Here is a 72,089-nt window from a genome sequence, read left to right on the forward strand (position 1 = left end):
TGCATATGGAATTAACATTTTGAGACTAGAGCATGATGGGCCTAAATGTTAAAACACACATAACATAAACATATGCATGTTCTTTCACTCTTTGGATCTGAGGGGTTATTTTCTTTTGATTGATGAGAAGTTAAGATCTAAAGTCAACAAAGCCTTCTCCCGTCTATTTGGGTTTGCAATAGGAATCCAGTCCCGTTATTCCATTCTATTTAGCATCTAGTAACAAATATAAGGTTAAGTCTCTCCCTGAACTAGGGTGTTTCATCATAGATGTCAACTTATTGTGAGGGGAAAGCAAAATTACTTTCTGAGGAGTGTTAATTATTAAAAAAAAATCTGTATTCTAGTGATTTCGAATTTAGTGAAGTCCATCATCATTGGTGTTTCATTTGACACTATAATAAGCGTTGGGAGTAAAATATCAATGCCACATCCATTGATGTCTTTTTGATGTTTATTTCTGATGTTCGTGAAATTATCATATTCATGAGAAAATTTTTTCCTTGTTTTTTGGTCATTAATAAAATTGCTCTTATTGGTTTAAACAGGATACTTATAAATTTCTCAGAGAGATATCTTAGTAGTTGGAAGCTTTCTGTCTAATATTTTGTTTTAAATCTTCTATAGAGCATAAGGAACAAATAGAAAAAGCAGAGGAGAAAGAGCGCTTGGAGGGAGAAAAGGAAGAGAAGAGGAAAAAAGAATTTGAGGAGAAAGCTGAGGAGGAAACTCAACAAGCCGATATGGTTGGAGTTTCAGAGAATCCTCCATTAGATCAGGTTATAATGGTGGTTACTGATTTTGAAGTTAATTTTATTCTAGATCTTCGTGACAGTTCATAAATTCACAGATACCATGTTACTCTTCTCCGACTCTTTTAGAACCCACCAGTTCGTGATGATCTGTTTGCTGGTATCTTATGATTCATCAGTTATGAATTAGGCTAGTTACTACTGTTTTTCCTTTGATTCTGATGGCCTTAATTTAAACTGGAAACAAATTGCACATACATCTTGGAATCCATTGTGTAGGGAGAGGATAAAAATGAGCATCTATGGAATAAAGACAACTGCATGTGGCATGCTTGACCTTCAATTTGAACTTTAGTTGTACAAAACTGCACCGTAAGTGGTTACCTAATTCATGTGGGTGCATATATGTTGTGGTTCTCAAAAGGTCATATTAGGTGAATATCTCTGAGAATTTATATATGATGAATATGCAAACATTGACTGTAGTTCATGTTCTTTTAGATATAGAATTTTGTCAGTTACACCATAACCGTGGTGGGCAATGGGCCCAATATAGCTATTACTGTTGTTAAATAATAGTCGCACTCAATAACTTCAATTGCTTAAAAAATAAAAGAACTTGTAATGAAAAATTACTTAGGCTTCGATAGAACTGATCCATAGGCCACAGGATTTGGAACTAATTGAAATTTTGTAGAAATGAACTAGATAAATTACAATATAGAGGTACAATGTCCCCTACTTGATGCGATTCCGGGTTCCAAAACCGTACTTTAGGATCGCTATGGGCGCACAAGGATTCTTAAATAACTCAAATTAGGAGTTCAATGGCAAAGCCTTATGTTAACAAAACAGAAAATAGGAAAATGCTTGAATGATCGATGTGATCAACCAAGCCATATATTTATAATATGAAGAGTTACATCCTAATGACAATAATACCCCCTCGCATAGCCGACATAGCTAGGCAGTACATAAACATAAAAAATAAAGCAGTAAAAAGACCAGAATACCCCCACGGTATTCTGGTTTACATTATTCAACACTCCCCCTCAAGTTGGAGCAAAAATATCAATCATGCCCAACTTGACTAAATTAGGATGAAATAGCTTTCCAGATAATCCCTTGGTGAAAATATCAGCAAGCTGATCAGCAGACTTCTCAAAGGGAATACAAATCAGCCTTTCTTCCAATTTCTCCTTGATGAAATGCCTATCCACTTCAACATGCTCGGTGCGATCATGCTGTACCGGGTTATGTGCAATGCTGATTGCAGCCTTGTTGTCACAATACAACATCACAGGAAGACGAATAGGAACATTAAGATCTTGTAGCAAGCCTTTGAGCCAAAGTAACTCACAAATGCCTTGTGCCATAGCACGAAATTCTGCTTCGGCACTAGAACGAGCAACCACATTCTGCTTCTTGCTACGCCAAGTGACAAGATTGCCACCTACAAAAGAACAATACCCAGAGATAGACTTGCAATCTGTAGAACCAGCCCAATCAACATCAGTGTATGCCTCTATCTGTAGGTGACCATGAAGAGACAGGAGAATGCCTTTTCCTGTAGCTGACGTCAGGTAGTGAAGGATACGAAGAACAACCTCCATATGAGAAGAGTAGGGATCATGCATAAATTGACTCACAGTATTCACAACAACAACAATATCAAGACGTATGTGTGAGAGATAAATCAACTTCCCCACTAGTCTTTGGTACCGGCCTTTATCAACAGGTTCACCCTCTTTTGTCCTTGAGACGAACAGTAACATCCATAGGAGTATTTGAAGGGTGACATCCTAGCAAACCAGTTTCAGCCAATAAATCTAGGACATACTTCCTTTGGGAGAGAAAGATGCCTTTACAGGATTTGGCAACCTCAATCCCAAGAAAGTACCGTAGCTTTCCTAGATCTTTAATCTCAAACTCCTGCCTAAGAAAGGTCTTCAACCAGCTGATCTCATCACCATCAGTGCCAGTAACCACTATGTCATCAACGTAGACTATAAGAACAGTGAGTTTTCCACCAACCCTCTTTATAAAGAGAGTGTGATCAGCATTACTCTGCTTATAGCCCACAGAAATCATGGCTTTGTGGAACTGGCCAAACCATGCTCGAGGTGAATGCTTCAGCCCATAAAGTGCACGCTTCAATTGATACACTTTACCTTGGTTTCTGTCATAAGAGAACCCGGTAGAATGTCCATATACACCTCCTCATCCAGTTATCCATTTAGGAAAGCATTCTTCACATCCAACTGTTGCAATTCCCATCCAAGATTGACTGCACAAGATAGCAAAACTCGAATAGTATTCAGCTTTGCAACAGGGGCAAAGGTCTCCTGGTAATCAATGCCGTATGTCTGAGTGAACCCCTTTGCCACGAGTCGTGCCTTGTACCTATCCAGAGTGCCATCCACCTTCTGTTTCACTACAAACACCCACTTACATCCAACATTTTCCTTTCCAGGTGGAAGAACCACAAGCTCCCATGTGTTATATTTTTTCAAGGCTTCCATTTCCTCCATCATTGCTGCCTTCTACTTTCCATCTGATAGAGCTTCCTGCCAATTGTTAGGAATACAAACAGAAGAAAGAGAAGAAACAAAAACACGAAAGGATGGAGAAAGGGAGTCATAAGAAACAATATGAGATATAGGATGCTTAGTGCAAGCCTCGACACCTTTGCAAAGAGCAATAGGTAAATCAGGAGAAGAAACATTACCAGGTAGAGAGGCAGGTTTTGGAACCAAGTTTGGCAATTGAATGGGTACTGGTGCAACAGTGGATTGAAGCTGCTTCTGTTTCCTTGTATAATTCTGCACATTAGATTCATTAATCCTCCTCTGAAAGTCACTAATGGTTTTCTGGACTAGAGTCTGGACAAGAGTTTGCTCCCCCTGAATAGGAATGTCAGCAACATCATCTGTGATGGTCTCCTCCTGTATAGGAACCTCTCCTCCTGAGCATGGTACTAAATCTCGTTTCGTTTCGGTGTTTCGGTTTGATCGAAATTTCCGAGATCGACGAAATTTCGTCGAAATATGGTATTTTTCTGTGGGTGTAAAATGCCAAAATGACCGAGATTTCCGAAATTTTCTAAACGAGATTACCGAAATTACCGAGATTTCCGAAACGAGATGACCGAAATTTCCGAAATATTCGAAATATTGCACGTGACACTTAGCGATTTTTTCAATATCTCGCGATATATCGTGAGTCCACGATATTTCGTCGATATCTCACGAGATATCGTCGAAATATGGTATTTTTCCATTTCGGATTGGTATCGTATCTCGGACAGCTCGAGATATACGAAATTTGGCGAAATATTGCCGAAATTTCGCGAGATTTTGAACTATGCTCCTGAGGCAGAGGGAGAACTAGGAGTAGGAGGTACAGGAACAGGAATAGACTCATTGTAAACAGACAGGAGAGGAGGTTCTATGGTTAGCATATCTTCACTAACAATCTCCCCTTGAAGAGGTGGGGACAAATAATAAGAAACAATCTCATGAAAAACAACATCTATACTGACCAATGTTCATCTGGCAGGAGGATAATAGCACTTGTACCCCTTCTGGGTGGTAGAGTACCCTAACAAAATGCAGCGGAGACTACGGGGTTCATGTTTACCAGGGGACCTAGTATCCCTGGCATAACAAACACAGCCAAACACCCTAGGGGGAACAATAAAAAAAGAAGAGTCAAGTAAGAGCTCGACAGGGGACTTGGAGTCAAGAACCCGACTGGACAGCCTATTAACCAAATAGGCTGCAGTGAGGACAGCATCTCCCCAATAAAAAGAAGGAACGTTACGAGCAAACATAAGTGCTCTAGCCACCTCCAAGAGATGACGGTTTTTCCTCTCAGCCACACCATTTTGGGCTGGAGTATCAACACAGTTGGTTTGATGTAAGATCCCATGGGCAATAAGGTATCTTTGGAACTGACCTTCCATATACTCTGTCCCATTGTCACTTCTCAAGACCTGGAGAGTGGCATTGAATTGGGTCTGGAACACTTGTGAAAATGCTGAAAAAAAGAAAAAACTTCATTTTTGGTGTGCAGGAGGAAGACCCAAGTGAATCTGGAATAACAATCTATAAAAGTGACATACCACCGATGACCAGAAAGAGAAGTTTTTCTACTAGGACCCCACACATCAGTATGAACCAAATGAAATAAGGAAGAAGATCTTTTATTAGAAACTGGATAATTTGAACGTGTCTGTTTGGCCAAGACACAATACTCACAAAAAAAATCTTCCTTATTACAATTTTTAACTAATACTAAAAATAAATGGGATAGAGTTCCTAATGGGGGATGTCCTAGTCTAGAATGCCATTGGTGTAATCAGAGGAGAAAGATGCAGGGTGACAGAGCCGAGAAGGTAATGCTTGTGTAGCAAGAGGGTCTCTGTCAAGCAGGTACAGTCCACCATGCACTTTACCCGATCCAATCGTTTTCCCCGAGTCCAGTTCCTGAAGGACATAATGGGTAGGAAAAAATGTCACTTTACAATTCAGATTTTTGGTAATACTACTAATAGAAAGAAGATTAGTAGTGAAATTGAGAATATGCAACATAGAAGACAAGGTAAGAGATGGGGAACAGCTAATGGACCCTTTCCCTGAAATGGATGAGAGGGATCCATGAGTTATTTTTACTTTATCCTTGCCAGAAGTAGGGGAATAGGTGTGAAAAAGACTAGAAGAACCTGTCATGTGATCAGTGTCACCGGAGTCGATAACCCATGGAGTGGAGACAACTGATGCACAATGACCATCAAAAGAAATACCTGAACGAACAAAGTGGGAACCTGAGGGATTGGAGTAACGGCAGCAGATGTAGTAGAGGCAGCGGAGGTCTGTAATATACGCCGGAGAGCCTGAAATTCTTCCTTGGAAAAACCATTTTCAGCAGTGGGGGCTGTAGCTACACTTTCAATGTGATTAGCCTTGTTTTTAGTCTTAGCACGTTTGGCCTCAAAATCAGCGGGTTTCCCATGCAATTTCCAGCACTGAGCCTTAGTGTGATATGGTTTGTTGCAATATTCACACTTCACAGGCTCTTTTGCTGAAGCAACAGATGCAGAAGCAGTACTCTCAGAAGTAGGAATAGGGCTGGAGCCAACAGCAGCCTGTAAAGCTGATCTCTCAACCGTAGGGGTCAACATCATAGCAGCCCGACGTGTTTCTTCACTGTGAACATAAGAAAAGGTTTCCTCCAATGTGGGGAAAGGAACCCTACCAAGAACTTGCACACAAATGGGATCATAATCAGCATTAAGGCCAGCCAAAAAATCATACACCCGAAATTGGTCCACATAAGTTTGATAGACAGTGATGTCGGCAGTCATAGAAGGCTGAAATCGAGCATAGTGATCCAGTTGCTGGCATAAGCTTTTGAGGACAGCATAATATTTAGTGACAGACAACTCCTTTTGAGTAGTGTTTTGGAGTGTCTTCCGGATCTTATAAACCTGAGCACCATTACCCAATCGGCCATAGGTTGCCTTGACAGTAGTCCATATCTGTGTGGCAGTGTCAAAGAGAAGGTACTGACTAGAGAGGTCAGGTTGCATAGAATTTAGAACGAAGGACATAACCATAGCATCATTAGCAGTCCATTGATCCTTAGGGTTACCCTCTTTAGTTGGCTGTTTAGAGGTGCCAGTAAGATGGCCGGTAAGTCCTCTGCCAGCCACAGTTAAAGAGAGTGATCTGGCCCACATGAGATAATTGGTTCCGTCAAGTTTAATGGTTGCAGCATAGGGGAGGAACTCAGTCCTGGACTGACTGTCTCCTCCAAAAGTAGCCGTAGTAACTTCAAAGTCCGGCATGATGATGGCAAAGGCTTGGCAGAAAAATCAGAAGTAGAAGCTGAATAGCAGGGCTAATAACACTCCTGGCAGCAGCAACTTGTGTGAAGAAAAGGGCAGTAGCAAACAGCCCTAACCCAAAAAATTGATAAAGCTTCAAAACCCTGAAAGAGGAGATCAATTGGGGCTAGGGGTCTTCAAACAATCTGAAAGTGGGTGATAATATTGTCGAGTACTCCTTGAAGCAGTGTGAAGAAGATCCCCAAAGATCGGCCAAAGCGAAGAGGAGAAAACCCAAAAATCGATAAAAGTCAGGGTTTTTCAAAACCCTGAAGTGAGATCGATAATGGGTATGGCCTTCAAATAACTTGAAATTCCTGTGATAGTTGCTGTCCAATACTGCTATGAGGGGTCTCCAATAGGGAAAATCAGCTTCCAATGCAAAAAAGAGCTCGATCTTCAAGAAGGGGAGAACTCCAAAAAATCGCAGAGACACAGGGCAGCAGCTATCGAGCTTTATATGTGATTAAACCATCGGTTGAAGAGGTTGGATTGAGGGCAGCAGCTAGATCGTATGATCACCTCATAAGTGCTGCCCTAGTGAATGAAGAGAACCAAGAAAAAAGAAGGGAGAAAGAGAAGATCGAGTGGAAGAGGGTGGAAGAGAAAAAACGAAGGAGGGGATGGGGTTTTGAAAACCTAGATCAGAGTAGTTGGCTCTGATGCCATGTTAACAAAACAGAAAATAGGAGAATGCTTGAATGATCGATGTGATCAACCAAGCCATATATTTATAATATGAAGAGTTACATCCTAATGACAATAATACCCCTAGCATAGCCGACATAGCTAGGCAGTACATAAACATAAAAAATAAAGCAGTAAAAAGACCAGAATACCCCCACGGTATTCTGGTTTACATTATTCAACACCTTTATTATTGTAAACAGTTGAAGATCCTTTTGGAAGATACAACAGAATTAGGACTAATTTGGAAGCAATTGTTAGGCAGAGGATATTTCTGGAAGTTAACTTAAAGGAGGGGATGAGGTGGAGACAAAATATGAAAAGAAGTTATTTATGTCAAAACAGTAAGTGGGTTTTGATTGTAAATATTAAAAAAAAAAAACTCCATCTTCTTCCTCATGATGGAAGAAGTGAACCAGCGGTAACCCACATGTATGTTGATTGAGAGAACTCAACCATATGGCTTCAAATCAAAGTGAAATTTCAGAATTAGGTTGCTATTCCACAATTCTGTGAAATCCAACCTAGAGCCAGTTGAATCAGCAAGAAGAAATTGATAAAAAACAAAAAAACTGAGAAATTATTCCTGGTGTTCAACTCAGATCCAGCCTTGGTTGCAGCCTTGCAGGTATGTTTCTCACAACATAGGGGATTTTGGAAACCAGTACCTATAGTTTGAATTGCCCAAGGGAGGAGAAGCACACCCCCAAATCTCAGCCTCATATGTGAGGATTCAGCTGAGTTTGAAACAATTTTCCCCAAATCCAAACTACCATCATAGCAAGGAAGTAGGGCAGAATATGACAGCAGCGAGAATGATAAGAGGAAGAAATAAAAGAAAAGAGGGTGGATTGTACCTGAGTTATGAGGAGGATAGGAAGAAAGAGCAGGAGAAGAGACAGGACATTCAACCAACCTAGTCGTAGACCCACAACTCCCAAACCGTGAGAGGTAAACTTCAAATTTCATTCAATGTTCAAGTCTACTCTATCGATAGAACATGCATATAAATAGAAAATAAAACTTCTTACAAAGTAGAAAATACTAATTAGACTCTTCTCAAACTAGGGAACAACCCAAACAGATCTCCTAAGGATTTCCAACCTTATCTAAAACTCCCATAAAAATTAAAGTGTGACTATAAGAATAACCCAAGGTAAGTAAATGCAAACTATCCCTAATTAATCATCATGTGACTGCATTAGCTCTCCCATCCTTAAAAGAACTCGACTCCGTCGAGTTAGGTCACAATCCAATATACCTTGTAGTTATCTTAACGCTGGGGTGGCATGTATCTCGGGGTAGATGATCAGACCACAACTATATGAGTGGGGAGGTTAGGCTGGCACATAGCAGTAGGGGAGAACTGTTGTCCTCGAGGCATATCCGTCAACACGTGAGGTAACATAAGAAACATTCGCCCTCCTTGTTTCAGCCTTTCGTTGCCAAGGTTGCCCTAAGAGAATGTCACAATGTGCTAAGGAGCTGACTAGGCAAGGCATTTGGTAATGAAGCGGCCCAAACTGTATGTCAACTTGTACGATTGCACTGACCTCTTCTCTAGCATTAGGCCCAAAACCTCTCACAAATTTTCTTGAACAGTTGCTTTTGTGGGAGGTTAAGTCCTCATACTAAGTCTGCGGAAATGAACTTGGCTTCTGCTCATGTGTCGACAACTGTATGCACTGTTGTGGAATCCTCACTCTGATTAAATAACCTTCTGTCGGAAGAGGGGAGTCTTCTCTACTAGTCCATTGGCGAATGAAGTAAGACTAGCTGAGTTAGCTTTAACCTCGTCCTCATGACCATCATCTGACTCACCATCTGGATCAAAAGGAATAGGCTTAGGAATATCTACATCATCCTTGTTCATATTTGACATCAGCTTCTCAACCATAGTTAGAGGATGGGTCTTGTTGGGACGCTTGCTGACAAACTGACCTTTCTTGCCACAACTGCGACACACAATGTTCTTTAACCACTTGTTGCCCTTGGAGATTTCTGACCTCTTTTCCCCAACTTTGTTGGGCTCAACTTTAAAAAGGAAGTACCTAGTGCACGAGGCTCCTGCCACTGCGGTGTCTGGGGAGGGTCATAATGTATGCAGCCTTACCCCCTTGCTTCTCAGAGAGGTTGTTTCCCGACTCGAACCCACGATCACTAGATTGCAATGGAGCAACTTTTCGTTGTGTCAGGTTTGCTGGGCTCAACTTTCTTTTCTTCAATTCTGGGTGGAGATTTGTAAACTGAAGAGCTCTTGATGGTCTCTTTCAAGTGACTTTACTTTTGTTCAGCGGTCTTGGTCTATGTAGCTGCCATGTTGACTGATCGGAAATCCCCATTAGCAACTCTAACCGGATCTCAGTGTTCAGCCCACTAATGTACCTCAATACCCGCTCTTGGTCTCTCTCTTGAAGTCTGCATCTTGAGGACAACTTATGAAACTCCATGGTGTTAGTATCCACATCTTTATTGCCCTGATGGACGTTGAACAGTTTGTGTGAGAGCACTTTCTTGTAATTAGGAGGAACAAATTTCTCATTCAATATTTGCTTTATAGGCTCCCAAGTAGTGACAGGTCCGAGTTGCCTGATGAACCTCAACTATAGCATACTATCTCACCATGAGCAAGCATAACCAGTAAACTTGGTGAGGATGAACTCGTACTTCTTATCTTCTGGGAAGTATTTGTAGGAAAAAATCCTCTCGATTTTTGTCAGCCAGTCAAGGAAATCTTTGGATTCCTTCTCTCTGTCGAACTTGGGAACCTCAACCTTGATGCCATAATTCTTGTCTGAGACCTGTCATGTGACGTCCTGGAGAATAATTGGCTCGGGTTGCTGTCTCGGAGGTGTATTTGCAATCCGTAAAGTACTAAACTAAGGAGCTGGTGAAGATTGTCTTGCTTGGTCTCTCTTATTGATATTTAGGCTCTCTAAAAGTAAGTCCATCTTGAAATTGAGCACTGCTATGGCTGCTGAATGCTCCTGGAATCTGGTCTCAATTCTCGCTTCAGTCTGGTGTTGACTTTCAACGAGCTCCTTATATAATTTGTGCAGCTCAAGGTTGGTAATTTGAGAGGGTCTTGTCATGGTTAGATTTTTAGGGCTTATGATGGTCAGATGAGGGAGCAAATTGGATCGAGTATTCGAGCTTTCCCTAGTATGAGGGGAGAATTCAATCAAAGTTTGGTGTGATTTGGCTGGCTGGTTTGGTCTGGGTAGAATTTAGGTATTGGGAAAATTGAAAACAAAAGGGCGACTCTTAGGATTTGGGTGTATGGAAGGTTAGAAGAAGATTGGTAGGGGTTGGTGATGATTCAAACTTACTTTAGTTGCAGAATTCCTTGGCAGCACCTTGCTTGATTGTAAAGCTTGAATAAAAATCAGAACTTGAATTTAAACTTGAATGAGAGCTTCAAAAGAACCACCTGGGCTTCACACCGCAAGGTGCCGATTGGATCAAACACCAATCCCACCAGCCTTGATCAAACACAAGACAAAAATCTTCATTGGAGAAGAAGAGCAGCAAATAGCTTTTCATTAATGTCAAAATTTGTGTTCAGTACTTGCCCCCCCCTTACAACCTTATATAAAATACTCAAAAATAGACTCATACACTAAAAAGGTAACCTAAACTTACTAGGAAAGTGAAATAACAAAGGAAATATTCACATGTTTATGAGTCCTAATCCGACCAACTTAAATATTTACATGACCACTTAACCAAGTTACATGATCACTGAAGTGATCACGTGACCACTAATTACATAAAAATAAAACTAAGGAATCCCGTATGCAACCTAATCACCCATATTTTGGTATGCAACCTAATCACCCATATTTTGGCCCATAAAAGCGGCCTATTACTTAGAAAACCCATGGGATCAAAGGCCCAACGTGTATATAACCCAACCCTAGAGCTATTCCTAATAAAACAATCCTATTTCGGTGATGAATTTGCATCAACTCCCTCCAGCATGAAAAAATTCGTCCTTGAATTTTGCAGTGATGAGAGGGAAACAACATCTGAATAACAACTTTGACCATTTCCAAACAAAACTCTGGTGATGCAGAAACATTAGGAATAAAGTCTTCAAGTTGTGGAGCTTTCTCTTTAGAGAACCATGGTGGCATAACAAACTCTATGTGCTTGACTTCTGAATTAATATCAATTGCGAATGTTGTATTCATAGAGTCCTCAACGTTGGTAACCTTCTCATCGAATACTTGAGGCACACGCTCCACCTCTTCAAGAACAACATCTTGAATGTTGATGATTTCTTGTGGAGTATTATCGACCATCACTTCATCTTCCACTGTTTCGGCTTGGTCTAGTTTGATCTCTTCAATGTAGACCTTTTTAGTAATTTCTTCTACCTGTTGACCTTCCGTCTTTGAGGTTTCAAGCACTGTGATCACTTCATCTTTATCTACATCTTCAAGCTCCTGTTTTTTTAAATGCTTCCTTTGATGGTGTGACTTCAATTTGTAAACTAAAATTCATTTAAGGAGGCTTCAAGTTGTCTTTGGCTTTGAAGGCCTTTTGGTAATAATTTTGTCGAGGAGACTTTAATTGACCTTGCCGTCGAGCTTTGAATGCCCATCGTAGATATTTGTCACTCAATTCTTGCTTCATCTTTGTCCATGTAACGGGTGCTCTACCAGGGTATTCAAGATCATTCTCATGAGTTCTCCACCATTCATGGGCGGAACCCACTAGTTTAGTACGCACTAGTCTCATTTTTCTAGACTCAGGCAAATCATACCAATCAAAATAATCATCTAAAGCAGCTAACCAATCATAAAATATCTGTGGATCATGGCTGCCATCATATTCCTTCAACTCGAACGCCTCTGCAGGTCTAGACTGTTCCCAATAGTCTATCTTCTCTGTTCCTTCTATGAGGTCAGTGAACTTGGGATTGTAATTGGTATATGTCCTCTTCCATTGGTATGTTGCTGTCCCTTACTGGAGTAGTTTGACTTTCTTGAAGTTGTTGCATTCTTTCATTCATCTATTGTATCATCTCAAGAATCTTTGCCATAGGATCAGGTGCTGCAAGCTGCAAGGGCTGACCATGTTCATCCATGGCTCTGATACCACTAAACCATTTAGTATACTAACATAGTAATATACATGCTAAGTACTAACTAATGTAGACGAGGTTCAGCTAAGGACCACTCTACAATATGATCGATAATAAATGCAGTAGATCATCAATAAAGGTAGCAAATCAGGATTAGAAACAAAGGCAGATTTAGAAGGTTAGGGTTTCAAACCAAACCAGCCATGGGAATGCAACCAAACTTGGATCGATTGAAGCTTGAATGGAGGGAAAGCACTGCTGAGAGTTTCAATTGATTCTGATGATTGAGCTGGAAGATATGACAGCAACTCCCAATTATAAACTAATTCTCTGCAGGGATGGGAATCAAACTTGGATCGAGTGTAGGGGTTGGTAAGAGGATCCTTGGCTCCAAATTGGTACTGATTCTAATGGCCAGATACAGAGATAAAGATTGGTTACCAAATTAGAAGGTAAACTTCAAAATTAGAAGGTTAAGGCTGCAGAACAAACCAGCCCACAGAATGGGCTCAAACTGGGATCGAGTAGTCCCCTTGTAGGTGTGACTCAGTTCTCAAAATCCTGCTGGAGACAGAGTGCAGGTCTTCAAGATATGGTGGTTCAATTGGGGCTGGGAGCAGGAGCAGCAACAGGCCAGCAATAAGGTGGTTCGATCCTACGTACTGAAGAACAGCAGCAGCAACAACACTGGAGCAGCAGCAGTAGCACTCGAGTGATCTTCTCAATGGATGGAGCAGTCACAATATCATAGCAGCACTCAGAGATTGAGGGAGAGGCAGAGAAGATGGGGGATAGATGGATTAGGCTCTCTCAGCCAGGCTCCTTCAGCCCTTCAAGTCAATCACTCAACTTGAGAAGAAATCACACTTGCAGCAAAGCAAAACAAAATTTTCATTGATCATAATCAAATTGTGGGGATGGCTATATCAGCCTTAAAAATAAATAGAAACAATACTTGCTTCCCAAGAAAAGACAGAAATAGAAACGAACTTATTGACTCAAATCTTAAGAATTTGAAACTACTCCAACTAGGACTGAAATAAAAATAGAAACATAATAAAATCTTCTAAATCTTCTCAAGTCTTCAAATCTCCTTGTGGGACCCACTTGGATGACTTAATTGTTGCAGCCGAAATCTCCAGCTTGTGGTCCCCATCAGTTCAACTTATTAGCTTTAGAAGAATGACAAAATTGCTCCACTTACGGACTTGAATAACTAATACTTAAAAGACTAATCTGCCCCCACAATTTCCAAGGAATATTCTCACCAAGCCAAAAATAAGGGGCTGTGATACTGTTCACGTGAACAGTACGTGAATAGTGTTTTGGCCTCTTCTTCTTCATGTTTTGGTCTACATCACTAACACTCCTAACAGAATATAAAAAAAGAGATGAAGTGATGAGCAATAACAGATTAACAAAAACAGCTCTACAATGATTTATGAATCAGAAAACAAAAAAAACTTAAGGCAGCACTGCAGAATCACGGTTTCACCTTGAAGCAGGGCAGCAGTATCACAGTTTCACTTCACCTTCTCTTCACTTTTATATTCTGTTTATTAAAAGAACAAGTAGGAGATGAGAAGAAGAAGGAAGAAGGAAGAGGAGAAAAATGAAAAAAAAATAAGAAGACAACACAGAACAGAGAAGGGAAGAAGAATGAGAAGAATAAAAAGAAAAAAAAAAATACAGGGAAAGAGAGGGTTTCAAGGAGGAGATGGAGTAGAGAGGGTTTCAGGGAGGAGTGTTGGGGTGCCATCAGATGGAGCCACTCAAGCATCCGAAGAAGCATTAGAAGAGAAAAAAAAAAGGGTAAATTACACATCACCCCCTGGTTTTCGAAAAAACTCAAATCACCCCCTCTACAGTAAAGGTGTTACTCTGCTGTTAGTTATAAGTGTAAAAGGATTATTATTCCCTTGTATTAAAACATTAGAATTAAATTTACAATACTACCCTTCTTTCATCTTCAACATTGATCAAGGGTAGTTTAGGGATTTAAATTTATTTAACTGGCTGACATCATCACTTAACAGCATAAAACTAATGGTAGGGACTAATTTGTCATATTGGGGTCTAAACCAAGGGGTGATTTGAGTTTTTTCAAAAACCAGGGGGTGATCTGAGTTTCGTTTGAAAACCAGGGGGTGACGTATAATTTACCCCAAAAAAAAAGAAAGAAAACAAAAGAAACCAGGAACCAGAAAAAGGAGAAGAAGAGGAGGACGCTGGAAGAAGGAAAAAAAAAGGATAAACTAGAGGAGAAGGTGGGAAGAAGAAGAAAAAAAAGAAACGAAAAATAGAAGCCAGAAACAGAAGAAGAGGAGGAGGCCGGAAAAAAAAACCAGAAACAGGAGGAGAAGCACAAGAGGAAGAAAAAGAAGAAGCCGGAGGAAGAAACTTACCTGAAAGAACCTACCCGGCAGCGGCATCTGTGTCTGTAGCAGTAGCATCTTCATCAGTTGCAGAAGGGTCGAGCTCCATCGAGTTCCTCTTCAAGTTCTTCTTTCTCTTCAGCTTCATCTTCGATGCCCTTTGTGGGTTAATAAAAATGTATGATAGAGTGTTATACAGTGTAACTTAATAGTGTACACAAAAAGGCGTACCCAGCGCACGAGGTTCCCGCCACTGCGGGGTCTGGGGAGGGTCATAATGTACGCAAACTTACCCCTGCTTTCGCAAAGAGGCTGTTTCTAGACTTGAACCCGTGACCACTTGGTTACAATGGAGCAACCTTACCATTGCACCAAGGCTTGACCTCAACTTAATAATGTACACAACCGATTAAAATACTAAAATGGGTATCAATTTGATTTTTAGTAATACCTTATTAACGTTTGTATACATGACACTGTATTGAAATTATATACACTTTCCAATAAAAATGTTTAAAGAAGCATTAAATTTTTGACTTTTTAAAAAATTTCCACACAAGGAGTTTAGGCGTCCCAAGGTGCCCGCCTTAGAGAGTTAGTGAAAGGCGGGTGACCGTCCAGCCCTTAAAAACCCGCCCCAACGACTAGGCGGCGCCTAGGCTACGCTTTGACAATTATGCACTTAATGTAGTTCAAGATTGGTAGGAGACCAACTAGAACTAGAAACCAATAACCAGTATCTGTTCTTAAATGGGTAATTCGGGTAGGTCAAAAGTAGGTATTTTGGTCAAATTAGGGTTAGGTCAAGTTGATGTGATGGAGTCTTCCAGTGAAGGTCTTGTTAAGTTTAGCAAGTCTAGGCCTTTTAATTAGAATCGGTAGCAAGGTTAGGGTTAGGGTTTCGGGTTTCGTGTTCAATACTTGACCCCCTTACAACCTTATATAAAAGACTAAGAATACACTCCTACACTAAAAAGGAAAGGCCTAACTCAATCCTTAACCTATTAGGTAACCTAAACTGACTAGGAAAATGCAATAACAAAGAAAATAAACTTAAAACATGGTTGCACTTATAGAGTCCTTATCCAGCCCAACTTAAATAGTCACATGATCACTTAAGTGATCACATGTCCACTAATTACATAAAAATAAACTAAGGAATTCCGTATGCAACCCAATTACCTATATTTTAGGCCCATAAAGGTGGCCTATTACATAGAAAACCCATGGGATCAAAGGCCCAACATGTATATAACCCAACCCTAGACTTATTCCTAATAAAACAAGCCTTTTTCGGTGATGAATCTGCATCAGCTATGATGTATGATACAGAATGCTGGGCTGTTAAGAAGTCTCAGATTAATAAACTAACCGTAGCGGAGATGAGGATGTTGAGATGGATGTATTGGAAAACTAGGAAGGATAAAGTAAGGAATGACCATATTAGAACTGGGTTGGGAGTAGCTCTGATCCATGATAAGCTTAGAGAGAGTTGTTGGAGGTGGCATGACCATGTTCAATGGAGCCCTTCGGATTGCCTAGTATGGAGAAGTGACTTGATTCAGATTGAGGGAACCAAAAAAGGCAGGGGCAGGCCTAAAATAACCATAGGGGAAGTGGTGAGAAAAGACGTGCTTAGCTTAACCCTTGTATCATGTATGACTTCGAATAGAGCTGATTGGATAGCAAAGATCCATGTGGCCGACCCCATTTAGTTGGGATAAGGCTATGCTGTTGTTGAATCTGCAAATCAAGGAATAGAACAGGTAAGAATGTTATAAACTTATGATAACAATTTCATTTAAGTTGTGTTTGTTGCTACTTTTTTGTTTTTGTTAATAAGTGACTTGCTACTGCTTTCTCCTTTTATAGCTTGAAAATCCAACCTCAGCATATTTGTAATTGTATTGAATTCTTTTGATTCCTACATTGATATAGCACAGAGCAGAGGATAAGAATGCAGAATTTCCTGTATCTGAAGCTGGTCATGATGCCACTGGTGGGGCTTCTCCTGATACAGCAGTAAAACAGGTATTGTGTGCCTTCTTTCCATATTGTTCTAATACAGTTAACATGGTTGATTTAGATGCTTTATTTTTCTCTCTTTTGCCTTATTTCAATTATAACTTTAGTAGTTGCATCAGATTCTGATTTTCACAGTTTTATTTAAAAAATTGTCTATTAGCATCATTTCTTCTTGTGATATTTCCTCGATCACAGGGTTTATACGTACTAAGAATTCTTTGTAATCACATATGAGGAGAGCACCACAAGTCTTGTCCTTTCATTTTTAATGCTATTCATACCTATGTAGGCAGAAAGACTATCATCAGTGTAATGCTTGTTGCCTAGAGTGCACCTAGAAGCCTTTATTGTTTCCTGTGTCAGTCCAAATACTTCCTTAGTCCACTTTTTTTTTTTTTTCCAATCTGCCTTCAAGAAATTGCTTTGAAACCTTCCTGATCTCCCTACACCTCCTCTGCACACCATTCTTCCACTAGACTCTTGAAACTAGGATGAAGAGTCCACATGTTCTCAGACCTGAATGGGATTGATCCTTGAGTCTTTTCTGGAATTCAACACGATAGGGTTATGATCTGATACAGATATAGGGAGGGCCATCTGTATCATGTCAGGGTAATGTTCCTCCACAGAATTGGAGACCAATTTGTGAATTCTGGTGCAAATTGGACTGCTTTGCATATTTGACCAACTGAAGTTGATATTTTTTTGGTGTAAAGTCCTTCAAGCTTCTTGTGATTCTACTTGCCCCTCTTTTTTCTTTCAAGAATCTTGTGACATTAAAATCTTGACCCAGACACCAAGGAAAATTTCCACTGCTTATGAATGCTGTCCAATTCATTCCAAAGGCCGGCTCTTTCTGATGGACATTTGGACTATACAGTGCCGGTACACCACACAAAATCTTCATTTGTATTCTTGATTTTCGGTGTTGTTGAATATGCTCTAGAAGCTCATCCAAGCATCCAAACAAATCCAGTGTCCATAACTATTGAAGCTCCATAAGATTGTAAAACTGCCCATTTGATATCTCTATGCATCCAGATACTTCTTGCCCATCGTATATTAAAGGTTCCAATTTTGATTCTATAATCAGAACCACATCTAAGTTTGCTTTTATGATCCACTGCCTAATCATTCTTTTTTTTTTCTGTAACTTGTCCAACGCCTTATACAACAACAACAACAAACTTAGCCTTATCCCAACTTAATGGGGTCGGCTACATGGATCCAAACAAAACAAAGTAAGAAAAACTGAGTTCTAACAATAAACGGGAAAGAAAATATGGGAAAAGAGGGATGGGGAAAGAGAAGAGAAATGAAAAATGGAAAATAACAAATGAAAGATGGAATTAAATAGAAAAATAAAAATGCAATATGAAAGGTGAAATATAATAACAGGAAAGAGGCACAGCCCAACACGTCAGGAGAATCTCAGCTAAATGGGGTCAGCTGCGTGGATCCTTGCCTCCCAAGAGCTCTATCCGAGGTCATAGTTGGTACAAGACCTAGACTATGCATGTCCTTCCTCACCACTTCTCCTATGGTCATTTCCAAACCCCTTGTATTCCAGCTTAAGATCTTCATACTGCTTGTCTATTACCCTCTTCCCACTCTTTCTTTGATGTTCTCTCTTTTCGTTTCTTCTTTGAGCTATATTTAATATTAAAATGTTGCTTCTTAGTTTCCAGCTTCATTTTCTTTTATTTTTCCTTTTCCCATTCCCTTTTGTTTTCCTCTTTATTGTTGTTCTACAACTTGATTTTTTGTTGATTTTTCTCCCTCCAAGTTCCTCTTCCTCTTCTTATTTCTATGCATGATTTAGTTGTTCACAACAATTTCTGGAAAAAAGAAAACAAGGTGGAAAGTTGCGGTTCTCTCTCTCACGTTCTATTAAGCAAGAAACTGATTCATGTATCCTGTAGTTAATACAACAGATGATGTAACACCTGAGATGAAATAGGAAGAATAGTGTTAGTACTTCCTCAATGGTGAACTCTATCCACTAGTCAAATGTAAGATGATTATTGCATTGTTTAATGTATGAAAAAATAGTGACTTTTTTTCGTTCCAACTCTATTTAATAATCAGTGACTCTCGATTGATGACTTGATGGTGGGAGGTCTCCCTGCGGTGGTGTCTCCACTGCCCAGGAACCCCGACTCCCAACTATCTCCCTCCTCCCCCTCCATCTCCTTCAAATCCCCCTCTATCCCTCCACCTTGATGCACCTGCAGTCTCCCCCCCTTCCCTCGATGGGAGGACTTGGTCTGACCTTTTCAGTCAGTCCCAGGCGATCCCTTGTGAGGGTCTTCAGCTCCATTTTGTTCCACCCTCCATTAGCGGAAACTAAAAAATCGCTAACTGCCCTTTTGAACTCCTACCCAATGAAGCTATCCTTCGGTCTAACTCCTTGGTCAGTCACTTGATCGGAAGTCGACCACCATTCAATATTGTGAAGACTTCTCTCTCTAAGCAATGGAGAACTCAAGGGAAAATGGATACTTGTTAGATACTAGATTCTTCATTTTCAAATTCTTTGAGGGATGAGACAAGCTACGCATCCTTGAAGATGGTCCTTGGCAGGTCGGCCACAAACTGATCGTCCTCAGGCACTGGGATCGCCGTCTGCAAATTCGCAGGTTGATCTCACATCGATTTCCCTTTGGATCTCATTACCAGGGCTACCGTTACACTTCTGGTGCTCTGAAGGCCTCAACCATGTTGGGTTGGTTTTGGGCATCCCACTCTATTCAGACGATAGAACCAAAAAGAAAGATCGTCTCACCTTTGCGTGTATCTGTGTGGACATACCAGCTGATGACCCCCTGCTTGCCTCTATCACTATCTCTGATGGGAGGGTTTCACGTTTGAGCAAGACGTCTTCTACGACTGGAAACCATTGCATTGTGTTGTGTGCAAAATCTTTGGGCACAACTCCAACCATTGCCTCCCCAAAGCCCTAGCCCCTGATGAACACCCTACAACGTCTCCCACGGCTGAAACAACTGAAGTTCATCTTTCCTTGCTTGTTCCGATTGGTGGTACCCTCATTCCCATTGCCTCCGCCTCTGCCACCAATATTCAACCCCATACTCTTTATCTTGCTCCCCCACCTCCCTTCCTTTGGCTGACCAATGTCACTCCCTTGTGTGTGGTCGTCGAAAGAGTCGTCATCAGCCTGCTCCTCTCTACCTGTCTTGAGCTCTGGTCCCGAGGTTGCATGAGGCTCAAGGCCTACCACCCTTCCTCCCCTTGGTCCCCAATCTAGTCACTTTTAATCGGTTCTTCCTGTTGCAAGGGAATCATCGATGTACCCCTCCTTGTCACCTCGAGTGGTTGGACCCCCATCTCTCTCCTCAACTCCCCTGCTGCGCTCGACTCCTCGTTGGATGATCCCTGCCGAGCTTGCCACTTTGCAATCGATTAGTCTCCATCCTCTGCTGCCCTCCTCTGGGCTTCTGACGACCCTTGTCACCTCTTTTGGGCCTCTGACGACCCCTATGCCCCCTCTCTACCAGTCGACCCTTCGAATGCGTCTACGAGGGTTATTTCCTCTTTAACCCCCCAACCCTCCCTTCCCCCCTCTTACCTCTCCCTACCGTTAACCCTAGGGTGGGCCCCCTACTGTCTCTTTTCCTTCTCTGCCCATCCCCTCTTCAGCTCTTGTTTTTGGGGCCAGCCCATCTGCTCGGCCCACCAACCTATTCTAATACCCCTGTTGGCCCATGAGGCCATCTCTCTTGACCCTAGACCTGCATCCTAGCCCAAGGCCCTTCTCTCTCTTTCCAATTCCCTCCAACCCCCTATTGCCCCCACCCATCCCTTCGTGTTTACCATCAGCGTGCCACTAGCTCCCCTCCTTATTCTAAGAAGCGGCACATAGCCTACTCCTTGACAAGCAATGACTAGATTTTGCCCCTAAGCAAGGCTATCAGAGATCATGCCCTTTGCCGTGGCACCTTGGGTCTCTCTACTCCGGGATTGCGTGCTCCCATCGAGATTGGATCTGGTTGCCTTGTCATGATCAGGCTTTCCTTTTTTTAGTGTGTTGTGGTAGTTTGGGGCCCTTCCCCTTCCCCTTTGCTGGCCCTCGCAGGGTCTTGTAATTGGCTTGAGCGTATTTGTTCTCTCCTCCCCCCCCCTTTTTCTCCTTCCTTTGTTAATGAGTTTTTTTATTCATCCAAAAAAGAAAAGAAAAAAAGAACAAGTTGAAAGACAGAACATGACCAATTGTTCGGAGGATTTCTACCTTGAACTTGTGCTTTCAATGTTCTGTTATGGAATGTGTTTAACAACAACTTCTCAGCCTTATCCCAACTAAATGGGGTCGGCTACATGGATCCTTACCCCGCAATTAGCTCTATTCGAGGTCATACTTGATACAAGGCCTAAGCTATGCATGTCTTTCCTCACCACTTCTCCTAAGGTCATTTTAGGTCTGCCCTTGGCTCTTTTAGTTCCTTCAATCTGAATCAAATCACTCTTACGATCCTTGCCCTCCAATCAGTTCTATTTGTGATCATTCGTGATACAAGGCCTAAGCTATGCATGTCTTTCCTCACCATTTCTCCTAAGGTCATTTTAGGTCTGCCCCTGGCTCTTATGGTTCCTTCAATCTGAATCAAGTCACTACTACGTACTGGAGCATCTAAAGGCCTCTGTTGAACATGGCCATGCCACGTCAAACGACTTTCTCGTAGCTTGTTATGTATCGGAGCTACTCCCAAATCAGCTCTAATATGATTGTTAACAAAACAAAATATGAGAGAATGCTTGAATGACTGAAATGATCAACCTAGCCATATATTTATAATATGGAAGATTACATCATAGAGACAAAAATACCTCTAGCTATAGCCAACTTAACTAGGCAGTACATAAACATAAAAAATAAAGCAGTAAAAAGACCAGAATACCCCCACGGTATTCTGGTTTACATTATTCAACACTCCCCCTCAAGTTGGAGCAAAAATATCAATCATGCCCAACTTGACTAAATTAGGATGAAATAGCTTTCCAGATAATCCCTTGGTGAAAATATCAGCAAGCCGATCAGCAGACTTCTCAAAGGGAATACAAATCAGCCTTTCTTCCAATTTCTCCTTGATGAAATGCCTATCCACTTCAACATGCTCGGTGCGATCATGCTGTACCGGGTTATGTGCAATGCTGATTGCAGCCTTGTTGTCACAATACAACATCACAGGAAGACGAATAGGAACATTAAGATCTTGTAGCAAGCCTTTGAGCCAAAGTAACTCACAAATGCCTTGTGCCATAGCACGAAATTCTGCTTCGGCACTAGAACGAGCAACCACATTCTGCTTCTTGCTACGCCAAGTGACAAGATTGCCACCTACAAAAGAACAATACCCAGAGATAGACTTGCAATTGTAGAACCAGCCCAATCAACATCGGTGTATGCCTCTATCTGTAGGTGACCATGAAGAGACAGGAGAATGCCTTTTCCCGTAGGCCGACGTCGGTAGTGAAGGATACGAAGAACAACCTCCATATGAGAAGAGTAGGGATCATGCATAAATTGACTCACAGTATTCACAACAACAACAATATCAAGACGTATGTGTGAGAGATAAATCAACTTCCCCACTAGTCTTTGGTACCGGCCTTTATCAACAGGTTCACCCTCTTTTGTCCTTGAGACGAACAGTAACATCCATAGGAGTATCTGAAGGGTGACATCTTAACAAACCAGTTTCAGCCAATAAATCTAGGACATACTTCCTTTGGGAGAGAAAGATGCCTTTAGAGGATCTGGCAACTTCAATCCCAAAAAAGTACCGTAGTTTTCCTAGATCTTTAATCTCAAACTCCTGCCCAAGAATGGTCTTCAACTGGCTGATCTCATCACCATCATTGCCAGTAACCTCTATGTCATCAACGTAGACTATAAGAACAGTGAGTTTTCCACCAACCCTCTTTATAAAGAGTGTGTGATCAACATTACTCTACTTATAGCCCATACAAACCATGGCTTTGTGGAACCGGCCAAACCATGCTCGAGGTGATTGCTTCAGCCCATAAAGTGCACGCTTTAATTGACACACTTTACCTTGGTTTTTGTCATAAGAGAACCCTGGTGGAATGTCCATACACACCTCATCCAGTTCTCCATTTAGGAAAGCATTCTTCACATCCAACTGTTGCAATTCCCATCCAAGATTGACTACACATGATAGCAAAACTCGAACAATATTCAGCTTTGCAATAGGGGCAAAGGTCTCCTGGTAATCAATGCCGTATGTTTGAGTGAGCCCCTTTGCCACGAGTCGTGCCTTGTACCTATCCAGAGTGCCATCCACCTTTCTGTTTCACTACAAACACCCACTTACATCCAACAGTTCTCTTTCCAGGTGGAAGAACCAGAAGCTCCGATGTGTTATTTTTTTTCAGGGCTTCCATTGCCTCCATCATTGTTGCCTTCTGCTTTCCATCTGATAGAGCTTCCTGCCAATTGTTAGGAATACAAACAGAAGAAAGAGAAGAAACAAAAGCACGAAAGGATGGAGAAAGGGAGTCATAAGAAACAACATGGGATATAGGATGCTTAGTGCAAGCCCTGACACCTTTGCGAAGAGCAATAGGTAAATCAGGAGAAGAAACATTACTAGGTGGATAGGCAGGTTCTGGAACTAGGTTCGGCCATTGAATCGGTACTGGTGCAACAGTGGATTGAAGTTGCTTTTGTTTCCTTGTATAAGTCTGCACATTAGATTCATTAATCCTCCTCTGAAAGTCACTAATGGTTTTCTGGACTGGAGTCAGGACAAAAGTTTGCTCCCCCTGAATAGGAATGTTAGCAACATCATCTGTGATGGTCTCCTCCTGTATAGGAACCTCTCCCCCTGAGCCAGAGGGAGGACTAGGAGTAGGAGGAACAGGAACAGACTCATTGTATACAGACTGGAGGGGAGGTTCAATGGTCAGCACATCTTCACTAACACTCTCCCCCTTAAGAGGTGGGGACAAATAATAAGAAACAGTCTCATGAAAAACAACATCCATACTGTCCAATGTACGTCTGGCAGGAGGATAATAGCACTTGTACCCCTTTTGGGTGGCAGAGTACCCTAAGAAAATGCAGCGGAGACTACGGGGTTCAAGTTTACCAGGGGACGTAGTATCCTTGGCATAATAAACGCAGCCAAACACCCTAGGGGGAACAATAAAAGAAGAAGAGCCAAGTAAGAGCTCGACAGGGGACTTGGAGTCAAGAACCTGATTGGGCAGCCTATTAATCAAATAGGCTGCAGTGAGAACAGCATCTCCCCAATAAAAAGAAGGAACATTGCGAGCAAACACAAGTGCTCTAGCCACCTCCAAGAGATGGCGGTTTTTCCTCTCAGCCACACCATTTTGGGCTGGAGTATCAACACAGCTGGTTTGATGTAAGATCCCATGGGCAGCAAAGTATCTTTGGAATTGACCTTCCATATACTCTATCCCATTGTCACTTCTCAAGACCTGGAGAGCGGCATTGAATGGGGTCTGGACCATCTTGTGAAAATGTTGAAAACAGGAAAAAACTTCATTTTTGGTGTGCAGGAGGTAGACCCAAGTGAATCTGGAATAACAATCTATAAAAGTGACATACCACCTATGCTCACAAGAAAAATCTTCATTATTACAATTTTTTATTAATGCTGGAAATAAATGAGATAGAGTTCCTAAGGGGGGGGTATCCTAGTCTAGAATGCCATTGGTGTACTTCAGAGGAGAACATGCAGGCTGACATAGCTGAGAAGGTAAAGCCTGTGTAACAAGAGGGTCACCATCAAGCAGGTACAATCCACCATGCACTTTACCTGATCCAATCGTCTTCCCCGAGTCCAGATCCTGAAAGACACAATGAGTTGGAAAAAAGGTCACTTTACAATTTAGATTTTTTGTAATACTACTAATGGATAGAAGGTTAGTAGTGAAATTGGGAATATGTAACACAAAAGACAAGGTAAGAGAAGGGGAACAGCTAATGGATCCTTTCCCGGAAATAGATGAGAGGGATCCATCAGCTATTTTAACCTTGTCCTTGCCAGAAGTAGGGGAATAGGTATGAAAAAGGCTAGAAGAACCTGGCATGTGATCAGTGGCATCGGAGTCTATGATCCATGGAGTGGAGACAACCGATGCACAATGACCAGCAAAGGAAATACCTGAACGGGCAAAATGAGAACCTGATGGTGTGGAATAACTGGTAGTAGATGTAGTAGAGGCAGTGGAAGTTTGTAACATACGCCTGAGAGCCTGAAATTCTTCCTGGGAGAAAACTGGTTCAGCAGTGGGGGTTGTAGTTACACTTTCAGTGTGATTAGCCTTGCTTTTAGGTTTACCACGACTACGTTTGGTCTCAAAATCAGCGGGCTTCCCATGTAATTTCCAACTCTGAGCCTTAGTGTGATATGGATGTTGCAATGGTCACACTTGATAGGCTCTTTTGTAGGGGCAGCAGCAGTAGAAGCACTACTCTCAGAAGTAGTAGAAGATTTGGAACCAGCAGCTTGTAGGGCTGATCTCTTAACTGTAGGAGTCAACATCGTTGCAGCCCGACGTGTCTCTTCAGTGTGAACATAAGAAAAAGCCTGCTCCAATGTTGGGAAAGGGACCCTACCAAGAACTTGCACACGAATTGGATCATATTCAGCATTAAGACCAGCCAAAAAATCATAAACTCGAAACTGGTCCAGGTACTTGCTATAGGCAGTAATGTCGGCAGCTGTAGAGGGCTGAAATCGAGCATAGTGATCCAATTGTTGCCATAGGCTCTTGAGGACAGCATAGTATTTGGCAACTGACAACTCCTTCTGAGTAGTGGTATGGAGTGTCTTCTGGATGTCATAAACTTGTGCATTATTCCCCAATTGTCCATAAGTTTCCTTGGCAGCAGCCCATATCTGTGTGGCTGTTTCGTGGAGAAGGTACTGACTGGAGAGTTCTTGTTGCATGGAGTTCAGAACAAAGGACATAACCATGGCATCATTAGCATTCCATCGAGCTTGAAGGGGGCCCTCTTCAGTGGGCTGTTTAGAGGTGCCATTAAGATGGCCACTGAGTCCTCTTCCAGCCACAGTCAAAGAGAGAGATCTGGCCCACATTAGATAATTGGTGCCATCAAGTTTAATGGCAGCAGCATAAGGGAGGAATTCGGTCCTGGACTGAGCATCTCCTCCAGAAGTAGCCGTGCTAACATCAGAGTCTGGCATGATGATGGTAAAACCTTGGCAGAAAAATCAGAAGTAGAAGCTGGATATCAGGTCTAGTAACCCTCTTGGCAGCAACAACTTGCTTGAAGAAAATAGCAGTAGCAAACAGCCCTAATCCCAAAAATCTATAAGGCTCAGGGTTTTGAAAAAAACCCTGAAAGAGGAGATCGATTGGGATTAGGGGTCTTAAAAAAATCTGAAAGTGGCTGATATTGATGTCGAGTGCTCTTTGAGGTTGAAGAAACACACCCTCCAAAAATCAGCAAGTTCTGAAACCTGTAACCCTAAAAATAGATTGGAGTCGGGTTGAAAAACCCTGAAAGAGAGATCGATTTAGGGAATTGTCTTCAATTGTTGGTGTAGACCTTTGATAGTTGCTGTCCAAGGTTGCTAATATGGATCTCCAAGAGGTAAAAACAATCCTCAGGGTAATAGAGGCTCAATCTCTAGGAAGAGGAGAAATCCAAAAAATCGCAGAAGAGGAAATCAGCAGCTATCGATCTCAAGTGTTTTTTAGAACATTGATGAATGAGGTTTGATGAAGGGCAGCATCTAGATCAGAAGATCACCTCATTAGGGATGCCCTAATAGGAAGGGGACGGAAAGACATGAGATCAAGAGAAAGGAATTCACAACATAAAAGGATCCATGCAAGAATGAATGACGGGTAAATTAGAGTGCCGGCTGCCGACCTGACGCACCACTATAAGCAACTAGGTAAATACATTATAGGAGTATAATACGAAGAGTAGAAAGGATAGGACACACTTAAAGCATGTATAAAAAGGTGTATAAAAAAGATGTATATAAAGAAGTATAAACAAGCAGAGCAAGGCACATAGATGGAAAAGCAATGCTTAAACTACACAAATAGTGAATGATACGGTAACAAAAGTTCAGAATAGCGTCAAAATGAGGGGGCATGTAATATCACAAGGCATATATTAGAATGCTATCAAAGTTACAGCATGTCAGGCCAAACACAGAAACATCTGGCTTCAATAAGAGACAAAATATAACGGGTAGAAAGGGGATGACACACGTAGCGCACTAAAAGACACTCTCAAAAGGTAACAAAAGGTGCATAATCAAGGAAGGCAAGGCGCAGGTATGATAACGTGGTGCTTAAAACTAATCAAATAATGATAATAATGATGCTAAAGCAAACAAGTAGTTCAGATTAACGTCAATATGAGGGCATGTAGTACAACAGGGCAAATATAAAATGCTGTGGAGGCTATAGCAGATCAGACCAAACAAATGCAAAGCTGGATTCACTAACAAACTGGACAAAAGAGGATCTTAGGAAATAAATCAACAACAAACGAGATCAGCCGCACAGGTAATAATAATTAATCGAAGGGACTAATCTATCCAAATAGAGAGTCTGTTTGAATCAGCTATCTTGCAGCATTAGAATTTTACTATTAACAGTAATCCAATTCTAGATTCCAATCACGTAATAAAGAGATAGCTAGCTGCAAGCAGTATACAAACACAGAAAATAACCAGTCGAGCATAGCACAATGGTAGAGAAAACAGTCTACCTTGTTATCCAACAGATAAACAAAGCAAAGTGAACAGGTATATAAATAAAGCTACTATGTTGGTATCAAGCAGACAAATAAAAGAAGCTACTATGCTGAACTACTGAGGAGATAAAAGAGGTAGTAGAAGAGATATCCCTCACTATCCTTAGGGCTCCAACTCCTGTCAGTACCAGGGAAGACGTATTAGAACAGGGGTATCAGGTCCCAAAGCAGCGGCGTGATGTGGATCTGCACGGTCCGTACCAGAGTTATGTGATAGCAGCAGGTCTAGGGGAGCCAGGGCTGGGGGTATGGATAGGTTGAGAGTCAGTGCTGGGGGCTGCTGGGTTGAAGAAGGTCGAGAGTCGGTGCTGGGGTAGGGTCTCAAGGGTGGTGTGATGAGTAAGGGGAGGGTGGCAAGTCTGGTGGTGTGGGAGAGGTCGGGAGAGAGTAGAGAGGAAAGGGTATAGGAGAAGAGAAGAAATCATTGTTCAACTCAGATGGGCCCTACCTTCTGGTCGATGGGTGATCTCTAACAATGGAAGGACTCTTCAAAACCTCACCAGGCTCTTTTGAGTCGATTGAAAGATACTGATGGGTAGAATGCAGCTGCAACAGAACTTCAAAACAAGGTACTGCAGGGTATGAGGATGTGGGATGACTCCAACAGCACTTGTTTCCAGAAGAATAGTGTATAATGGCAACTCCACCACGAAAACTCTACAAGTATGAACTCAAGGAAGGGAGTAGAGGAAATCTGGGTTGGGGATTGTAGGGGATAGATATCAGAGAGAGAGAGAGAGAGAGAGAGTGAAAGTCGGGGGGGGGGGGGGGGTTAGGGGATCGTTAGAGAGGATTGTGGGGTCAAGAGAGTGGAGAGAGAGAGAGAGAGTCGTGAGAGGGCAGGGAGGTTGGGGGAGATAGATCGAGGGAGTAGAGATGTAACGAAAGGGCTTCGAGGGCTTGGGTTCACTGGGTGGGGTAAGCAGGGATTCCGCGCTATGGCAGAGAGTGTTGTGGGAGAGGAATCGAGGTGTGCAATGAGGTCATGATAGAAAGAGAGAACGAGAGAAATCAAAGGGGGAAAGGAGAGATATCGGGGGGAGAGAGAGATATCGAGGGAGGAGGCGAAGAGATTAGGAGATAGTTCATGGGAAGAAGAGACAATCGAAAGGGGGAGGGGTCGGAGGAGTTGTCGAGGGAGGAGAAGGGAGGGGTATACCTACTTGGGGGCTGGGCTGTAGCCGCCGCTGCCTGAGACGGTGTTGTAGTGCTGGCGAACCGACGGCTTAGAGAGCCGTTAGCGTTTTCGAGAGGTTCGGCTCGGGTTCAATTTCCGGTTTTAAAAACATTGCTTCTAATAAGTCAAAATCTGATGTAGACAAACCCAGAATTGGGTGATTTGCAATTAAGGAATATCCGGGAGTCTGATGGACTCCAAATCAATGTCGAGTAACCTTCAAGAGAGGGGAACAAGCCCCTAAAATATTAAATAGATCTGCTGGTCAGATCTCAACCGATAAGTAACATCGGTTCTGAGAAATATACCCAAAGACAGGGTACCACACCATAGATTGGAGACCTTGATTGCAAACAATAAGTGACTCTGAGTAACTCCAGATCAGAGTTGAGTGTACTGTGTAGTAGTATGAATAAAACCCTAAAAGGAATTAGGGAAAGTTTCTGGTTGAAGATGATTCCAATAGATCTTCATGCTGCCACGATGAAAAACCAGAAAAACAGAGGGGCAACAGCCCTAACAAGTGGAGATCAACTCTTGTAGATAAAACTCCATAAACCCTGTAGATATGATAACCAAAGATTAACCTAGTTGTTCATTGATGTAGAACTAGGTTTCCATTGCAGCAAAGGGGGCTGCAGACCTGGGGAGAAGTATCTATGTACCATCAATCAGAACCTTGGTGGAGAAGATGCTAATAATGATTAAAGAGCTCTGATTTCATGTGATTGAATCAGAACTAGATAACCCAGAAACCAGAAGCAGAATCAAGAGGAAGAAGATGGAGGAAAGCTGTGCGATAGAAAGATGAAACTATCGCCAGCCACTCTTATTTGTATATGCTGAAATAAGACCTATCACAATCTAGAATCCAAATAGAACTCTACTTAGCAAGCCTAAGTTTAATTGCAATAGGAAAGATAAATATAAATATAAACAAATCTAACTTAGACATGATCCTACACTACAAGGTTTATAGACCTCAATGGACCCCCAAGTCGACACACACTTTAACAACAATTGGCCTATTTCTTATTATTCTAAATTTGATGCTAGTGTATTTTCAGGAGAAACATGGGTTTGACAGTTCCAATGAGTTATCGAAGGAGGAGTTGGGTCGCCTTGTTGCTTCTCGCTGGACGGGAGAAAACACCGCAGAGCAAAGCAATGAATCTGGTGCTGCAAAGGAAGACCATGAAGGTGCTGAAGTGTCTCTAGAGAGCAAACATGGTGAGGACTATGATAGCTATGATTCTGAAACTGATGGAGAGAGCGAAAAGTACGATGATGATGACATGGAAAATGAAAACATGGATGATGACGAGTTGAGATATAAAGAGCATGATGATTCTAGTGCCTCATACAGATCTGACTCAGAAGACCAGACAGACTTTTCAGGTCTTTTACCAACATGACATTTTATTTCCTTAATGCAGTTTTTGATGTTCACTCCTGCAACTTTGCCTTTTCTATTTGGCTAAATTAAATCAATTTTTTTAACTGATCTTGAATCATGTTTAGATATAACTGCAAGTAATCCTTCTTGGTTGGATAAGATACAGCATACTGTTCGGAACATTTTGCAAGCAGTTAACTTATTTCAGACTCCAGTGGATAAATCAGGTATATTTAAATGATAAATTTTGCATCACTTGACGTGGAAAATAAGTGCATATACATGTGTTATTTTTTGCACGTTGAATTTCACAGAGGCTGCTCGTATACGGAAGGAATATGAAGGTTCTAGTTCAAAGCTGTCTAAACTAGAGTCAACGATAACAAAATTGAGTGAAAAACTAAAACATGATTTTGGTAAGCTTGTTCCAGAATGAGTTTCCTTTTTCTATACTGTGGTGTTATTTCACATGCAAATCAACTGCTTAAGTGCCTTTCTGTTGGTTTGGCTTATGCTCACTTGCTGATCTATTAGTACTAACTTTCAGGGCCAGAGAAGGAATTTTATTCGTTTTATGACCGTTGTTTTGAGAACAAAGAGAGCAAGTACATAAACTTTCCTATTTTCATCTTGTGTTCAATTTGGATATGCATTTCAATTATACTTGGTATTTTTTTTTTTCTGATGGTTTATGACATTTGGAAATACTTGCTGTCAGGTATGTCTACAAAGTATGTCCATATAAACACGCTTCCCAAGTGGAAGGCCACAGTACAACTAGACTGGGGTAAGTCTTATGACTTTAATTTGTTTCTAGGGTTGATAAGTTGAATTAACAAGGAAATAAAGTTCTTTCTAGGGTTGAGAAAGCCATTATTGATTTTGTGACCTAGGAGATCAACAAACAACAACAACTAAATGTGGTCGGCTACATGGATCCTTGCTCTCCAGTCAGCTCTATTCGAGGTCATACTTGATATAAGGCCTAAGCTATGCAAGTCTTTTCTCACCATTTCTCCTAGGGTCATTTTAGGTCTGCCACTAGCTCTTTTAGTTCCTTCAATCTGAATCAAATCGTTCCTCTGTACTGGAGCATCCAAAGGCCTCCGTTGAACATGGCCATGCCACCTCAAATGACTTTCTTGCAAGGTTCTAAAACTCGGGTTTCGATCAGCCAGAAACCGAGTTCGTCTCGGTTTCGACCATATCTTGGTCGAAACCTAGAACTTTCTCCGGGCTAACTTGAACTTTGGTTTCGAGGCCCAGAAGTTGTTTTTTTGCCTTGACTCTTGTTGTGCTGCCTATTTTTGACATTTTAAATCCAATCCATGCATTAGTTTCACATAGAGAAGACTAAAAATAATACTTGTGGTTTTGATCCAAGTTTGATACTGTATATTGTTCTTGGACATGGTATCGAATAAGGTTTGACCGGAACATAACACTTTCAATATAAATCAGATTTAAGCAATCTTGGATTTGTTAGAAAGCTTTGTTTTGACAGGTTTCCAACAAGTCCAAGATTGCTTAAATCTAGTCTATATTCAAGGAGTTATGTGCCAGTTAAACTTAATTTGGTGTGTGCAAATGCTGTCAAAATCTCTCTGAATGAAAATATTTTTTGGACATCTAAATAAATGAATATTTTACCGCACTTTTGGGTTTTAGCAATGTTTTACCATATTAAGATTTATGGAATTTTTGTGTTTGAGAAAATCTCCAGCATAAGAAAGTTGAAAATTGCACCTACCACCGAAAATCCAGTTTTGTTCTTGAACTAGGAGGTTGACTTTTTTTCCTTTTGAAATTTGATTTTTTAACTATTTTTATTGGATTCAAATTGGATGGGTTATTTGCTTATTTATGAATAATATCTTAAGTAAATGAAATATAAATACAAAAATATTTGAAATACAAATACAAAAACATTTACTTAAATGATATTAGGCATAAATAAGCGTCTGTCCTGGTTATTGGCATACTTAAGTATCTATACTGGTTTCGTGCCAGGTTTCCCCAAGTTTCGATGGGCATAAGTGTCGAAACTTGTGAAATTACCAACATCTCGGTCGAAACTGGTCGAAACCCGGGATTTTTAAAATCACCCTTCAACTCGTCTCGAAAACCTGTGAAACCAAGTTAACTCGGTGGTTTCGACAGGTTTCGGTCGAGTTCTTCTTCCATGCTTTCTTGTAGCTTATCATGTATCGGAGCTACTCCCAAATCAGCTCTAATACGATCATTCCTTTATCCTAGAATTTGACCAGAGGAGTGATTTCACTGATTCAATAAATATATTCCTTTCTGCCTTTCTTTTGTCTACCTAAAGAATACATTTTGCCCAAATCTATACTGTAGGTCACTTAAACAATCAAGTATTTTTGGTGGAGATATCTTATGCAATCCTTCTAAGGATTGGCCTGGGGACTTGCATGTGCCACATGTACCACTCTCTGGTTGGTGGACCGACCCATATTTCTGCTACTAATCGGACAGGATATTGACCCGCAGAAGGGTTGTTCATGGTTTGACCAGGTCTACTGCAGGTTCATTCTGAATAACTGTAGGAATAATTGAACTGGTTGGTTTTCTTTGGTTTATTTGCAGACCTGGTTTGTTGAAAAGGTTCACCGCAGTGATCCAGGCAGGAATCAGAAATCCTAATATAACCCTCCGGGTAATGTGCCCATGGGAATTTTGTAGAGAAAACCCTCAAAACAGAATTTTGAATTATAGAAGGGAAGGATAAAGTCTGCAAGTGATTGAAGAACAACCACAACAGAGCTTGTGCCTGATATAATTAAAAGAGAAACACAGCAATCATGGAGGAGAATAACACAGATCGAATATAAAGCGATCAATGAAAATCACTCAACCAAGAAAAGCCACCCTCAACTTCACCAGTCCGTACCTATCGAAATGACAAATTTTACTTATATGTGATGGCTACAATGATATTGTTTAGTGATGCAGATCCAAGGTTCACTCAGAAATACACGCAGCAGGAGGAGGAACCTGTCTAGTATCCAAACCTGAAATCCCATACAGTTCAGCACATTTGGTCCAAGTTTTGGACAAGTGTTTGTTTTAAAACTGAACTGACAGTTCAGGCTTGGATTTAGTCCATTTTCAGTACATGCGTGGGGTTTATTTAAGTTGTTTTTCCTTTTATTTCATTGCTTCTATATGGCTGGACAGGTGTCACAAGTACTGCCCCCTTAGTTTCTATTTGTTTATTTCTAGAGGAGTTCCTATTTTTGAAGAAAACTTGAGTTGCAAGGGATTCCTCCTTCCATGCATGGGGGGGGTTCCGATTTTGTTGGATTCTTTGAAGTTATAAATAAAGACGAGAGGATCATCATCCCCACAAGTTTGAACAATTATTCTAACCTTGTGTGCCATGTTTAATCTGTGAGAAGCAGTCTAATGATGCTGTGGGAGGCAATATTGGCCTGGTGGGACTCCAGGGCCTGTTGGTGGGATTCCTTCTCCACAGTTGGGGAGAGGCCTAACATATCTTCTATGCACCATGTCACTCCTCAATCCTCACTGGTCCTTCTCGTGCATGTCTGAGCTATGCCAAATGAATTTCCCCATTGGTTCGACTGTAGGTTCCCTCAAATATTCATTTCTAGTTCTATCCTTCCTAGTCTTGCCACTCATCTATTTTGACATCTTTATTTGAGCTGAATTTATTTTTATTTATATGTTATACTTTCTTATCAGAGCATTACCTGCTAAATATTTTATCCATTTTTGTAAGCAGGAACTGGGATAAATTTGAGGACTCATTTAGGGCCATGATATTTTCAAATGGCGATAGATGCTGGAATGGGCCTGGCAGAAGTTTAAAGGTACAGGGGATTATGTTCCCCCAGCTCTTCCATGAATTTTGTTGGATTAGTGGCAGTCCATAGAATCCCAAATCTATTATTCATATGAGGGTCCATCTGCTGCATTCCCTCCAGACATGGAACATCTTTATAATTTTTCATGGAAAAACACACCAAGTGTAACAAAATGATTGTGGTTGATGAAAATGTTGGCCTTTTTGTTCCTCTTTCCTCCCCTCCCCCCATCCCCCAAGAAAATTCATAGTCGTTTGTGTTACTACTAGATTAAGGAAAACAACCCATGCATAATTGTTCTCATTATTGCAAATGGAAGCCCTGATGACACCCAGGGCTGAAAGCAGAAAGTGATCTGTTGCTGGACTGCCATTTAGTGATCACACAATACTCAGCATGGATGCTTTACAGGTAAAACTTAGGTGTGGTTTGAAGAATGAGCTAACGGATGTAGATGAACCTAGTCGTTGCGAGTAAGAACCTTCCTCTCCCTCTACAAGTACTAAACTTCCATTGGGATGCTCAACTCTTGTTTCACTGACTCATTTCTTGTCCCACTTTCGTTGAAAATGGCAGGTATGTAGCATTGTTGTCAACACCTGCTCTTTGCTTGGAGGAGAAGTTAAAGGTACTTACTGTATAATCTGCAGAATCACCCAATTCGATATGCTGAATCTTCTAATGGGAATAAGAAAATGATGAATGCAACAGGAACTTCAACACAAACTAGATTTATTGAACATGGAACAAATCCAGAGCCATGATGAACTTTAATCTGTTTTTGATTAACTGGGAATGCTGAAGAGTATCTCAACTACAATTGAATTGATCCTACGTAGATGCATGGGCTGGTCATGCTCGTGAAGATCTTGAGATGCTTGGAACATCAGCTGGTTCTCTGAATACTCTGAATCTTCCTTGATTTGGCCTCAAGTTTTTATAATGATCTTGAGGTCAATGGAGAGGGTGAACTGATGCTTAGGACGATTTATGACAGGTCTAGATGAGGTGATTTGATTTTATCTTGGTCTATGTAATCATAATTTGATCCTGTTTGCTTTACTGAACTGAACTTGGAAGAGATCTTATATGGATTAATGGATTAATTTCTCTCTTGTACCAATCCTTTTGATGTTTCACATCAATATTGCAGTATGTTGTGGGTACTCTCTTTCTGCAAAGCATTTTGAGCAGTGTTTAATAGGCTTGTATATATGAAGAGTTAAACTGTTGGTTTTTTTTTATTTATTTTATGAATAATTTTATTGAGAGGAGAAAAAAATGAAGGGGTGGAGGAAGGAAAGCTTAGCACACATATGTGACGGTATAGGCCAATTGATGTAGGAGAACCTAGTGTGATTTACGATAGAAAGATGATGGGAAAAAGGGTAGGACGGATTACGGTTTCAAGGAATAAGAAAGAAGGGAAGTGCAAGGGATGCTCTACTTTGGGACTGTGAACAGTAACTGAGTAAACTTCAAAGAAAAAGAGACAGGTACCAGATTGATAAGAGAAAAGAGAATGATGATCTGTTGGGGTTGGGGTTGGGGTTGGGAGAGAAGAGAAGACGATGCTTTCACTTGCCACACACTTCAAATAAAGTTTCATCAATTCAACTCTAATTGATGGGGGGTTTGCTACATATTTGTAAGGGAAACAAAAAGATAGTCTCCTAAAATGTATTAACTCTAGCACAGGCAAATTCTTTTTTTTTTAATATGGAAGAAAACATATAATTAACCAAACATAAAGTTACATACATCATCTGATACAGTAATAGATAGTTTCTCCATCCTTTAGCTGCCCACTTATGAGCAATATAGATATATCATACCTAGACTTGGAAAAATTTACAACATCAAAACTTCTAATCATAATAACAACATCCATTAATAGATTAAACGCATCTCATGGCCATCCCTCTTCCATTCCTTAGGTAACCCAATCTATTACTTGTTGACAATCCATCCATACAGTTAAAGCTTTCTAGCCTTGCTCCTTAGTTCGTTGAATCCCTTGAAGCAGTCTTTGAATTTTTTTATTCTTATGGTGTCCCTACAAAAGCATTATCCATTAAGATCACAACAAACTGAGAGCAACACATCAAAGCTGAGGTCCACCCTGATGTTCTTGCTGAAGGCTCATAGCTATCGTCGCATATAAGGATATGATCATCCCCTTTTGATAATCCCTGGTACTCATCATAGGATAACACAGAACTTGAAATAGGATGGTCAATAACATCAGCATAGGATAACAAATTCATTTCAGAAAACCATTTATAAATTAAGTGGACAATATGGTTAGAATTAGGCTTGATATGTTTGAATAGAACCTCATTTCGAACCATCTAAATGAAATAAGAGGTGATGGTAAAAACAGGAAGAACAGTTTGTTTCTCAGATTTGGACAAGGAGGGAGTAGTAATGAGGGATTTAATCAAGTGAAAAAACTAAGGGTAGAGAGAGTCTAAGCTCTTAAACCTAATGGCCCAGTAGCAAGGATTCTCTTAGTGAAACTACATGATAAGAATAAATGCCAATGGGTTTCCATCTCTAGTGAACAAAGACAGTAGATGGGGTCCACAGGCAAGAAAGCCTGAAGTTTATCTTTAGTACCAATACCATTAATGAGTAACTTACACAAGAAAAAACAAAAGTTTGGGTGTCATTTTTAAGTGCCAAATAAAATTTCAAACATTTCTAACACTCCTAACATGTATACGACCACACTTCATTCTGATTATGAACACTAAGAGAAATCTTACTAATAGCTTCCACCACTTCTGGAGAGAAAATAGAATGCAAAACATTAACATTCCATTGACCTTGTATTATAAGATCACTAACAGTAGAATAAAATGTGTTAATCCTAATTGCTAACAGCCCATATTTTAATAGCCCTACCTGACCTTACTCACCAAAAAACCACTCCTTAATACAAGTAACAACCTTCACAATACTATTCTAAATAACAGAACCATGTTTAGAAATGGTAGAAGCATGAAAGAGGTTATGTGAATGGAATTATTTTCTCTAAGAATCTTGACCCATAGGCTATCCGGGTGAGTTAGAATCTGCCAAGAGAGCCTAAGAACAAGAGCTTTGTTGTGGTTAGATAAGCGTCGAAATCCTAAACCTCCCCACAATTTAGGCTTATACACAACATTCCATCCAAGAGCACTCCACGTCTTCTTACCATCTTCCTCCCATCTCTACAATTTAGCATTAATGGAATCAAGCTTATTACATACCTTGTTGGGCATCTCCAAGCAAGTAAAATAAATAGGAATATAGCAGAAAAATGGAATCTTTTCTTTATTCCTATTCCTCCATATCAAACATTTCTGGAGGACACTCTATCCAGATCTATGGAGCATCCAGGAACAAGAAGATTCAATTGGACGACGAATTCTTGCGTGGTCCAAGGAAATCAAAGGTCCGCTTCCACGATTTCATCTATATCGATAACTAGTTATAGATCTAAGGACAATTTTAATCAGTATTCACCTCCCAGCTTGAGATAAGAGTGGAATTTTCCAACCTTCCAAGTTTCCTTTCCACTCTTTAAATTAACATAGACCAACTGTGGGATTTATTCCTAGAAAAAAATATAAGAGTCCCTAAATAAGAAGTATTATCTAAAATAGTAGTAATTCATAAACTACATGCACACAATTTTTAATACCCTCACCTACATGCTTACTAAACAACCCTTCACTCTTTTTAAATTTATTTGTTGTCCTAAAATATCTTCAAAGAGGCTTAAAAAAACATGCAAAGTGGAAATATTATTCTTAATAGCACGACAAAAAATGAATGTATCCTCAGCAAATAAGAGATAGGTTACTTTAGAGCAATGCCTCCCAATCTTAATACCTTTAAACATATTCAAATCCCCATAGACAAACAAGCTCCGAGATAGATCTTTCATAGCAACAATAAAAAGATCGAAAGGAACTCAATAGGCATCTCTGTCAATACCACGAGTAGGCTCAAAGAAACAAAACAAACTACCTTCCATTTTTAAAAGAGATAGAGGATAATCTATGTAAGATCGTATGACACACCCAAGAGGGGGGGTGAATTGGATGACAACAAATTCTTCTTTTAATTGAAGAACTTTAACACAATGTTAGTACAAGACAAGTAAAAGAGACAGAGATAGAGATAGTGACACCAACAACTTAGGGTGGTTCCGATCCTCCTCGATCTCCTTGAGCAAGAATTTCCATTATCCACGATTCTTCTCAACTGGCAGGAACCAAGTTTTACACCTTTCTATCATATTCTGTCGGTTTGAGCACCCTGAACACAATCCTTCGGCCCAAGGATTTCTAGCTAGAACACTATGCACTGGTCCTACTATTTTCTCCATACAAGTACACAAGGTACAATAAAGCTTTTTCAAGCTCAAACACAACAACAATGGCTTCTTCTTTCAAGCTTGAAAACTGTACCAATACAAACACACCTTGAATCATACAAGAGAAACTTAGAGCCCATTTTCTCGTTTAAATGTATGTGATTTTGTATGATTGAAGTTTAAATTGACTTAGCCTATCATACAGGCAAACAACTAGCCGTTAACTAGCTATTAGAGTCAACCTTGTTTTTCTAAACAAATTTGAATGGATTAATTCTATGCGTTTTCACCTTGTAACAAATTTCTATTTCCAAGAAATCTAATTGTTTAGTATTCCGACATAGCTTGTTAGAGTCCATTAGGTGCTTAAGGGCAGATTTGGTATGATTTCTATTTCAATTTTGGATTGATTTCATGAAATAGTCAACAAACGGATTTTTTGTCAAAAAATTGAAATTGTTTTGGTTGTATCAATATGAAATATTTTTCATAAAAAAAAAATCATTTGGTAGTTCAATTTCTGAGAATAGATTCTCTATATTTTTTTGGGAATGGTGGTGGAAGCAACGGGGTAATGCTGGTGGAGGTGGCGTGGAAATGGAGGTGGTGGTGGCAATGGTGGCAGTGGGGTGGTGGTGGTGAGACCATTAGGAAAAGGAGGGTGGTGTTTTATTTCTAACAGGTAATTACTACTTTGCCCTTCAAATTAACCATGTGCTCATTAATGAGCAAGAGTGAAATCAAATGAAATAGAGATTCTGGAACAGCTCCTCAACTATTTCAAAAATTATATTGACTTGAATTCTATTTCACTGAAGTAAGGTACAAAAATCAAACCAAACAATTTTCAAAATAAAAATCATCCCTTGAAATTGAAATAGAAATCATACCAAATCGGGCTTAATTATTCAAGAATATTCAAAGCAAGCACTACCACAAAGCATTAATTAGTCTGCGCATGATCTCCTGCACAACCATCATGGAAATCCGTGAAACAAATGACTTATGGACAAAGTTACTGCTAAGCATGAAGACTTTTTTTTTTTCTCATTAATCTCGGATATTCACCACTGACTCACGGTCTTCCATGGATAGTAAACTTGGACATTTTCTGAGTCGAACCTCCTAGTTTATTGGCTTTATCCATTTAGGTCTTTTATGGGACTTTTACTTGGGATTTTCTATCTTGTGATCATCCTACAATAGGATTACATTGATACAACAATGAAACTCAAAATTCAAATCCTATGTCTTGAAAGATTCTTTAACTTGATGTAGTTTTAATTCCTGATCTTTCTCGTCATAGAAGTCTGTCAACAACAATTCTTCTCAACTCAACATACCACTTCTTCCTTTAGTGATTCTACCTCATTGGCTTGGGTTTCATCATTCTCATAGCATGTCAACAAATATGTTAGAATACCAACATACATCACATAAGGCTTTCATCACCAAACACATAATTATATATAGAACCTTCTAGGTTCAACAATCTCCCCCTTTTTGGAGATGACAAAGCATGATGATGTGGAAAGCATAAGCTCCCCCTCAACATGAAGTCTTTTCAATTTGAAACATGAAGAATTTTGATTGAGAAAACTTATAAAAATAAAATAGACAATTACACCATTACTGTAACAAGGTTTTCATTCCATTGGCATAATTCATTAAGCTTATAACCAATTATATCTATCATATAGTATCAAAATGATTAATATAGCAAGTTTTGTATTCCTTATTTTTTATTAACAAAGTTCTTATATATTGACATATCACTTTAAGCACATGAGGGTTTATCAAACTCCCCCCCCCCCCCCTCTGAATCATAGTCTATAAGGTGAGTCTCCCCTTTTTGGTTTATAGACATGATGAATCGTTATACATCATCACATTAGCATTCTATTCATCTCCCCTTTTATTTAAATCTTACTTGGTTAGTATACATAATGAGTCGTTACACATCATCACATCATCATCCATTTTAAACAATTCTCTTGATGATGTGTTTGTCAGATCATCAGGCGAATTGTCTCGCAGTCACTTAGATGTAGAAGATATTAAGCCATCATTTATAGTTTCTGATGAGGCAGGGCACCAGAGTGAAGACTTGATTTGTATAGATTCTGATGATAATGGAGCTTGAGATAATGTACACAAATAAAATGGGGGCATCTAGATATAGTATAGAAAATTTATAATCGAAGATTTCTCATACATACGTACCTCTACCAAAGTATTTAAAATATTTCTAAATGAAATTGTTCTATTATAAATCAAATTCAACCTAATCCCTTTCTTAATTTGAAACTTTGAATTGGTAGTTGAGGACGAAGGAGAAGAAATCTCTTCTATTTAGTATTGGCTGTAAGAGGAGTAGATGAAAACCCAATGCAGCTACCCCTTTATATTTTCTCAATTTAAGAGGAAACCTATAGAAAGTTTATGAGCAAGGGCAGAGGAGGTATGACTTAGATTTAACCCATGTCGCATATATGTTTCTATTATAAGCAATATCATAGTCTTGGTAGCACCTATCCCACCACAAAACTTCCCAGGCATGAAAACTTTAACCATTCCTTGCATCATAGTTCACCAGTTAGAGATGAACAGGTTGTAGACAATGTATGCTTTTCCATTGGGCTTGTACAGACACCCCCCGAAACCTGATGGTGTTAGTCTACTATTAGTGTTTAAATGAAAATGTCTATTTTACCCTTATAACTATTACTGTTGAAACTTGGAAAGTGTAAATTACAGACTTGCCATTTACATGTTTTAACCCTAAAAAACCCTAAGAAATGCAAACCAACTATCTTGCAACCATTGGAGAAGAAGCTTGGCAGTGCTCCATCGCTGGCGATAGGAGAGAGTGAAAAAGTCTCAAATTTCCAGCAAGGATTGACCGCTGCAAGTTCCGGAAAGGTATTTCTCTTCTTGTCCTCTCTTCTAATTCGTTTTGTATATGCTCTACATTACCTCTCTCTCCCACACGATCTGAAACTAAGGCAAATTCCACTGGTTTGGTTCCTTTTGTAAAATTAGGCATAATTTGTTGTTTCTTTTGTAAATTTAGTGCATAATGTGTTGTTCCTCTAGTAAAATTAGGGGATAATGTGTGGAACCGTAGAAACCTAGAAACGGTTTTAAGGAAAAGGTAGCTCCCAATACTCCCCGAGGAGTCCTTTGAGTCTAGGAAGTCCTCAGAGTGAGGCTCTTGATCTCCATTTGGATGGTGCTGTTGACACCTCTATAGAGCAGTTGTATGAGAATATCTGTGAAATGCAGAGCTCCGATCAATCACCGTCAAGGCGTAGCTATGGATCTGATGGTGATGAATCAAGGATTGATTCAGAGCTGTACCATCTAGTTGGGGGAGATATGGGATAGGTGGAGATAATGCAAGATGAGGAGAAGGAAAATGGTTCTGTCGAATGTTATTCTTGATAGTCCCTTCTCTCCTTCTCCCTCAATATTTTTCTCTCTTCTCTCCTCTCTCCTCTATTGCATTTACTGGTTGCAGATCTTGGTTTGTCTCAATAACCAATATCAGAGTTGAAGTTTCAGCTCATACAGATTCAACTGAGTTTGAGTGATCATGTCAAGAAATAGTTAGAAGAGGAGATGGTTCTCAGATGGTTCTCTAAGATGGCCTCTGAGAAGCCTGATTTTCAATTAGAAATATAGGTCAAATTACTTGGACACCCCCTGTCACCTCTAGATTCAATGGTGATCTTATGTAGTCTATTTTAAATTCCAAAGATACCATCTCTTCCATAAACCAGCTGAAAGCCTCAAAAATGAAAATGAATGTTTTTTTTGTAGGTTGTGACATTAATTAATTGGATCAATTTTGCTTTCATTGTAACTGTTACTCTTTTTGTGCATATATGATGTCTTCTTCAAGTGTGTGTGACAGGACGTATGAAGGGCCAAAGTATGTTAATATGGTTTGTAGATGTGGAGTAAGAGCTGTTGTGAAGATATTAGAGTCTGTGGATAATAAGCACAAGCTTTATTACGCATGTGGAGGTCCTAATAACAAATGTGGGTTTATCTCTTGGTGTGATCCCATTAATCCATACCCTATTGTTTCTCCGGTCATAGAACCACCAATAAACAATCTCAATCCTCCTGAAAGTTAACAATCGAATGAGGAGATGCAAAATGTGAAGCTGAGAGTGCTAATGTTGGAGAAGTTCAATGAATCACTTAAGTGTTTTGGTCAATTTGTATTTGTTTTCTTTCTTGTAATCGTTGTAGGTGTTATTGTGAAATTAATGTAAAAGTATGATGAGGAGGAACATTTGTGGGCACTGGTACTTATGCTTTTTGTGTTAAAATGAGATTGAAATGGTTGGAGAAATAATGAAATGTTTCCTTGGTTCACAACTTTGTTTCTGATCTGATTCTCTATGGTTTTTATGTAATCCAATCAAGGCATTTATATATAGGAAATGGACAACTCTTACCTAGATAAACTAAATATTCAGTGCAACCACATATTAGGTTGGAATGCTCATATAAGGGATACTTGCAATGTTTGCTTGCAAAACAAAGTAAATGGATTGGGAAATGGATGTACTCCATATTCATCATCCATTTCCCAATCCATTAACAACACATCCTGCTGACTCCAATTAACAATAACCTGTTGAATCCATGAACTAAAAATCCATATTGAATACATCCATATAGGTCATTACATCCATATTGAATACATGAACAAAACAACCTGTTGAATCCATGAACTAAAAATCCATATCACAATCCATAGGTCATTACATTAATGTCAACTCCCAAAATAAACATCATTTAAACCAATACCATTACCTAAAGAGAATTAAACACACAATTTGTAAAACAAACCCAAATTTCTGTCTTGTTCCTCAAATACAATACATTCATTCCCAAAAATACAATACATTCATTCCCAATGTCTGAAATAAACAACTACTACATTTGCTGTCGTATTTCTCTTCATTTATTTTTCTTTTCTACTATTTTTGCTTTCCTCTTAGCAATCTTGGCAGCCATTCTGTCCCTTATCTTGTCTTCTGGACACTCAACTGTGGTCACATTAGATGCCGATCTAGTAACTCTTTGAGAGCTACATGCCTCCTCTTGGGTCTGGGTCTCAGTTCTTGTTTTTCTCAACATAAACATGAATTTCATCAGTCAAAGATTAAGTAATGAAAGAAGCTCAAATACTCTTTCACAATCAAAATTATACCTTCACACCAGCTGTTCTAGTACTAGATCCTCTCTTTTCCTTCACTAATTCTCTCTGCACTTTTTCCTATATTAGCATGAAATTAAATCTCATCAGTACTTCATGGCTCAGATAAGTATGCATTATAGGATAAAAAAATCCAATAAATAAACCTATACAACAGCCTTAATCCTACTACTAGATGCTCTCTTGTCCTTTACTGGTGCTCCCTGGCCTTGTTCCTATATTAACAAGAATTTAAACCATAATACATTAAAGGGACACCCATCAATATTTCATGGCTCAGAATAGCATGCTCAAACATAAATATAGGATAAAACATTAAGAAATTATACATGCACAATAGCCTTAGTCCTACTACTAGTGCTCTTGTCCTTTACTGGTGCTCTCTGACATTTTCTCTTATTGTGGCCCAACTGCTTGCAGTTGCCACATCTGACAGTTCGACTCCTCTTTCTGAATTCAGCAGCAAGAGCCTCATCTTGTTCCCTTCTTATCACGGCCCCATTCCAATAAGGAATATAATAGTAATAAAAGGGGTGACTGGGATGACACACGACAGCCCAAACACTACCAGGATCACAGATACATTGTCCTAATCCACAGCCCTAAAATAACATTAATGTCACATCAATATCAGAGTGCAGCAGAAGGTCAAGTAATTACATTCCAAATGTAAGTACCAGTGCGGAAGCGTTTAAATCCATAATTACATCTGTTCAACCTTTAAGTGCTACAATAAATACACAATGTTCGACTGATCATGACATAACTATACAAAATACTTTATAACATGAAATGTTTATACAAGGGCTTAAACCCCAAAAGAATCAAAAGAAGGGACCAAGTCCCAAGAAATCACTGTGCTCCATAAGAGCAATCATCACACGGACATTCATCTCCGTGCTCCTCGATCTCATGCTCCGGATCCTCAGATCCAATAGCATCATATCCCGAGGGCTCAACCTCGAGACCCGCAAGACGACTAGTACCTGTATCATCATCTAAAATGATTGTGTACATGGGGGTTAGCTCCACTGAACCAGTAAGGGATGGGGATGCACATACACACAAGGCACAAACGGTCCATGATGAATGATATTATTAATTCATTTTTCACCTAACACACAATGCTAGGTCAATTAGTAAATGCTACAATGATAATTCGAGAATACATTATGGTCCCTTCCTTTCGATGTTGCAGATGTAACCTTAATTACTACATGGGGGCCCATGCCAGCCGTAGTCATCACCACCCAGAGGCAGACCCCGATAACCATTGCTACTATGAGTGGCCTCTCTACCTCTCCACAGAATCTGGCGCCCTAGTTATCCAACACTTAAACCCCTTTTGGTAAGGGTCGTAGCATAGGGGACTGATCCTAACCACAGATATACTATATGAGTTCTATCATGTCAAGAGGTAATCCAGGTGTATCAACGTCCCATTCCATCTAACACCCGATTACGAGCACAACACAGTGCATTCAAGAAAAATGTCATGCATTTCATTAGTTCAGATAATCCGAGATCCAAGTACCGGGACTTCCGGTCACTGAAACCCAACACAGTCCACATCATAATCCATATCACAAATATCCAATAACATTATATGCAATAATGCAAGCATGATTATGATGATGACATGAGCATTAAGTTTATATATATGAATAAATGCATATAGGCAAACCCAACAAGACCCAAAACTCACTCACTTGTCATTGTTGTATCGCTTGGTGAGTATTACCTCAGTGCATGCTCCCCCGTGCTACTTTGATTACCTAGGGATGCATGAAGTAAAATGTTAGAAGGTTCAGGTGGGTCCCATGAGGAGCCCCATGAGTTATTGTAACTCAATACAAAAGACAGTAGAGACGGAAGTAGGGGCAGAGGCAGTGCCACTGGTTTCGTCTGTGGTTCTGTCCAGGCCCTGGATTAAAATACATGGGACGGAAGATCGGGCGGAATCTCAGTCATGGTTCCGTCTATGGTTCCGCCAGTGTCCTGAGACATACCCGAGGGGTTTGGAACATCGGACTGAAGCAACCAGGGTGGTTCAGTCCGTTGTTCCATCCAATCGATGCTCATTTTAAATAGGACCGAACTACGGGCGGAGGCTCGATGCCTAGTTCCATTCGTAGTTCCACCTAAGGGAAAACAGTCATTCCGAGAGCTTTCTTCTCCCAACCTTTTTCCTTGGGATCCATTGGTTCCAAAGGCTAAGAGGGAGAGTCCTAAGCCCTCATAGGGTCACCATGAACCTAGCCATCCCTGATCCTAGGGTTCACTATACATGGCTCCCATTTGACCTCATTTAGGATTTTAGGGTTTGGAAACCATTGGTCAGCAACAGGTTGATACATAGGGTTCCTTTAGGCTTAGATGGGTATAGAGCCCAATTGTAGAGTACCATAGATCATCAGTTCATAACCTTGGGTTCCAAGTGGAACCCTAGGTGAAACCCATATTCAAGGAGGTTCTCAAAACCCAAAATAGATTGAAAGGGAGAGAGAGGAGGGTGGAATGAAGGCTTACCTTAATCAGTGCAGGGATTAGGGCACCCACCACCAATCAGTCCTTGAATCTTGTCCCTTCTTCCTCTCTCAAGCTTCCTTTAATGCTCCAACCCAAGCTCCCACGTTTTTGGTTGGTGTGAAATGAATGAGCCATAAGGGCTGGCTCTTATTACTAAGCCAAGTGGCCCTAAGGCCCTATTTGGTTTACTGTAAGTACTGTGGTCCTCAGGATGAGGGTTCCTCAGCCTCTTGGCGACAAGAATTGGTTTCGATGAATAACGACATATCATTCTGATATATCATCATGGGGATTGGGATCATGCTTTATAAAGAAATGGAGTCACCACCTAGGATTAGGGCCTAGGACCCAATGGGTGTAGCCCCATCCGGGGTTAGCAGAAAGGGCTACGTGATTCCATATGATCTGGTTAGAGATTCAGGGTAAGTAGTCAGGTTATGAGGGTGGGAAGGTGTTAGGTACCCACCTCGCCCGGATAAACCAGTCTTTCTACTAGATGCTAATTTTCAAATATTCTCCATTGATAATATATCCTATACTAACATGTAAGGCTAAGTTATGATGCACTAATCTTGACAAAGAAATAAAAAATCATTTATTATGTACACTAAACAAGTTGCTTTAATTGTCTATATTATGCCAAAAATAATGAGAGGGAAAGAGACAGATACCTATCTAGAAATACAAGAAATAAATGAAAGCGCACTGAGGGCGAAATATGTGATATCCCACGGCTCAGGTGGAGATGGATGATTGGCTTGTCTCTCTCTTGTCTGAAAGAATGGGGCTATACGAGATGAGTTTTGTCACTCAGACTTTGGGCAGAGTAACGGCTATATAAGAGATTCTCGTTATCTGTATACAAACAGAATAACGGCTGTGAAGGGGATTTTTTGTTATCCGTACAGTGACAGGATAACAATACCTAAGAGCATAATCGCTCTATGTTTGGATGGGTAACCGAAGGATCTACCCACGTCGAAGAACTTCACTCACTCACATACTCATGAGGGAAAGACGGGGGAAAAGAGGGTGAAAAGGGGGCAAAATAAGCCCTGGAGGGTCTCCTTACCCGAGAAAAGCTTGTTTTGGAGGGAGGGGGACCCTCCTATTTATAGGGGAGGGTCTGTCCTCCACGGCGCCGTGTAGATGTCCACGGCGCTGTGGCGCCGTGGGTGACGTCAGCAGGCTGATGTCACACCCCTCCGTGGTGCCGTGGAAAAAGTACACTGGTGTCGTGGTGGCCCCCATGGTGCCATGGAAATGTCCACAGCATCGTGGGAGCGCAGTGTCACGTTTCCTTGATTTTGGGCCTTGTCTGGGCCCATAGGCTTGGTCTTTTTGGGTTTTCTTCTCCTTTTTGACTCTGTAGAAAATTTTCTGTCGGGGGGCTCAGCCCCCCTACACCCCCCGCAGGGGGGCTGCCTGCCCCCTAGACGTTTAGTAAAATGGTCTGATAAGTCATTTTAGGGATGTTAGGGTGATTTGGTTCAGATGTAGGGACAAGAGTCCTTCTTGAGAGAGATACCGATTTTTGTTCGTGTCCTGTTGTCATCATCGTCGGGGGGTGACAAAATTCAGCGTCTACAGTTTACCCTTAAGTCAAGATATTCATTTACTTAAATTGAGCCATGTGGGCCCACTTATGTGGCCCAATAGGTAGGTGAAGACCAAGGGTGGGTCCTACCACACTTGGGGACAAGGATACTATATCCGGAGTACGGGGCTATGGGTCCCACGCACCAAATTACCAATGCCCTTGACAGTTCAAACAAACGATCGAACAAAATCACCAACAATGGTTTTGTTCCTGCTGTCAAGGCTGGAAGAGCCAAGAATTGTTGTGGGCTTTATCCCACACCTCAAGAGCCTCGAGGAGGGTCCAATCCTATGAGTGTTGGGGGGCTATGTTCAAGGTATTTGCTCACCTTTGATCCAAGCTCAAATCTCGGATCCCGAACAGCAGTCTCTTTTTGATGCACACAGCACAGAGACACCAGTTGTTGATGCATGTGGCCACCGGATTCTCCTTGTGATCCTCTTCGCTCATGGGACAAGTGCTAGGAGGGAAATCAAGGAAATCGCAGTCCACGAATCTCCCCCAGTCTCGGTTAAGGAACCTTTCTTCAACCGGGAGTCCAGTGCTACAGTTGATGATTTGATGAGTTGGCTTGACGGCCATTGCAAATAATTCCCTGGTGTATGCTGCTGCTTTGCCTAAATGGCATAACAGTACAATATTATATTAGGGATTTGGGTGCGGTTGTAACATCCCCCACACCTTATAAGAAACTTTTTCCTTGAAATTATCGTATCTTGTAAGTCGAGGAAAGAGGGATACTTTGCCTGCATTTTCACTTCGGATTCCCATGACGCCTCCCTCATCGGGTGGTTGCACCACTTGATCTTCAAGTAAGAGAGTGGACGGTTGCGGAGGTGAAGCACCTTATTGTCTAGTATTCTTTCGGGTTGCTCCGGGTAGGTCATATCGGATGCCAACTCTGGTGGTTCCTATGATAGAATGTGGTTCGGATCATGAATGTACTTTTGCAACATGGAGACGAGAAACACATCGTGTACGCCCACCGAGGAAGGAGGAAGAGCTATTCGGTATGCCACCGGCCTAATCTTTGCAAGAATCTCATACGGGCCAATAAACCTTGGACTTAGCTTCCCTTTCTTGTTGAATCGCATTACCCCCTTGGTAGGAGACACCTTGAGAAACACTTTATCTCCAACAGTGAATTCCAAGTCCTTGCACCATTGGTCCGCGTAACTCTTCTGTCTGAACTAAGTAGCCTTGATTCGCTCCCGAATCAAATCAACCTTTTCGTAAGTTGCCTGAATCAATTAAGATCCCAAAAGCTGACGCTCTTCAACTTCATCCCAATACAACGGTGTCCTGCATTTCTTTCTATGCTGGGCTTCGAACGGTGCCATGCCAATAGTAGCCTGATTACTATTGTTATATGCAAACTCGATGAGTGAGAGGTGCTCATCTGAACTACCCTGCATGTCTATGACACAGGCGCGGAGTATGTCCTCTAATGTCTGTATGGTTCTCTCCAACTGTCCGTCCGTTTGAGGATGGAATGCGGTGCTGAAGTTCAAGAGGGTCCCCATGGCTTTCTGGAAGCCACCCTAAAACTTTGAAGTAAACTTGGGATCCCGATAAAAAATGATGATGACTAGTACACCATGTAGGGGAACCACATTGTCGATGTATAAGCAAGCCAACCTATCCATCGAGTATGTGACCTTCATAGGAATGAAGTGGGCTGTCTTTGTCAATCTGTCTACAACCATCCATATGGCATCGACACCCTTAGGCGTACGAGGTAGCCCGATAATGAAATCCATAGTGACATGTTCCCATTTCCACTCAGGAATAGGCAGGAATTATAGTAGGCCATGTGGTCACTACCTATCAGCCTTCACTTGTTGACAGGTAAGGCACTTAGCCACAAACTTGGCCACATCTTTCTTCATCCCACTCCACCAGTAGTGCCCCTTCAGGTCTTGATACATCTTGGTGCTACCTAGATGAATCGAATAGGGAGAGTTATGGGCTTCTGCCATGATGTCCTTTCGCAATTGTTCCTCCTTGGGTACACACAACCGATCTCTAAACATGAGGATGCCATCCTTAGTTAATGTAAAGTCCAGTTCTCTCTATTTGTCTCCGTGGATGGCTTTAATAATCTCTTGGAAATTTTCATCAAATGCCTGGGCTGCCTGGATTCTTTCCATCAATGTTGACTGTACTGATAGGGCTGGCAAGGATAGTGTAACACCCTTAACCAATAGCTCCAGGTCCATCTTCCTTACTTCCTCGATGAGTCTCTCACTGATAGCCAGCAATGCCAGTGACAATGTCTGAGATTTTTGGCTAAGTACACCCGCTACAACATTCGCCTTACCGGGATGGTAATGGATAGTGCAATCATAGTCTTTCATCAACTCCAACCATTGCCTCTGTCTCATGTTGAGCTCCTTCTAGGTGAAGAAGTACTTGAGACTCTTATGGTCACTGTAGATCTCGCTCTTTTCCCCATATAAATAGTGCCTCCAGATTTTCAAAGCGAACACTACAGCTGAAAGCTCCAAGTCATAAGTTGGGTAATTCTTCTCATAGTCTTTCAGTTGTCGCGAAGCATAGGCCACTACTTTTATATCTTTAAGATCACCATCAGTCGGTATTTTATGCCCTGGCAGTTTAATTTGCTTATCCTTCAAAATTTGGTCAAAGATAAGCTCAGCCTTTGATATGTCAAAAGAGTATTTGACTTTGGCTTCAAAAGTTCTCTGAGGGGCCGTCTTTGATTGTTCGGCCTGTTTATCCTGCGTGGCCTATTTGATCAAGGCCTTACAGGTGTATGGCTTTCTTCTAGCTATTTCGGCTGCATCTATTTCGTAATTGATAAAACCAACCATTTTACATTCTTCGGCCCCTACTAGCGGATAGTTGCTGCCAACAACGTCCTTATAGTAGGTTTTGATGGTGGCCACATTCCTCTGGTTCTATTCTTTTAGTAGCAACTCTTAAGGCGCCACTTGGACTACCAACTGCCCAAGGTCAGCAAAGTTTTGGCCAATGAACTGTTTCCTTAGTTTAAACTATAGGCCTCCTAATGCCATCTTCGCATATTCACTTTCATGCAAAAGGGTAGGGCATTTATACTTGACTAGTTTGAATCGATTGATATATCTATCAACGGTCTCTCCCGATTCTTGGTGCATTTGGGCCAGATCTCCTATGGTGGTTTCTGGACCTGTCTGATAAAACTGGGTAAGGAACAGTTCTTCCATCTCCTGCCAACTTTGGATTGAGTTAGTGGGTAAGTGGAAGTACCAAGTGAAGGTTGAACCAGTGAGTGAATTTGGGAATAGCCTCAACTTAATCGCATCATTCGCCCCTACATTCCTGCATTGAATGGTAAAGCGGGCAATATGTTCGATTGCAGGCATATTATCTTTGCCAAAGAATTTGGCGAATTCTGGTATTTTCATGTTCCTCCCGAGATCAATATTATCCAAGTGTTCCGGGTAGGGTTTTTTATATATGGGTCATGTTTTCGGCCTATATGTTGGATCGATACTATCCTGAATTAAATGGGTCAACTCTTCCTGGTCGACCACTATCCTGTTCCCTGGGGGTGGAACCTGATTTGCCACAGGATTTGGTCCTTGTCTCCATTGGCTAGCCGAAGGCCAAGTGACATGCGTCTAACTGGGGAGATCCTCCGGTCTCGTGCCATACCCTAGCAACCTTTGGCCTAGACTAGGAAGGGATGTCCCGGCCTGACTCTGGGCGTGATACCCTCCTCAAGGGACAATGTTTGCCCTTATTGCCATTGGGTTAGGATGAGTGCCTACTCCCAGTGAGGTCGTGCCATTAGCAGGGCCATAGCAGACCCCTGTAGAAATGACGGGGTCACCTCCACCCATGGGCGAGGTGTTGGCTGTGTGGTAAGCGAACGCCCCTGTCGGCCTATAGCTTTCATTTGCCCCTGGTGGGGCTACATAGGTAGGGTAAGACTGTGCCCCTAACGTTGTCACAGGATTAGCTGGGAAGCCTATCATACTCACAAGAGTTCCAGATCCAACCTAATACAAGGAGTTCCCATAAGTCACTTGTCAGTCACTAGTGACTAGATTCTGACTGAAACTTTCGAAGAATGCGGTTTGTTGGACATAGTCTGAATGGCTTGTGTCCATATTGTGTCCATCAGTCCGAGAGGCCGATGCCTCAGGGGGAAAAAGTTCCAAAGGCCAAACCGGCTCTGGTAGAGCCGTTTGCCTCTAGGCCATAATGAGTTCTTCAAAACGGGTTTCCTGACGATCCTGGAATTGGTCAAAATGTGCTTGCTGGCCATCCGCGGACTGGTTCACAGTTGTGATCATGTGGTGTAAATCCTCAGCAACCATCCTGATAGCAGTCACCAAGTGCCTCAGGTCTGTAGACACAAGTTTGAGGGTGTTATGCATAGAAGTTGCAAACTGATGCGATAGCTCCTCACTACTACTGGTGTCCTGTGAATCGGTCTCTTTGAGCTCACGACCATCCTTAAAGGCTATCAGGTTTACCAATTCATCCTCTATGACCACTTCTTTCCTTTTGTGGGTTCGTGCTATCTTCTTCTTTGGACCCATTATAACTCCTTAGTCTATGAGTGTCCCATCGGGCGTGCCAAAATGTGTTGGTGCTTTTTCCAACACTCTCACAAAATGGCGCAGGGATGGTGTAGGTGTGGGCGTGCCAAAACCTTTGACATAGGCTCAAACAAGGCTAATATGGCCTTATCTGACTTTCAACTAGGGAAATTAGGGTTCCCTCGTGCCTGAGTAACTCTAAGGACCTTTGGGTTAGACTAAAGGGCGTAGGCCTCAATAAAGCTCGAAAACAACCAGAACCTAAAAAGGGAAGATATGAAAAATACCTCAAAAGATAAATGCAGAAAGATAAACAACTCAACTTAAATAGAGGAAATGATGAGCATTAGGTCATACCGTTACACAGAGGCGGATAAACTCCTGACTCATCACAATAGGTAACCCAATGACTGAAGAATACATCTCCCAAAATGCAATAAACTAAAATGATAAAGGACAAAAAGGTTTAAAACAATAAAAGTGATGAGCTGTTGTGTTGTTGTGTGTCCTTATTCTGTGAAAGCTCCTTAGCTTTTATAGATGGAGCGCACTAGGACTCCTTGCTTGGCTATTGCCATACCCGCCATACCCATGGACCCATCCCTCAATCAACGCCATGTGTCCTAGCTTCCCACATGACCTCCTTTTGCGAGGAAGAGTGCCTTGTCATGCCCCTCCTTTATTGATCTCCTCCTAACATGGTGAGCCCTCACGACTACCTAACGCCGTTGACGCATCATCTCAGCTGCTCATCTCTAGTTCTTCCGATCTCACCACGTCGCCACGTATCCCGTCTCCCTTTGGCTGAAAAATGAGAGCCAAGAGCGCCATCGACAATATGAAGAAATACCAACAAAAGATGATACAAACAGTCAATAAGAAGGCTGTACCATGCCAGCTATCCGTTGGTGATTTGGTACTTAAGGAGCAACGAGCCCCCATACACGATCCATGAGGCAAATTTAGGCCAATTTGGTACTTACATGATCAAGGAAATACTACCTGGCCAAGTAGTTCGAGTAGTGGATCTAGATGGGATCGAGCTCCCTTACTTAACAAACATGGATCAGCTCAAGAAGTACTGTCTAAAGTTTCCTAAACAACGAAACTACATTCGACCTGATCCCTAAAAACTTAAGGGTATGTATGCATCTTGATGAAATAAACATCAGGGCCGGTCACATAAAAAAAATCAAATAAAAAATCATCATTCAATCAAGTTCAAAGTCCAATTACAAATTTGAAGTTCAAAGCTCAACAAAGAAAAAAAAAACATAATGCAAAAATTCAAAAAAAAAAAAAGAAAAAAGAAAAGAAAATACTTTTGGCAATCAAAAGAAAAAAATCCTAATAACTCAAATCTTCACCCTTCTTCTACAACTTTGCAATCCTAGCCTTCAGAATGATCGGGTCATTTGTATCCTCACCTTCATCTTCCTCCGCTTCCCTGGAATGCTTGGAACTTGAAGAGCTTGAAGATTCGTTCCGCTCCCATGTCAACCTCCTCCTTATAGCCTTCTCTTTCTTCTTTCCTTGGGTCTTCATCCAATCTTCATACTCAACAGTCATCCCACCATCATCAACAGCTCCCAGAGTCTTTAGTATCATCTTGGATCACCACAAACTTGCAATCCTTGCCACCAACTCCTTGTCCAACTATTTCGGTGGATAAAAAGTTTGCCAGTTCCCCAGGCACATCCTGAGTCAGTCCGTACTGTCAACACAGTCAATTGAGTATATAGAAACAAGTATGACCCAACCCCATCAGACGCACGTAGCTATATCCTGTAGAGTTCAATATTGAGGCGTCAACAGCCGACCATGAGCACTGCCTACGGATGTCATTAGAAGAAATATGGGATAGAGCATGCTCCCAAGCATCCCAATGGTGATACTCCATCACTACCGAATGGAGACGATAATGTTTAATTTTGAAGTCTCCTCTCATCAATTCCACAAATTGCAGCCTCTCACAAAGCCAAACCCGCCATACAAATAGAAGCAAGGGTAGTTCTAAATGCATGGCAGAGAAAGAAAAAGAAAAATCACAAAGAGAAAGGAAAGTACCTGCAATAAGTATGGGCTACCAGCAAAATCTTCACTGCGAGGAGTATGACTCCCACTCAAGATATCCAACCCCCTCATTGTTTCCGCCAAGACGGTAGGAACAATATCACCACCTCGTTGAACTTGCTTGACAACCTCCATCAGCATAGGGGAAGCCCCACGAGCATTGGAATGAAGAAGGAATTGGGCAATGACATAAAATAGAAAGGCCCTCTTCCTACACTCCATAAAACCATGGTCACCCTATGCTGACCCGCAAAAAGGTGAAGAATCGCCAGACATCAATACGGTAACCATGCATAAAGAGGGGAAGATATCCCTTTTCCAAACCAAAGAAGGACATGATGTCTTTGGAATAATCGTCCTTCAAGAAGGGACTTATCATAGCACCATGACGAGGAGAGAGAAAGCATGTACAAAATTCCTCATTAGTTGGACATACCTCAACTGAACCAAAGCAGAACACGTGTACCTACGGGATCCAGTAGCGAGAAGCACTTCGAAGCAAGTCCCATGCAAGCGCCATGTTCTTCATACCCATCCAAGGCTTCACGATCATCCTTCAACGTGGAATCCATCCATGAACTCAAGGCCTTGTCCATTGGTTAAGGAAAAATAAAGGAAACAACAAAATAGGATAAGAGGAAGAGAGAAACCCCTAGGAGAACACCTCAAGAGCAAAGAGAAAAAAAAGTAAGGAGTTTCTACACTTCCCAGGCCCTTAAATATAGCCCTAGGGACGAGCAAGGGCTCAAGAAGGGAAGAAGAATTGAAGGATCTCACAACAATGCATTCCAAAAAGGAAACAAATTGGAATTGGAAACACAGGGTCGACAGTGAAACACCCCGATTCGACAGCGAACCATGGCTCCCTCGACATTGACACACTGTCGGATATTTCACCTTGATGTCAATCCCAGTCATCTCACTATCGGGCAGAGCACCTTTACTGTCTAAGTTGGTTCGACAGTCAGTTTATGGTACTCGACACTGAAAATATAAACTTCAATGTCGAGGGATACTCTTTCACTATCCATTGACAACTGTTCGATGTCGATACTGTAATTTTTCAGCCTAAGTAGATTCCATACATATTTGGGCAGTCCGTACTGCGTCAGTGGGTCCCTGCCGTCCCAACACGACATCCTACACCCTAGGGTCATGATAGACCATCCCACATCCACACATCTTGTTTTAACCTTTCAATCCACACAATTGATTAAAAAAAACCCTAAAAATGGATTGGAACATCAATGAATTAAAACCATTTCAAAATATTTATAGGGCTCAAAGGCCTGAAATTGTTCAACCGTCTAAGTTATAAAAAAAAACAAAAAAAAGCACAAACTACTGTCCGCCACCATCCTTGCCCTCTCCGGACCCCTCTCCATTACCATCACCATCTTCATCATCCTCGTCCTCCACGTCTTCTTCACTTTCTTCCCGCTCCTCGTTGGCCTTGCCGCCTTGACTATCGACATCTAAATCACCAGCGACCCTGATATTGGAACCTCCACAGCTAGGGCAGACTGGGCAGCTAAGGCCTCATCCCTCTCCTTCTGAAGCCAATATGTTAAGCATTAGCATTCATACATTTCTATTGCATATACTAACCATACAAGCATCAACACAATACAACCCATAACTTACCAACTGGAGGATCCTCTCGCTCTGTTAGGCAGCAAGCTCCTTCAAACCGGTAACCATCCCCAATAGATCATTGTATCTATAACCAGGGACCTACACCAACACCAATGATCAGTCATTACATGAGAAGGGAAATGCAAATCCAAAGCAAAATCGAGGCACTTACAAAGTCGAAGCCACACAAAAAGTTGGCGATGGATGAAGAAGGATGAGGGATAGGCACCTCCTTACCTTGACAAATAAAGGACCATCCCGCCATTGGGAAGAACGCATCTAGTAGCTTGTGTGAACATGAAGGCACCGATGACGATCTAGCACTAGTATCGCCAGCAGAGGAAGGTACCCCCTAGGAGCAAACTCGAATGAGGTGGCCTCACGAGCTGAGACACCAGCGGCAACAACACCCATAGCCTCCCCAGCCTCATAAGGCTTAATATCGATCGGGGCTTGAACATACAAAGAGACAATTAGCGACCAAAAGAGCAAATTGGAAAGAACGAGAAGCAAAGGACTTCGAAACTTACTTGCGGACCCAAAGGAGTGAGTCGAACACACATCAAATCCTTCGCCCTATACCTGCGGTAACGTCCCCATGAATTAGGCTCGATGAAGGGCCGTGCATCGACACCCTTCATGAACCGGTTCATCTCCTTCTTAAAGAGTCTCTCCAGTTCGAGCATAAAGCAAGGAGGCCTCATAGGAATACTAGGCCTCTCGATACCGGGCCATTACCTATAGGCCCGATCACCCAAGTAGCAGGCATACCTAGATGGCCCGACAAAGACCATGTGCCATGGCATAAACCTCCTAGCAGCCTCTAGTCAAGCCTGCACACCCAGCTCGAGAGACTCGAATGGCTGCCATACAACCTGTCAACACAGATACATCCAAGACAGAATCACAGTCATAATCAAGTCAAGTGCAAAGAAACAACACAGGCAAACAAGAACAGGTCCTTACCTCCTGGGCGAGAGTCGGTTCAACATCGCCCTCACCACCGACACTGGAACATTCCTTTCCTTGGGATGAATGTTATCAGCCAACCACATCCCCGCCCTAGGAATGTATGAGTCATCTTTGAATATCAACATGGGAGCCTGTACCCCCAAGTGATCGTAGCACCAGCACTATAGTCAAATTAACAAAAATTACTATAAGCAAATAAAGTTACAATTCAAAGCCAAATACAAGAAAGGAATGATGGATTACCTCTGGTACGAACCAAGTGCCCCTGACGCACTGGGTGCGCCGTATGGCCAAGGAATCCAATGTCCTCAGCATATGGGCGTAGCCTGCTCTAGCCCAGTCGAAGGTTTTCACCTTCGACAGATCCTTAAGGTACCACACCATGGAGATGTGGATCCTCATACCACTGATGCTAAACAATGTGTTCCCCAAAAGATAGAGTATGAAACACCTCGGTAGCTAATGCAACTTATCACGGCTGGAGGAGTCGGTCACCGTTTTCTTCTCCCACTCACAACGAAACCATTGCACCGCCACGTTTGAATCAGGGGGAAGGAACCCATGCAGCCTCTTCAGCTCATTGTTATCATACTCCCACACGCCAGGGTGCCCTATCACCACCTCGCTAGTGAAAGAGAGGTCCACGTATAAGAAGTAGCAGAGGGGCATGATCATCATCTCACCCACAGGCAGGTGAAAGGTATGGGTAGTGGGCCACCACCTCTCAGCCAAGGCTTGCGCTAAGGATGTATCGAAGGACCTAGTCTAGAGAAGAGCTAGATCCTCAAAGCCGGCCGCCATAACCAGTTGCCGGACTGCCCCCACATAGTTGGCCATACCAACTCAGAACAGTGGTGCGTGACCCATATTTATGGTAGATCACAGGATCCTGCACATCAAAACAAGGCAAAACTCAAGATTATCTCTAAATCCTCAGTGGGTCAAATTAAGCAACGGTTTCAAAATGGATCAATCCTATACAGTATTGGAATCCATAAAATAACCTTGAGATGAGGATGCCTTTCCCCAGCGGATCCCAAAGGCCCAAAAAGCAGTTAATCCCACATCAGACAAATATCAAAAGAAGCTCACAAGAGTTTTTTTGTAATAGGTTGGGCATACAGTCGGGAATTACTATCAGGAGAAGAAAATCAGTCAGGAAATTCCATTAATTTAGCAGCAAAATGGGTCATCAACACATGGAGATCCATAAAGCCAACCTACCTTACAAATCCCTAAGTACACCCAAAGTCCCGAATATGGCCAATCCCGAACAAGAATAGCAACGAGTGATAGGGATCCAACCATAGCCATACAATATTGGGTATCACATATTCCAGTAACAGAGGATTATAAGGAATCCTAATCAATCCCCAGCAGGCCCCAATAGGATAATACAAGTGCAACAAAACTGAAAAACAATTGATAGGCTCAAATGGATCAACGCATGGAAATTTTCCACTGCATTACAAGCACACATCCATGCAAGAATTCATATGCAAGGCAAACAATTCGGAGTTTCAAATCACAATCCAAGACTCAAGGAAGTTCGGATAGTTACCTTGGGCAGCTTCCAAGCATTGCTACAGATGTGAGACGGCATATCCCTGAGCAATTAACCCTCGTACCATGGAGCCTTAGATGTCTCCTCACTGTCACTCAGAGCATCCTCATCTAGGTCGATCTCCAGACGGTAAGCCGAGTCGTCCCTCTCCAGAATATCGATGCTCGAAGTCCACGGTCTCTTAGGAGGAGTACCACAAGGCACCATTGGCCTCTTTCCCCTATCTTGGCAAGACATGGTAAAGAAGAACACAAGAAGAATGCAAAAAGCACAAAGGAAAATGAGAGAACAAAAAGAAATTTAAGAAAACCTTGGGTCTCCTCACAATTCCACTCGGGTAGAAACAGAGACAAGACAGAGCCGATCGTTATGAACATAAGATCAAACAATTTGGTCCACAATCAAGGTCACATGGCCTCAAATAGCATAAAACCTCTCGGGAAGCCCTAAGCTCTCGAAGAAATCAACTTTGGAAATGATTTGAAAGAGTGACTCTTCGTATTCATAGCAACATTTTTTTTTTCCAGAGGACATCGAACCACCCTTCTATCAACATCGAATCACTGTCGAATAAAGCATTTTGACGTCTATACACGCTCGCACTGTCTAAGAAGCCTTTTTTCACTGTCGAGCTATACATTTTGCCACCAAATTTTAAAGTTTGAGCAAATGGGTCCACCCCCATGGTGACTTGGCACCCCTAGCACGTCAATATACACTTTACATATGGCCCGCGCTAGCAATCAAGCAAGATTCCCAATCTCTAATCACACCCGCACAACCGGCGATTACCAACTTGGGATCTCAATCAATGTATCCCGCATGCCCTTGCACCGACAAAATTACCAGACTACCCTCACTTTGGCCAGAGTTGTACAACCACCTATAATAATTATAAGACCACCCCTGCATTATGCCCTATCAACGATGAATTACTCACTAGAGTGCCCGTACTATCGGCAATCCTTTACAAATCACCACGCCCCATCAATGGCGAATTGCACCCCAAAGTGCCCATACTATTGGCATTCATCACATGCACCCATGCACTATCAATGATGTATTTTCCAGCACGCCCATACCATAGCATATACTGTTTACAACCCCAACGAATGTGCCCGCACTATCGGCCAGTCGAGTCACCCTAGCCAGTGCAGCATAAACTATTAGCAGCCCAAGCATTACTACAGTTTAACCGATGGAGCCACTTGCGCAGGTACGCCTCTATCCCCATACTCCAGTGTCCCTGTGCAAGGCACTGTCTAGTTTTTGCTCAATCCAATGAGACAAAGTGTCTGCAAAATCACTTCTTTGACCCACGACTGTTGCACAGTCTTAGTCAAAGAAGAGCTTCTGTAGATACCTCATTTTGTCTTTCCCCTGGAGGTTTCCCATAACGATGATGAGTACCCTCCAAGGGCTAGAGCCGGTGTATCTGTGGATGTAGCGTCAGTGTGTACTGCCTGAATCTATCTATCGATCATCCATTCCCCTTTATCGGAGCCCAAACCAGAGCCTCCAAACCCTCCAAGAACCCCTGGAAAGGCTAGCCCGACCTAGATACCTTGGAACCAGCCTGGCCCAGCCCAAAACCTGGCCCAAATAACCCAAACCAGCCATGTCAACACTAGAACCTAGATCGACAATCAAAGGCCCTGAGTCAACATCGAATCCACCTTCCATCAACATCGAGTCATGATCCTTTCATTGTCAGATAGAATAACCGGTAGCCGCTAAATTTTTTCACCCCCAGCAATGATGGCAATCGAACGCAGATGATTGGCAATGTCCCCAAAACCAACACTTTATTAAAAAACATCTCCTCCTGTCCCGTAAAGCATACATCATGCGCGCGACCCCCCAGAAAGTCCCAGACAGCCCACGTAACCCCACGAGGTGGCATCATGGTCGTAGCCCCGTAAGGCAGTTCCCTGCATTGCGCGGCCCTGCCGCACGGCATCGCGGCATATACGGCATTGCGACCTGCGCGGCCCTGCAGTGCGGTGCCGTACGCATGCACTGTGGCCCTACTGTGTGGCGCTACAGCCTGCACGCCTTGTCGTGCAGCCCCGTGGGCACCCAAAATCTGAATTTTTTTTCCCTTTTTTATCTGTCGCAGGCCCGACATGCAGCCCTGCACGTTTTCCACGGTGCCACCAAACCCAAAATTTACCTATAAAAAGGGGGTCACCCCTCATTTGAAAGAGCAAAGTTTGTGGGAGACGTGGCACCCCCAGAGCTCCAATTTTGTAGTTTTCCTTGTTTTCCCTATTTTGGGGCTCTTCCCTAATCCAATTTCGAGCCTTCAAGCCTCGTCCCTCTGTCCGAAGTCCGAGCTATCCGAGTCCGGCTTCCACAACCCTTTCTTGTCCAAATTTGGGAAATCCCCCTATGGCTTAGCCACTTTGTCCGGCCTTTGAACCCCTAGTTTCCAAAGCCTAGGAATGTCGTTATTCTGTCCGAGATCATAAGATTCGACACTCGCAAGCTGTTACTTTGTGCGACAAAGGGACAAAGTCAGTCTTTTGCCTCCACTTGAGCTGGGGACGACGTCCTTTGCTTAATTGCATTTATTTAAAGCATAACAGGTATACATTTCTTACGTTAACTTTTTAATTTCTTCACAATGTAGTCCTTTCAAATATTCTTGTGTAGTGTACAGTAGTTAGTGTAACATAGTTTAATTTCAATAAATAATTTGTGCATCATTATTTACCCATACATGCAGGAATACATTCATAAAGGGAAAATATTTGAAAACAAGCATCCAGTAGAACGATCGGTTTATCCGGGCGAGGTGGGTGCCTAACACCTTCCCACTCTCGTAACCTAACCACTTACCGTGAATCTCTGACCAGACCAATCGAAGTCTCATAGGCTTTCTAGGGCTACACCAATGGGTCCTAGACCCTAACCCTAGGTGGTGACTCCATTTCATTTTATTGTATGACCCCCATCCCCTGATAAATTGAACCATACTCCTGAGAAGACGTATTCCTTCTCCCTTCAACCGAGGAGTGTAACCCCAAACCCCTAGAAAAAAAAGGGAACACAACTCATGACATCCTGTATAAGGCTACTTCCCACTTCCCAAACAAGGTGTACGAACACTTCGCGGCACAATGCGAGAAGATAGAGTTGCCAACGGAAGAAGACTTTCTCCAGAGAACATTACATGAGTTAAGGAACCTAACCTGGTTAAATCTCGCTTTGGCGAAAGATTTCTTTGCGAATCCTCCTCAAGATCCCATGTTATACTCAGACAATTGTCCATATTCTGGGCCCCCAAAGATGACAGAAGAATGGGTAACTTGGACCAGTAACATCAATACCGAAGATTCGTACTTTGACCCCATAGAAGGAATTTACCCTGTTGACAGTAGTAGAGAAGAAGGGGATGATTCAAGTAATGAAGAAGCGTCCAGTGAAAATCTGAATAAGGAAGTAATGGATGAAGACACAGACGATGAATTACCCGATGAAGCATCTGAAATGGAGGTAGTAGAACCCCCTATCAACCAGTATGAGAAAATTTGTGGACTAAGAGCTTGGTCTATTCCATTCGAAGCAAGAAGAATCCTCCGAATGGTGGATAAAATTCATCAAATGTTGTTTGAAGTAGCTCCTACAAATGCAAGATATCAGAAGGTGTTGCAATGGTACCACCCGACAGTTGATAAGTGGCCTTTGCCTAGAGCCATGAAAGAATTGGAAGATGCTGTCACACTCGGGTTTGCCCTGGAAAAAGATTTATGCAGAAGTCCTCCAACATCTCCAGACCAAGGAAGTGGGGAATACCATGAGTGCATGCAAGCACACGACCAGTGGTTCCACCTCTACAACATCAATATGGAAGAGCCAATGAAAGATCCCATAAAAAACATTCATCTAGTCATATTCAATGATGAATAAGGCTTGTCAAAAGAGGAAGAACATTTTGGATCTTTATCTAAAGCAATGAGATTCCAAAAATCAGCCAGCGAGGTATTTGGAATGATCCAACGGATGATACCTGAAGGACCGCGAGGGCCGGATCATGACCAACTCATCAAGCACCTCTATGAAAAGCAAGAAGCCTTATCCAAAATCCGATAGAAGACCCAAAAGACCATTGCTGCCTAAAAGCAGAATGCGAAGTCACTAGCCCAAGAAGGAAGAGTCCCATGGTGGGAACCCTTTTGATAACTGAAAGTGACTTAGAAGATGAAGAGTTGTGCCCAGTCGAGCTCATCATAACAGGGAAGGAGCCCGAAGTTTAAAAAACCCAAAGCGGAAAGAACTTCAAAGACAAAGGATTGATTGTAGAAAAGCCCTATGTGCCTGCTCCTGATCAAGTCAAGTACGAGCCTGAAAATTAGGTGTTAAGCCAACTAAAAAAAGTACAAGCTAACATCTCATCTGGGGTTATTGATGGCCTCCCCATTGCATCGGGAAGCAGTTCTGAAAGCACTCAACAAGGTTCAAGTACCCATAGAAATGGGTCCAGAAGAACTCTCACGCATTGTAGGGGCTACCTACACCATGCAGTCTCTCTCTTTCTTAGAAAGTGATCTCTCACCTGGAGGGAAGGACCATAATCAAGCTCTGCACATTACAATAGGATGCAATGGAAACCAAGTCCCCATAGTTCTGATTGACAACAGGTCGGCTCTCAATGTCATACCCCTCAAGACTGCAAGCTATATAGGGTTGGATCTTACCCAAATGAAGCCCTCTACCCAGACAATCCGAGCATATGTTAACACATGAAGGAAGGTATTGGGCATTCTGACCACAGAAATCTGAGTCGGACCTACTCTATTCACTATGGAATGTCAAGTGATTGACATCCAAACATCATTCAACATGCTGTTAGGATGGCCTTAGCTGCATTCAGTAGGAGCAATAGCCTCAAGCCTACATCAGAAAATGAAATTCATCTATGGAAAAATGATCACTATATTTGGCGATCCAGAGATTGTCCACAACTTGGCAAGCATCGAAGTAGGTGGGGAAGCTCCTGCAAATTTCCAGATGGGAGGATTTGAGATTGGGGCAATCAGTGTAATGGCCATAGAAATGAAGGAGATAATTCCATCCAGTTACCCATCTGCGTGTAATGGAATGATTCTGAAGATGATGAACAATATATGGTATTTTCCAGGACTTAGAGTAGGAAGGAACCAACAAGGGATTCCACAATTCCCTGACTTTCCGACCTACAGCAACCATTGAGGGCTAGGATACAAAGCACCAAAGAAAGGAAGTTATCCTAAGCACATGAGCCAAGAATGCCAGAAGGCCAAGAAACCATCTCCATACTTCAAGACTTTAAATAGATATTTTGCCAAAGAAGGTGACAGTTTTCCTTATTGCGAAAATATTGAGCCATGGTTCGATCATGACAGTGGAAGTCTCTAGCCAGGTTTCATAATCTTCTTTCAAGAGGACATCGATTGGATCGACCTTGAAGTAGAACAGATGAGGTTGAAAGCTACTGAAGAAGAACTAAACATCGAAGGACTATTTGATATAGCCGTGATCTCTGTGGGGGAGGAAGAAGGGCCAAAACCTTATCTATTAATCCACCTTGTCCAAGAGCCAATTGTGAGCTGGATTAGTGTCTCAGAAAGGTTTAGTAAGATAGGGTCTCAAGGAGTAGTCAGCTCCGAGTTAGTCCTGTTTGTCAATGAGTCTGTTGTAATCAAGGAAGGTAGTGCCTTTCAGTCTGCCGAGTCTGCTTATATTCCTGCTCTTATCATTAATGAAATCAACCATTTCGAGTATGTCTCCTCTCCATCTGATTCCCTTTCTTATTCTTCTTCTGATGACAAGGATATTCTCGAACATCTTCATTTAATAATGTAATTAAAATAAAGAAAAGCCCAACATGTCCAAGAGGACGTATGCCCCATAAATTGGGGAACTGAACAATGCCCATGAATGGTTAAAATTGGTGCCTCGCTCTGTAAAGAGGAAGTTGTTCAAATGACAGCCCTGTTGAAGGAATTTCAAGAAGTGTTCGCTTGGTCATACGAAGATATGCCCGACAACGATCCAGAAATAGTGCAACACCAACTGCCTACTTATCCATATGTATGGCCAGTTAAGTAAAAGCCCAAAAGGGTGCGACCTGAATGGAGTGAGAAGATCAGGGAAGAAGTCATAAAGCAATGAAATGCAGGATTTCTACAAGTGACGCAGTATCCTCAGTGGTTATCCAATATCCTCCCCGTACCCAAAAAAGATGGGAAGGTGAGATTGTGCATGGATTTCTGAGACCTCAATAAAGTCGGTCCCAAAGACAACTTTTCTTTGTCGCATATTGATGTATCGATCGACAACATGGCAAAACATGCCTTGTTATCATTCATGGATGGATTCTCCGGATATAATCAAATCAGCATGTGTCCAAAGGATAGAGAAAAGGCAGCATTTACTACACCATGAGGAACTTATTATTACAAGGTGATGCCCTTTGGTTTGAAGAATGTTAGGGCAACATATCAAAGGGCGGCAATGGCCATTCTCCATAACATGATACACAAAGAAGTGGCAGTGTACGTAGATGACATGATTGTCAAGTTAGTCACTCGACAGGGGCATTTTGTGGCATTGAGAAAGTTCTTCGAACGAATTAAAGAGTACAAGCTCAGGTTAAACCCTCTAAAGTGCGTGTTCAGAGCAACAGTAGGGAAACTCCTAGGATTTATCATCAATGAGAGAGGGATAGAAGTGGATCCCGACAAGAAAAAGGCCATAACAGAAATGCCAGCACCAAAAATAGAAAAAAAAATATGGGGTTTCATAGGATGAATTCAGTACATAAGTCAGTTCATAGTATGTGAACCAATCTTCAAACTCCTAAAGAAAGAAGAACCAAAATAATGGAATGATAAGTGCCAAGAGACATTCATAAGGATAAAAGAATACCTGATGAATCCACCCATCCTTGTTCTGTCAGTATTGGGCGAACCACTGCTATTGTACTTATTTGTCCGCGAAACATCAATGGGATCCATGATAGTGCAATAAGAACAGAAGAGTGGGGAAGAACACACGGTTTACTACTTAAGCAAGAAACTGTTGGAGTATGAAACTCACTATACCCCATTGGAAAAGACATGCACTGCTTTGGTTTGGGCGACCAAGAGGTTGAGACATTACATGATCACACATCAAATCCGCTCATCTCAAGGATGGATCTGATTAAGTATCTCATCGAGAAGCCAGCATTGACAGGAAGGATGGCCAGATGGTTGTTGCTGTTGTCAGAATTTGACATAACATATGTCAACCAAAAATCCATAAAAAGATGAGCAATCTTGGACTATCTAGCTACAAACCCGACTGGGGTAGAATCACAGCTGCTAGAAGACTCATTCCTAGATGAGGATTTGGCATATGTGGAGGAAGAAGACTATGAAGACTAGTGGCAATTGTACTTTGATGGTGTAGCCAATCAAAGAGGATATGGGGTAGGAATATTGTTGATAACCCCAGATGATCTCTATTTTTCATATGCATTTCAGCTAGATTTCCCTTACACCAACAACATTGCAGAGTATGAAGCATGTGCAATCGGTCCCAAATCCACCATGGCATTAGAGATCAAGAAGCTGAGAGTCTATGGGGATTCATCGATCATGATTTATTAAACTCAAAGAAAGTATAAGACAAAGGATGAAAAGATGAAACCTTACCAAGAACATTTGGAGAACTTGGTCAAGAGCTTTGATGAAATCACCTTCGAATATTTACCAAGGGACAATAACAGATTCACCGACGCCTAAGCTACTTTGGCTTCAATGGTTGAATGCACTCCAGATACTCAAGTTCGCCCATTTTTGGTAGATAGAAGGCATGGACCAGCATATGAAGAGTCAATAAATGCTCTGACAACTAATGGAAGGTCATGGTCTGCACCCATCATTAACTTCATCATAGAAAGGAAATATCCTCTGAATTCCATAGCCGGTGAACAGAAGAGGTTGCAAAAGCACGCCACGTAGTTTGTACTCAAGGCAACCTTCTATACAAGAGGTCCTACAATGGTATACAACTACTGTGTGTAGATGAGGAACAAGCCCAAGTCATCATGGAAGAAATCCATCAAGAAATCTCCAGGCCACACTTGAATGCCAAGATGCTCGCTAAGAAAATCCTCAGAATGGGATATTATTGGATAACCTTGGAAGTTGACTGTGCGTCATTCGTGTGGAGATGTCACAAATGCCAGATATTTGCCAATATCATTCACATTCCTCCAACAGAGCTCCATTCGTTAAATGCTTCCTTGCCATTCTCAACACGGGGCATTAATATAATTGGGAAAGTCACGCCAAAGGCATTCAATGGACATGAATTCATCCTTGTGGCCATAGAATATTTCACCAAATGGGTGGAGGCGCAGTCTTATGTTGTCTTGACATCTGCAAAGGTAGTAAAGTTCATCAAAGAGAACCTCACATGCAGATATGGAGTTCCACATGCCCTCATATCCAATCAAGGGGCACATTTTTGGGGAAAGGTGGTCAAGTTCTGCACCTAGTTTGGTATCCAAAGGCATCAGTCGTCGGCTTATAAACCATAGACTAATGGGGAGTAGAAGCAGCCAAGAAGAATGTCAAAGTCATATTGCTAAAAATGGTTGATACCCATAAGGATTGGGCAGAAAAGCTCCCGTATGCGTTATGCGCCTATCGAACCTCAATTCAAACCTTTACTGGGGCAACCCCTTTTTCCTTGGTCTATGAGATGGAGGCAGTATTACCTATAGAAATCCAAGTGTCCTCTCTCAAAGTATTGATGGAAAACAAATTGCCTGAAGGAGAATGGATGCAAGCAAGACCTGATGAGCTTAACCTACTTGATTAAAAGAGGATGAAAGCTATGGATCACCTCAAGAAATACCAACTCAGAATGGCAAGGGCATTCAATAAAGGAGTTCACCCACGCAACATCAAAGAAGGAGATTTGGTACTTTGAGAACAAAAAGCACCAGTTCATGACCCAAGGGGCAAGTTCACGCCTAATTGGAGTGAACCTTATTATGTGAAGGAAATCTTGGTTAGGCAAGCAGTTTGTCTCACTGACTTGGATGGAGAGGATCTAAAGGGCCTTGTCAATATGGACCAACTTAAAAAATATTTCTTGTAGCCATTTGGTCTACATGAACTACGTTTGACCTGATTCCTTCCCAAAGGATACGTAGGCAACTTGGCATGCTCAAGTGCAGTCATAATAGCCAGTCCCCACCAAGGACATCCCTATAATTCTACCATCTGGCATTTCTATCATTCAAGAACCCCTTCTGCCAGTTCTTCCACTCAGCACTTCTGTCTATTATATATAAAAAAAAAAAAGATCCGCTATTTGGCACTCTCCCATGTGTTTCTGATAGGAACTGACTACTCCTTGAGTCTAAAAAAGAGACTTGTTCCAGTTTGTTGAGGAAGTTCTTTGGTTGAGTGCAGGTAACATGCGTCATCCACAAAAGGCAACCTCCCTAGACGAGATCCTATGAAAATGGACCCTTAGCATGAATTTTGACGATCCAACTCTTCTAGAAAATGTCTGATTGTCAGTCCTAGGAAGGATCATGTGCATGAAGATTCATCATAACATACTCTGACGAGCACACCAATGTTGGGATCCAAAATTGAATGTTTTCAGATTTGTAGAAATAAGGACAACACCCACAATTGAAGAATTTTGAGCTTGCATGCTCTCACCACCACTAGGGAGACTCTTTTGCCCCCCCTTTGCACAGCAATTATGAAGAAGTTTTATAATATTTCTTTGGATGGACCAAGAGGGAATTTAAAGAAATCATGAATTACGAAAAGGTGGATATTCTAAAGGTAGCAGGTACTTTCTCCAGGCAAAAAGGAGCCGAAGGAACCTAACAAGGGAGTAGAAGGAGAGTGTATGATCGAAAGATACTTGTTACAAACTCCAAAAAGGGGGTGTTCCCCCTGTAATTGCGGACCTTGTTTGGCAGCTCATAGATGGATGTGACTTTGGATCCCATCCACGAGCTGCCAAACAAGGTCCACAATTACAGGGGGAACACCCACAATTGAAGAATTCAGAGCTTGCATGCTCTCACCACCACTAGGGAGACTCTTTTGCCCCCCTTTGTGCAGCAATTACGAAGAAGTTTTATAATATATTTCTATGGATGGACCAAGAGGGAATTTAAAGAAATCATGAATTACAGAAAGGTGGATATTCTAAAGGCAGCAGGTACTTTCTCCAGGCAAAAAGGAGCCGAAGGAACCTAACAAGGGAGTAGAAGGAGAGTATATCTCTTTTGTATGATCGGACGATACTTGTTACAAACTCCAAAAAGGGGTGTTCCCCCAATAATTGTGGACCTTGTTTGGCAGCTCGTAGATGGGTGTGACATCGTCCCCACCATACTGGCAGAGACTTTCAAGGGTCTAGATGAAATGAGTGCTTCCTAAAGATATGGAACGAATCATTGCGCAGGATCACCCACGACCTTACAAATATGGTTGATGGAGAGACTACGGTTGGTCAAACCTATAGCCGATGCCAGATTTCAGCCGAAGTATTTCCAAATGCAAAGAGAGACAGAGGAATTCCGTGCAATCAAGAACTGGAAGAAGTATATGGAAGAAAGAACAGACGAGCAGGTTCAATGGAACTGCCATTGGTGAGACATAAAAACCCTAGTTCTCGAGGCTCTAGGCTATAATGCTGTGAGGTTAATGGGCTTGACTAATACTACTTTCTACTTGCCTCGACTAGTGCCAACACAGTACCAGTCACCGCTCAAGATGATGGAAGAGAAGATTCAGCCACCAGAAGAATTGACGCCGAAGATTGTGAATTACTAGATACATTGTGGTGGAAATATGTAATTGTAGGGTGACATTGTGGTCTATGTGTTAATTCCCCACCCTTTTTGGTTTTCCTTATCCCTCTATCATTTCCATGCATGTAATGATCGGGGATTAAATAAAAACATCTGGAATTGTGCATTGCAAAGGAAAAAAGCAATTGTCTTAAATAGATTAAAATATCGTTCGCATTCCATGAAGCATAAAAAATGTCATCGTCAAATCATTCCACCAACATTCCCACATTTAAAAACATAAAATAAAAAAAAAACATATGAAATATATAAGAGGGGAAGGAGGCAAGACTAGTTCTCATCACTGGAGGATAAGGTCTCAGCATCCGACACCATCTCATCCTCATCATCATCAGCATAACCCTCATCATCACTGCTCTCATCATCATGCGGCACGAATGGGGCAAGGGAGATTCCCGTGAATGCCAACTGTCTCCTGAAATGTCTGTTCTCCTCAGCTTGATTATGGCTATAATTCTCATGGTAATCCCGAGATCCCCTCATATCACCAAGCTAGCCGCTCTGGATTGGTTTCATTTTGAAAAGAAAAGGTCTCAAAGAAAAAAGAAAACTGAAAAGAGAAAAGAGAGAAAGCACTCACCAGTTGTTGGACATAACATGTCCGCTCAGAAAGCATCGCATCCATGCTTGCTTGCACCAGATGCATAATAGCATACCACTCGGTGTTAATCTATTATAATAAAAGAGTAGAGTCAACATGAAGGGTGAAGAATCCAGTCAAAAAAAAGAGAAGAAGAAGAAGGTGACTTACCCCATCAAAGGGAAGAGGAAGTCCCAGATCATGATCAGAAACTTTGCAAGCAGGAAGAACAGTTTGAAGACTGGTATCGGAGAGAGAGAAGGTGGTCCATCCTTGGTACCCTGGGATAAGATTACTCATCCTAGTAATGCGAAGACCGGCGTTAGAGCTCTGAGAAGGGTGGGAATCCGCATTGCACCTGTATGAGGGAAGCATTCCATATGCACCAGGAACCAGGGGACAACCTGGATACTGCGAAAAGAAGAAACCAAGTTTGTCAGAACAAAAAAAGAGAAGAACATAAAGTAAGGAAAAAATTCAGAAGAATACCATAGGACCCTCTCTAGTCAGGCGAACACAAACTACCTCTTGAAAGAGAAATTCTTGATAATTCCGCTCAGCAAAAGTCAACCTAGGGCATGAATTTTGACCCTCAAATCTCCAATATCAGGAGATAGAAGAATAGAATGCATATGGGAAGGAGGAGGATGAGGTACCAGCTAGCAAAATGCCACTGAAGAGTGACCCTCTCTCCCAGATAAAGTTTGGCCCTAGTCGGCCCTTTAAAAACTATCCGTCTCTGGGTGAGCGTAAGGGCATAGTTGTAATCCTCCTGATCACCCTCATCATCGATCTCCTCCTCGTCAAAGGGATGCCAATGGCCTGACAGATATGATGAGAAAGTCAATCATTATAATCAAAGCATTAATATTGGGAAAGTTCTTGATGTTACCTAGGTGATTGTCAAGTCATTGAACTAGAGGCACACTTATAGCTCGTCAATGATGGTGCACCTCGATGCCCCCCAGCGTGTTGCTCTAGGCATGTAGGGGATAGTCTCATCAGGAGAAGGGGGAACATGAATCCCCAGTACTTCATAACACCACACCTGTTAATAAAGGATGACATAAGGAAATGGCAGGCAAACAAAAAAAGAGAAAAACTGGAGAAAATAGGAAACTAAAATGTACCCAATGGATGTAGGCACAGCCAGTGAGACTGGGTGACCTCAACAGAAGCCTATCCATCATCCCCAATAAGTGGGCATAAGCAGATCCGCCCCAGTCGAAGGTCTTGGCATCATCAAAGTCTGTAAAGAAATGAGCAAAGGAAGTGTCCACATGACCGCATCCATCGTAGAAAAGGACATTGGTGTTGGGCGTAATGTTTATGTGTCCATCAAACCCAATTTACTTTGATTAAATGAATTAATTTAGTTTTATTTAATTATGTGCTTGTCATAATTGTATATTGCATCTACCCAATTCAAACCGTTTTGTTCACAATTATGGATAGATTTGGGCAATCTATTTTATGGTTGCTATATTTTACATTCGTACAATAGTGATTGGACCAAAATGTAAATATAGGCATATTTCGTGTTGAACATGATCTACGAGGATTCCTAAATTATTCACTGTCAAGTTGTAATTACAACGGGAATCTCCGATAGTTATTTTCTCTGTACTTGAGAGACATTTACCATTTTATTTATATTCTGTGCATTTGTGGTGTGTCAATGGTTGATGTCTACCGAAAGGACTGACTATATATCGGTCGCTCGGTGTGCACAATGTAAATAGTTATGGATGTGATGCTCAATAAAGTTTTCACTGCCCGTAAAGGGAGAACACCAAAAGGAGAATGAACGGATTTGATTGTGCCAAATCCAAGGCCTTAGTATTTTGTAAAATGTTTGCAAAGTGTATTTTATTTTATTAATATTAAATTAAATGTGTTTTGGAAAAGAGTTTTCAAAGAGTTTTATGGCCAATCAAAGTCCTCCATACTCTCGTGATAAATTATAATGGACAGGAATTGTGGCGGTGACATTATTCCATGGTTGTAATGGCCCATTATAGGTGTTAGTAGTGTGGGGAGAAAATGTAAT

At 41.6% G+C, this 72,089-nt stretch overlaps 2 protein-coding genes and 1 long non-coding RNA gene across 3 annotated transcripts in view; 2 read left to right on the forward strand and 1 right to left on the reverse strand.

Moving 5' to 3' along the window:
* LOC122660328 (glucosidase 2 subunit beta-like) overlaps positions 1–857 on the forward strand; it is a 6,293-nt gene extending 5,436 nt beyond the window's left edge. The window contains exon 5 of the mRNA XM_043855584.1: positions 628–857. Within this exon, the coding sequence (XP_043711519.1) occupies positions 628–842 (215 nt within the window). The 3' untranslated portion in view covers positions 843–857. The remainder of the gene's footprint in view (positions 1–627) is intronic.
* Positions 858–11,174: 10,317 nt separating this feature from the next.
* LOC122660330 lies at positions 11,175–17,724 on the reverse strand. Its single transcript, XR_006332666.1, has 3 exons — positions 17,710–17,724; positions 13,523–13,530; positions 11,175–11,554 (listed from the first exon to the last, which is right to left on the reverse strand). It is a non-coding gene; the product is annotated as an uncharacterized LOC122660330 (long non-coding RNA).
* Positions 16,535–34,979, forward strand: LOC122660329 (glucosidase 2 subunit beta-like). The gene is made up of 11 exons (XM_043855585.1): positions 16,535–16,556; positions 16,729–16,821; positions 29,873–30,203; positions 30,327–30,428; positions 30,516–30,617; positions 30,749–30,806; positions 30,920–30,988; positions 33,968–34,055; positions 34,461–34,522; positions 34,626–34,677; positions 34,761–34,979. The coding sequence occupies exons 3-11, from the start codon at positions 30,101–30,103 to the stop codon at positions 34,821–34,823; spliced, it is 699 nt and encodes a 232-aa protein (XP_043711520.1). The 5' UTR covers positions 16,535–16,556; positions 16,729–16,821; positions 29,873–30,100; the 3' UTR covers positions 34,824–34,979.
* The last annotated feature ends 37,110 nt before the right edge of the window (positions 34,980–72,089 follow it).

Source organism: Telopea speciosissima, chromosome 4 (genome assembly GCF_018873765.1).
Source record: "Telopea speciosissima isolate NSW1024214 ecotype Mountain lineage chromosome 4, Tspe_v1, whole genome shotgun sequence".
NCBI lineage: Eukaryota > Viridiplantae > Streptophyta > Magnoliopsida > Proteales > Proteaceae > Telopea > Telopea speciosissima.

What these genes read in the sequence shown, in the direction of transcription:
- LOC122660329 (XM_043855585.1), top strand. Translation starts at nt 30,101, where the DNA reads ATGGAAAATGAAAACATGGATGATGACGAGTTGAGATATAAAGAGCAT. An exon ending in GGCCTGGCAGAAGTTTAAAG is followed by an intron (nt 34,056 to 34,460) that starts GTACAGGGGATT and finishes GATGCTTTACAG; the next exon opens with GTAAAACTTAGGTGTGGTTT. An exon ending in GCTTGGAGGAGAAGTTAAAG is followed by an intron (nt 34,678 to 34,760) that starts GTACTTACTGTA and finishes TGAATGCAACAG; the next exon opens with GAACTTCAACACAAACTAGA.